Source organism: Podarcis gaigeae (genome assembly GCF_964106915.1).
Source record: "Podarcis gaigeae genome assembly, chromosome: 2".
Lineage (NCBI taxonomy): Eukaryota > Metazoa > Chordata > Lepidosauria > Squamata > Lacertidae > Podarcis > Podarcis gaigeae.
In genome coordinates, this window is record NC_139679.1 from 27,142,531 (window position 1) to 27,214,619 (window position 72,089).

Genomic DNA, 72,089 nt, shown 5'->3' on the forward strand with positions numbered 1-72,089 from the left:
TTCCATAAACACAGTTTTAACAACGAGTCCGTAAGTGACTGTGGAGGCCAATTCTGGATCCACAGGTCCATCCACAGTGGGGACATTGGGTTCTGGGTGGAAGTTGATCACGGTGTGGATTTGCCAAGCATGACTTCCTCTTAGCACGTTTCTCCCTTGCACCCTGAGTTTGAGCATCTTCAAAACCCATGACACCTTTGGTAAATGCTGTTCTCCAGTTGGAGCACTCTCAGGCAAGTGTTTCTCAATTGTTGGTATTTATACTACATTTTTTTTTAAAAAATTGCCTTGAGACAGTCTATAAACCTCTTTTGTTGACCACCAGCATTACACATTCCATTTTAAGTTTGGAATAGAGCAGTTGCTTTGGAAGACAACATGACCAGTCCAATGAAGTTGATGTTGAAGAATCATTGCTTTGACACTGGTGATCTTTGATTCTTCCAGTACACTGGTATTACTTTGCCTGTGTAAAATTTTTCAGAGACACCGTTGATGGAATCTTTAGAGGAGTTGGAGATGGCGTTTATAAGTGGCCCATGTTTCACAAGCATACAGTAAGTTTGGTAGTACAATAGCTTTGTAAACAAGCATTTTTGTTTCAAAAGGGGGAACATGAAAGCATCTCTGTGTGTACATAGAAGCAATAAAAAGAATGAACACCACACAACAATACAGCAGGACCTCTAATTAATGTGGGAATAAAAGAAGCTTGTTGATTACTGCCTATTCTTATAAGGGAGGGATCCCCTCCAGTTCTCAGGCTTTACAGTGGTGCCTCGCAAGACGAAAAGAATCCGTTCCGCGAGTCTCTTCGTCTTGCGGTTTTTTCGTCTTGCGAAGCAAGCCCATTAGCGCCTTAGCGGATTAGCGCTATTAGCGGCTTAGCGGGCTTAGCGGATCAGCTGATAAGCGTCTTAGCAGCTTAGTGGCTTAGCGGATCAGGTATAAGCGGCTTAGCGGCTTAGCGGATCAGGTATAAGCGGCTTAGCGGCTTAGCGGATCAGCTGATAAGCGGCTTAGCGGATCAGCTGTTAAGCGGCTTAGCAGCTTAGCGGATCAGCTGATAAGCGGCTTAGCGGCTTGGAAAAAAGGGGGGGAGGAAAAAACCCCCGCAGGAACTCGCAAGACATTTTCGTCTTGCGAAGCAAGCCCATAGGAAATTCGTTTTGCGAAGCACCTCCAAAACGGAAAACCCTTTCGTCTAGCGGGTTTTCCGTCTTGCGAGGCATTCGTCTTGCGGGGCACCACTGTATATTTTTAGGATTGAATTCTGCAGAAAGAGAAGCAGCTGAAGTGGTTAAATCTTTCTCTTTGTTGATGGCTCTAGCCAGGTCTGCTAAGGAACGTCTACATGCTTTGAAGAGACAGGCTGGAGGTGAGACCACATGAGGGAAGGAGAACAATACACCTAGAACCAGTTCTGGCTGGAGCACCAAGAACCGTATATAAATAATTTGTCAATACATATAAATGACAACATATCAAAGTCCCCTAACTATTCTGCAATCTGCACTGGGTGTGTTAAGGGATGCTGAACAGGCAAGAGTGCTTTCACTATACTTGTATGCTGTATGCATGAAATAGTTGCTCAGCGCTGTTCTGCTATTGGCTGCCTGCTATTGAACCAACCACTACATGAACGCATTCCAGATGTGCACTTAGAAATAGAATGGGTGAAACACCCCTTCTGAGCATCAGGGAGGGATGAAAAGGAAACTTCCAGATACTGATGTGTTTTTTAAAAAATGACTAAGACCTAAAAGGGATGCAGATTTTGCTGCTCCAGGTTGAATGAAAGATCAAAATAACATTGAGGGAGTAGTTTAGTAAAAAAAAGGTAAAGGACCCCTGGACAGTTAAATCCAGTCAAAGGTGACTATGGGGTTGTGGCGCTCATCTTGCTTTCAGGCCGAGGGAGCCGGCATTTGTCCATAGATAGCTTTCTGGGTCACATGGCCAGCATGACTAAACCACTTCTGGTGCAATGGAACACTGTGATGGAAACCAGAGTGCATGGAAATGCCGTTTACCTTCACACCATAGCGGTACCTATTTATCTACTTGCAGTGGTGTGCTTTCGAACTGCTAGGTTGGCAGGAGCTGGGACCAAACAACAGGAGCTCACGCCGCCACAGGGATTTGAACCACTGACCTTCTGATCGGCAATCCCCAGAGGCTCATACTGTTATTATTATTTTTCAGCTGAGTTCCACACCTCTGTATTCCCACCTTTTCTCTTCATCAAGGTTTGCCTGCTATGTCTCCTTCCTTAGAACAGAAAAATACAGAAGTATTACTGAAAAGTATCACGCTCACTTTTTAATTCAATGTTATGAATCAAGATTTCTGAGCCTATAAGACTTGCAATCCTATAAATCAAGGAGAGTATGTTCCACTGGCCAGAGTGCAGCTCTTAGACCTCAGTTCAAACATTTCCTTCCCCTGAAGCTCCCTTGATGGCCTTATTTTATCATTCATTGCAAATAACCCATCTATAATTTGTAAAAGACAGGCAATAAGGGCATCACTCACAAATGCAAAGCATTTCAGCAAGAAGGAAGCAGAGTCAACTATTAATCACAGCAACTCCAATGAAGACAGCTGTAGTCGGTATAAGATCAATTCTACCGAGCATCGAAAGACTAAAAGGCTCCGTATCGGTTTCTTGCCAGTATTCCCGGTATCAAGTGTAGCTAATTATTGGCCAATGTTCTGTAACCCAAAACCTGAAAACTAATCCATGAATGTTTGCTTAGAAGCCGACCCTGGCAAAGAACCACATCGCCTTTACTCCATCTCTTCTTTGCCTGCCTGCCTGCCTGCCTTCCTCCCCTCTCCCCCATCCATTGAAGACTTTCCAAGCTTTCTGGTGGAAATACCCCCTGGCTAGTTTTCCACCACAGGTTAATGCCAGATTTCAGGTTGTTATTCCACTCCCCACTCTCTGACATGTCGCCCATCAAATTAACATTATTAGAATTTTCTTTTGAAGAGTTACCTGAGGTGAAGTCTAATTGGACTCTTGGCCACTGGAGGGGAGACACCAACGGATGGGAGGGCTGCCAGCAGAAACTGAAGTGGATCACACATAAAGTGTAATCAGAGAAAAGAGGTTGGTTTCATGCCCTGGTTTCAAATAAAGCGAGATATTGGTCTGTTTGGGGGAGGAGGAAAAGTGCTGTTGCCTGTTAAATGATTTAAAGTTAGGGACTTGGTGAGGAGAAGGCAAGCATCATCACGAAATAGCTTATGTTTAAATGTCTATCACTGCCCCATATCCAATCGCAACATGTTAACAAAGGAAAAGTTGAGCAGCAAAGTTTAGCTCAGGCATAGGCAAACTCAGCCCTTCAGGTGTTTTGGGACTACAATTCCCATCATCCCTGACCACTGGTCCTGTTAGCTAGGGATCATGGGAGTTGTAGGCCAAAAACATCTGGAGGGCCGAGTTTCCCTATGCCTGGTTTAGCTGAACCACTTTCTCTCACTCATTGCAAAAATCCTGGGGTTGCCAGCAAATGTTGTGAAGTCCATCTATTCAATGTCTGGATAAAATTTATGTTTTATGAAGTGCAAGTTACACGATGCTGGAAAATAAAGTGGCCTGAAGCCTATCACCTTGCACCAGCATATGGGCACCAACATATATTTATTTAACCGGGGATAAAAGAGGATAATGATTATGGTTATTGACCTAAGTATGATTATGCATTATGGATCTCTCTGTTCTGTTGGTAGTAGGAGAGGTAGCAAAGGTCCTGAATCAGTCCTGGAGGCAGTAATGGGCTGGACGTGGACCAACAAATTGAGACTGAATCCAGACAAGGTGGAGGTTCTGCAGCTTCCAGGCCCAGGGTTTGGTGGAACATCATGTTCTGGATGTAGTTGCAGGTTGACAGCTTGGGGGTACTCATAGAACTATCATTGCCACTGGAGGTCCAGGTGACCTCAGCAGCTAGGAGAGCTTACATTTACCTTCAGCTGCTGCATCGGCCTAGGGCCTTTTCTGGACAAGGACAGCCTGGCTACAGTTATCCACACTCTCATAACCCCTGGGATGGACTGCTGTATGTGGGGCTTCCCTTGAAGAAAATCCAAAAGTTGGAACTAGTGCGGACTAGTGAACTGTTTTTATGTGGCCTATAGGGATTCTTCATGAGAGCTAAACCAAAGCACAACAACAACAACAAGAAGAAGAGTTTGGATTTGATATCCTGCCTTTCACTCCCTTTAAGGAGTCTCAAAGCGGCTAACATTCTCCTTTCCCTTCCTCCCCCACAACAAACACTCTGTGAGGTGAGTGGGGCTGAGAGACTTCAAAGAAGTGTGACTGGCCCAAGGTCACCCAGCAGCTGCATGTGGAGGAGCAGAGACGCGAACCCGGTTCCCCAGATTAGGAGACTACCGCTCTTAACCACTACACCACACTGGCTCTCAACAAGTGCCAGAGATTCCCGTTTAACAGTATAAATCTGAATGGCGACTTAATTTCGAAACAATTGGCAAGTGGTCAAACTTCATGGTGCCCCAAAGGTGCTGAAATTCCTCTTGAAGAAATCTAATTTTGCTCCCCACCCCAATATATAAAGAAGATGCTCAGTGATCTCATAAATGTGGAAGGAAAAGAAAAGCGGCGCTGCTTATTTTTCTGAAGTCCAATCAGATGTTTTAGAGATTAAGGGAGAACCACATGGGAGAGAAAAGAAAAGCAGAGCCATGTTCACTCTCCTTTGTCTTCCCTCTCTCTTCCACCCCATTTCCAGCAGCATCGTGTAGTGATTTTGACAAATGATGGCGTGTAGAGAGAATGTATTCTGGTCTCAGGCTATTAGCACATTATCACGAGAAAAACAGAAACCTTGGACAGTGTCACTGGAGACCCATTCAGAATTCTTTGAAAGTGATGCATGGGTGAAGACCCATCACAAAAGGAACTGTGGCATGAGTCTGGGTTAAAACCCAGAGAGACCCAGGTGAAGACACTGAGCATTGCATGAGAAATGGTCAGAAACAGCCCATTCTGGAAAGGAAAGAGGGCTGGTATCTCTCTCCAGAGACCGGCGCACCAAATGATTTAATGGCTACCTGTAGGAAATGCCTTTTGCTTTATTGCTTTTTCTCCGTTTTATGAAAAAGAAACAAGACGTTGGCTCTTCCCCCCTTTTCACCTTGCTTCCCCAACTCAGCAGGCTCTGCACAATTGCAGCATGAAACCTGTCATCTTTCCTCAAAACCCAAATAATCATAGAGAATCATAGAGTTGGAAGAGACCACAAGGGCCATCGAGTTTTAATTGCAGATTAAAACGAGCAATATGACAGAATACACATTAAAATCATCATCATCATCATCATCATCATCTCCCCCCCTCCAGTTGTCTGCAGTGGGTTCCTGCTTCTGCCATCTTCATCTCTGAAGTTAGTTCAAGCAAAGCCAGCAGGTTAAAGCTGGGAATTGACTTCTGACTTTTTAAATAGGTGTCAGGAAACATGGATCAGTTTCCCAAGAGAGTTTAGCCAATGGCCAGAATTGTTCTCATTTGGTATGGCAGCCAAGCTAAGTCAATATGGACTCCCTTGTGAAATGGCTCCCTCTGCTTCCCAAAACATAAACAATGATATCTAGATCAGGATGGAAAGCATATGTTTTTCAAATGCTGGAAATTTTCTTGCACATGTTATAATAAGGAATTCCGACCATATTGTGCCACTGTCCCTTATCAGGTGACAGAACTAGCATGCAAAGTGTGAAACACAGCTCCGTCTCTGGGTTATCGGCATGATCTCTACCATTAGTAGTGCTGCTTCTGCCTGCAAATATTTCATTACTTCAGACTCTCCAAGTGCCCCTATTTTCCATTGAAAGTCCCGGATTTACAGAAGCCATCCCAGTTTCTGATTAGATCCTTAGGACGTCCCTAAGCGGCTCAGGGCCACAATGTTGGTGGGTATGGAGTTATGTGACCCCTGAGCCAAGGAGATAAATAAAGTACAAGCTTTAGAAGACATCTGTAAGCAGCCCTGTATAGGGAAGTTTTTTAATGTTTACCGTTTTATTATTTTATATATATATGTTGAAAGCTGCCCAGAGTGGCTGGGGAACCCAGTCACATGGGCAGGGTATAAATAAATTATTATTATTATTATTATTATTATTATTATTATTATTATTATTATTATTATTATAATAATAGAATAAAGGCAAAGGTAAAGGACCTGACAGTTAAGTCCAGTCGCGAATGACTCTGAGGTTGCGGAGCTCATCTCGCTTTACTGGCCGAGGGAGCTGACATTTGTCCGCAGACAGTTTGTCTGGGTCATGTGACCAGGATGACTAAGCCACTTCTGGAGAAACCAGAGCAGTATACGGAAATGCCATTTACCTTCCCACCGGAATGGTACCTATTTATCTACTTGCACTTTTGAAATGCTTTCGAACTGCTAGGTTGGCAGGAGCCGGGACAGAGCAACGGGAGCTCACCCCGTCATGGGGATTTGAACTGCCGACCTTCTGATTGGCAAGCCCTAGGCTCAGTGGTTTAGACCACAGCACCACCCGCATCCCTTATTATAGAATAGGATGGTCCTATTTCATGAGAGAAATGTTGGCGTATATGTTACTTAAGCTTCATTGAGCCCACTTCTGAGTAAACATGCCCATGATTGTGCTCTGAGTCTTGTTTGACTGATACATCAAAAACTCCCTCTGAGGTTCTAAGCTGAGGGGCACTTTATCTGGCAGCAAGAAGGGCTGCTTTCAAAAAATAAGTGACATAGATCCATTGCATATACGAAGCCAGTACAGGCCTCTTTAGATTTTGAGGCTTATGCAATTTTACAACTTAGCTATTGTTGCAGATTGATTAAGCATGCTAGCAGCTGCACCGTGTAACAGACATTGGTCCTGCCTAGTGTACTTTCTATCTGAGGGTTACAATAAAAGTGCTGTTGTATCAAATAATCGGCTACCCAAGCTCCTGCACGATGTAGGTAGAGATGGAAGAATCTATCTGCTTCAGCTGCCTCAGTTTCTCATTTTTCCAAACTTAAATTCAGTTCTCTACATTTTTGCAGGGAACTGAGTGGGTTTATTTTTAAAATCCTCATAAAGTTATCAGCATTTTAGTGTGAATTTCTCCTAATATACACATTCTCGTTAGTTTTATTGTTGTTGTTGTTGTTTAGTCGTTTAGTCGTGTCCGACTCTTCGTGACCCCATGGACCAGAGCACGCCAGGCACTCCTGTCTTCCACTGCCTCCCGCAGTTTGGTCAGACTCATGTTTGTAGCTCTGAGGACACTGTCCAACCATCTCGTCCTCTGCCATCCCCTTCTCCTTGTGCCCTCAATCTTTCCCAATTAGTTTTATTAGCTTTGACTAATCTACACATTTTTGCATGCAATTACTCCTAATACAATGCATTTTTCAAAATTTTCACTCAGCATGCTCATTTTTATGCACACTGTTACCCAATATAAGCATCTTTATTTATTTATTTTAAGGCAAAATAAACAGTACCACACAAAGAGAAATAAATTAGAAACATGCATTTTGTGAACATTGTTTAAAGAACTCAATCACCTAATTCATGTAGGTATGAACTTCAGTTCTAATATTGTTGTGGAAAATGCAAATTTGATCGTCTCAAGTTAAATATGAACTTAATTGCATTTATAACCATCCCTAGGTGCAGGCCAGCCTTCCATGCAGCTGAGGGGAATTATAATTGAAAACATCTGGAGAGCACCAGGTTGGGAAAAGTTGATGCCGGTTATAGACTCCCTGTGGAATCCAGGTAAACCCAAGGCTGCTCCTTAATTGATCAATATCCAGTGCTATTTTTCTAGAAAAAGAGGTGCTGTAACTCACCATGCCCACCTCCCTCATTCTATTAGAATGACAATGGCGCCCACCTGAGAGGTGCCAGAACTGAGTTCCAGTGAATTCCGGCTGGCAGAAAGCCCTGTGGCTAGATTTAATATAGTGATGTGTTTGGGGCTGCAAGAGCTGAGACTTTATTTCCTGGAATTTCTGTCCATTCACTCCCTTACATTGTGAAATGTAAGTAGCCATTCCAACATCTCAATGGTCACATTTTCAGAACAAATACCCAAGAATTCTAATCTTTCATAATTTCTTGTGTCTAAGGTCATCTTAATTCCTTCATCTGAAGACTTCACTCATTTCCTTTACATCTATGAGGGAAAATGGAAAAAGCTCCTGGATTCAGGCCTTGGCATTTCCTCTGTAGAGCTTGGAAACACCTCTCTTTGTCTGAAATCCTGGATAATTGCAGCTAGCCTTGGTAGACAATGCTGAGCTAGATCAACCAATGGTATTGACTCTGTACAAGGCCACTTTCCATGTTCCTGTAACTGGCAAAATATGTTCCTGTAACTGTGAGAGGGAAAGAGATGAATCGGTTCAAGGAAGAAATGATTGCGATGGGCAGGCCAGTTCTTTAGCAGTTTGATCTTCTGGTCTAACTTGGACAAAGCAAGGCCGGGTTTTGATAGACACCGTTGTAATTGTGAGCTATGGAGGGGGAAATAATGTGGTTGGTCATCAATATCTTGGTGGCACATAAAAGGCCTGACTTGTTGAAATTTTGTAGCTCTGCGTTTACAGAGAAAACAGAGACCTGATGCTGTTTAGAATCCTATCAATCCCAAGGTTTGTGTGTGTTTAAAAAAATGCATTGGGGAAAATAAAAAGAGCCTTGGATTGTAACCTTTCACAATAATCTAATCCATAAGGGAATTTGAAATTATAGAATGCATGCAAAGAAGAACAAACCCTGATGAATTCAATTATCGAGGAATTATTCATGAAGCTGTGTATATAAACTAGCTCAAGGCAAACACTGTGGAGTGGCAAAATCTACTCATTCTAATTCATGGTGCCATTCAGCACAACGGCTGCTCCGATAGAAGCAGATAACAGAAAGTCCCCAGCCTCCCATTCTTTCGGCATTGGAATGATGCCACCTAGATGCTACATAATTAGGGCCCTTTTCTTGCTATAAACAAAGCAATGACAATTCAAACAGAGGAATCTAAACAAAGCTCTAAGGTGACACAGCTTCCTCAACTAGAAGGTGGCATTGCATATTCAGTATCACTGACTTTTTAACTGGCATCAGAATAGAGTGAAAATATATTAACAAATGGACCCAAAGCTCCTCTGAATAGAATTCTATGCCAATAACTTCCCATCCAAGAAAAAGTGGTGGCAGCAATTGTCACCAGTTTGCCACTGCCAGTCAAGAGGGGCAAATGGTTTGACTCTGCATACATCAGGTGGCCACCATTTTGTTGCTGTTTAGTCAATTAGTCGTGTCCGACTCTTCATGACCACATGGACCAGAGCACGCCAGGCACTCCATTTAAATGGCTGTTGTTATTGTCCGTGGAGTTTTCTTGGCAGGGATACTGGAGTGGCTTGCCGGTTCCTACTCCAGGTGGATCACATTTGGTCAAAACTCTGCACTATGACTTGTCCGTCTTGGGTGGCCCTGCACGGCATAGCTCATAGCTTCTCTGAGTTATTCAAGCCCCTTCGTCACGGCAAGGCAGTGATCCATGAAGGTGGGCCACCGTTTTAGGCACGTCCAATTGATGGGCAGGTCCTTTTGGACCCAGAAGAGGGCAGAATGGGGACAGAACAGGAGGCAGAACAGGGTAGAATAGGGCAGGAGGTGCATATGTGCACTAGGGCCAACGCATGCAGGGGCCAAGATGGAACCCCTGAGCAAAATGGTCACCGCCTGTACTGCTTCCTGTCTTTGATATGTTTTAATGACATTGGAAGCCATGGTTTGTCAAGACAGTGTCCTCCAGCTGCTTTAGACTTCCAATCCCATTATCCCTGGCCATTGCTGGGATAAAGGTGGCTGGAGCTGAGGGAAATTTGAGCCTACAACAGCTGGAAGGCACCACATCAAATACTTTTGCTCATGCATTTGTTTGTTTATTTAGAAGATTGGAAACAAACAAAATGGCAGAAGGCAGGTTACCTGTAACATCTGGGATTTAGTGCCCAATTATACCAAACAGCACTAGACAAGTAATTGTTGGCAATTTGCAATTTAATTGCGAAGTACAATGATTGGCTATGACAAATCAGCGGAAATTGCAAAAAGGAATAGTCATGGAAGAACCATTGAACAAGCCGCAGTTCCCCTGCTACTTAACCATTTCCAAGTGTTTCCTTGATAGGCAACAGGAATGTTTCCTGAGGTAAAGAATATATAAAGGACAATGATATATCAGGCTTGCAGATATTTGCTTTGGATTTACTTTCTTTTTTATAAAAAAAAAACTTTTGATTTTTCTCCTATGTTAAAAGGAAAATGTTTAAATTATTCACTACACATGGGAACTATAAAATAAAAATGGAACATATTCAGGTTTCTTTTAAACTTCTAATAGGAAAAAATAAAATAAAATATGGAAGGGAGCCAGCTGAGTGTAGACTGATAAGACTTAAGGTAGATAATTAAAATAAAAACATGTTCATGGGCAGACACCACAACCACCGGATTCCTTTAACAGAATACCCTTCAGGGTAGGAGGGGTAGGTGATGGCCACAACCTCCCCTCCAACACACAACACATTTTCCAATGCCTAACTACCCAACCTTACAAAGTTGTGACGATTTGCTATGAGGTAGGTGAAAAACGTACCTGGCTGATCAGAAGGTTGGTGGTTCAAATCCCCACGATGGGGTGAGCTCCCATTGCTCGGTCCCAGCTCCTGCCCACCCAGCAGTTTGAAAGCACGTCAAAGTGCTAGTAGATAAATAGGTAATGCTCTGTTGAGAAGGTAAACGCCATTTCCGTGTGCTGCTCTGGTTTTCCAGAAGTGGCTTAGTCATGCTGGCTGCATGACCCAGAAAAACTGTCTGTGGACAAACGCCGGCTCCCTTGGCTTATAGAGCAAAATGAGCGCCACAACTCCAGAGTCATCTGCGACTGGACCTAACAGTCAGGGGTACCTTTACCTAGGCGAAAAACCAAGTGGCTGGTGCCAATCTGCCAAGCGGGGAAAATTCCTAACAGGCCCCTTGGACAACCAAGGCGACCAACCAAAGTCCACAGCAAGGTAAGGTACAGAAGCAAAACCTAGAGGGAGGGAGGATGATCTGAGATCCGAGGAAGCCGGAACAACAAGGCAGCGCTCGTGTGCCCGCGGCCGTTTTTGAATAGCTAAACCACGCCCCACCCCCTAGCCAGCCAGATTGGCTGGCTAGGGTTCATGATGCGGGCACAGGGGCCTGGCCACACCCCCCCCCCCCTGTGAGCACGAGAAGCAATTCCCGCTCACAACTCCTCCCCTCGGGGAAGAGGAGAGGTTCTATTGAAACCATTCAATTTACCATCCACTGTGTCTTCCCTCAAATCCTTTCAAGGGGTGGGTTTTGTTCCTGTGTCATGTAAACATGGTGTAAAGTGAAACCATGTGGGTGAAAGGTTTTGGGTTTTATTAAATGTCCCAGGAGTGATTAGGATGCTACACTTGCAAACGCAGAAGTAGAGGTAATCACATCATTCGAATGTTACGTGCTAATGGTCTAAGTGCAAATATGTAAGTCCTAGGTGGTCTAAATGCAAACAGAATCTAAATGGCTGTTTTCCGTGTAAAGGTGGTGTGGCGCAGCTGACTCACACAAGAAGTGGATGTGATCTTATAAACTTAATATAGCTTGTTTTTGAAGGTTACATTTTTCATCCTATGCCAACGCACTGTGAAATACTCAAGTCATGAGCTATATTACCAAACTGTGCATATTTTTATTTTATTTTATATAAAAAGGAATAAAGCTATGACTTCATGTAATTAATGCTTATCGTACTTTCAAACTGTAGTCTAACCGGAGGAATTCTATATGGAATGCATACTGAAAATTCATTTCCAACCTTAACAATACTCAGGCACAATTGAAAGGAGATTGTGGCAATGTCGAGTGTCTTGAACCCTGCTTAGATGCAGGAATCCAATTCATGATTGTTATACACCCATAAGTAGTTGAGCATTTATCATGAGCAGGAGTCTATGCTTTCTGGTGGATTCTTTAAGAGACTGGGTTACTAAATTAATTATATCTAGCCATAAAAGGCAGGCTGTGGTTTTGCAGCTCAATTTTTACACTGGGATTTCTTGCACCCTGTGGCTTTTTCCAAGGACAGACCTGAAGATGACACCTTATTTTGGAGCTGATAAAATATACCGTATTTTTCTCCCTATAGGACGCACTTTTTCCCCTCCAAAAATGAAGGGGAAATGTGTGTGCATCCTATGGGGTGAATGCAGGCTTTCGCTGAAGCCTGGAGAGTGAGAGGGGTCGGTGCGCACCGACCCCTCTCGCTCTCCATGCTTCAGGAGACCCCACCGCCAGCCCCACAAGCTCGGGGGGCAGCGGGGAGGCGGAACGCCGCCATTCCGCTGTCCTCCGACCTGGTTTGGAGGCTGGCGGCGGGGAGAAGCCCGCTTCTCCCTGCCGTCAGCCCCGCAAGCTCGGGGGACAGCGGGGAGGTGCAGCGCGCCATCCCACTGTCTCCCGACGTGGTTTGGAGGCTGGAGGCGGGCTTCCCCTGCCCCCAGCCCCGCATGCTCCCAGTGCCGGCTTAGCGCAGCTCTCCGCAAGCTGTGGGAGCCCGGCGTGACTTCGCGCTGGCCTCCAGCAGCTCGCGGAGCACTGCCTGTTCTTTGGGCTGGGGTGGAGGAAGCTCGGACTTCCCCCGCCCCAGCCCTGTGCCTGGGGGGGGGATAACATTTTTTTCCTTTATTTCCCCCCCCCCCCCCAATCTAGGTGCGTCCTATGGGCCGGTGCGTCCTATAGGGCGAAAAATGCAGTAATTATTACAAAACAGAATGGCAGAACCAGAGAACAGATTACTCATCAAGCAACTCCTTTTTTTAAAAAAAAAGGCAGGTACGAATACAAATTAGACTTGTCAGTCTGCAATCCTGCCCTCCATGTTGATGGCAGAGGAATGGGGCTATGATTTAACACAGGTTATGCCTATGATTACAGAGGAAGGTATAGTTTTCAATATGTCCTCTGCACTGACAATGGCACACCCATTGCTTGGCTTCTAGGAAAAAAGGTGCTGCTACTTCTGAGTACACCCAGAAGAAAGCACTGGGAGTACCAATGATTGGGATGGTGGGTGGTGTTCTACAATGGCAAGAGGGTTGACCTCCATCTAAGTGGGCAGTAAGCTACCCCCAGCAGAAAGCCCTGAAACGGGTTGTTTTAAGAGCATCAGAAGCTTTGAGTCTGTGGAATTCCAAGACCCGTAGTTCCCAAAAGGGGTTTGGTCCTTGACTCCCTCAGCTCCACCAGCCCTGGATAATGTTGAGCAAAAATGAGTAGAAAAATTCACCACCTTCTATCCACACCAGCAGAAACTGGCAGGGGTTCAGATGTGGAAGTAGTTTTGCTACTCTACTCAGCCCCAGGGCTGAGTAGCAATCCCAATTAGGATTGCTCTGTCCATTTATGAGTTCGCATGGAATAATAATAAAAAGTCTGTTTTTTAAGTTTATTATAACTCCAGGAAGATTTTATATGAATCATTACAAACACCTGTAATTCAGATAGCATCCTTGCTTTTATCTTTATAGGGGATATGGAAGATGTAAACATGTTGTGTGTGTTGCCTAAGGTTCCTTGATAACACTGAGATGGCATCTCCTTAATTGGCGAAATTTTCTGTCTTCTGCTGTTAAAGCATTGCCCCATATGGTGGTTGTACAGTGGTACCTCATGTTGAGTAACCTCCAGGTTATGGAATCTTCGGGTTACGGCCACGGCAAACCTGGAAGTGTATACTTCCGGGTTTCGCCGCTCACACATGTGCAGAAGCACTTTCCGTGCCGTGTGCATACGCAGAAGCAGTGCCTCTAGTTATGGATTTTTCGGGGTGTACACAGCACCCCAAAATGAATTAAATCCATAACCAGAGGTACCACTGTACTTGGGAAGAGACTATAATAAAGTTAAGGACGGCTTCATCACCAGAACACCAAAGAGTATTGGGTTAGCCTGACCAACCCTAACAGTTGAAAAAGTGCTGGTTGAGTGTTCAGTATCATCCAAACCTAATACCATTTTTTTTTTCTTTGGGGAGGGAAAAAATCCCTTCCTTTGACATGAATAGTGCCTTTCATAGGAGGCAGAGAGTGCATAACTTTGCCAACCATTTACAAGACTTCCAGCTCACTTACACTGGTCACAGGCTTCACCACGTCCGCTCCTGCTAAGGATGCTGTGCCCACCTTGATGCCAACATTTAGCCATTTTGGATTAGCACTTGGCTGCACAATGGCATTTTAACTCCTGCAATTTGAAATGACAATTCAAAATAGATTTTTTGTTTTGTTTTGTTTTCAAAGGAATTAATTTGTGTCAATGTTTCGGGAAACGTTTTGTTTTGAAGCCAAAATACATATCAGTGTTTCCAAATAAATATGGTCTAAAACTCCTGATTTTATGAATATTTCCAGCATTTGCTGGGGGGGGGGGGAGCGAGGGTGTCATGTTAGAATAAAAAACCTAGGCAAATGTGCAGAAATTTCTTCAGGATGGAAACCACGTTTTCTGAACTGTTTGACTCTATACATTTATAATGAAATGGTGCTTTATGTAAAACATAACATAGGAAGGGAATGAAGGAAAGTGAAAGGTACCTAAACAGTATAAGAACTAAAAAGGGCAAGAAGCAGACCAGAAATCAGAGCACAAGAGAGCAGTTTATTTTATTCAATAGAGCATTCCACAAGCACTTTCAAAATGCCTAAGATTTCCCCCCAAACGGATGCGAAAATCAATGTTATTGTAACAATTGCTTAAACTCTTGATGTGGAGAAAGAGTTAGGTTTTATTGTTTAGAAATTTAATTTAATACATTATTGGTTCTGTAGGGATCATTAAGTGGATACTTTGAACCTAGAATACACTGAGTAGACTTTATCTGGGTAATTTCTAGAATTTTCAATAAATGAGTAGTTTGTGGAGTGTGTTTTTTTTTTTTTTTTTTGCTTGGTTTGGGGTTTTGTTTTTGTTTTTTTGCCCCACTGAGTATGTTCCATCTTGGGTCTTTTCCTTCTCAGACCTTCATAGATTCTCTTTTGCTGTTAGAGCATCTTTGGATATTTGAAGATTCATTCAGGGGGGAATAGGAAACACAGGTATTTCTTCCCCATGTACATCATTACCACAACACTGTGGGCTTGCATATCTCACCATGAAGAATATGAGGAACACCTTAAAAAAATCATCATCATCATCATCATTACATTTGTATGTTGCCCTTCCTCTGAAGATCCCAGGCTGGTTCACAACAGAAAAATACAATCTAGAAATGTAGAAACAGGAAGTGCTACACACATACATTCCTGCTTTCCCATATAGCCACACATGTTCATAACTGTTCTTACTCTGCCTCTCACACAGATGGAATGACCATACAGTACAGTTGACCAGGTATCTCTACATCTTATCTGTTATTAATTCATTCAGATTGGACTCAGTCAGTCACCTGCCTCATTTAACCTAATTCCCCCTTTTCCATAGTTCTAGATGATAGTTTGAAGCATATCCCCCCCCCCCATTAAATCAGCACATGTGAAGGGGCATTTTTAGATCTCTCTCTCTCACACACACACCATGGAACTTTCTGTCAAGTCAAAATGACCAGCTGAACTTTTAGCATCTGCTCAACAACACATACATATGGTTGTCTGCTTATAAATGATATAGGCTGTACTTTCATCAGAAGGGGTGGGATACATACTGTATTTGGCAGAAAACCTTATTAACATCACATGATGCTTTAAAAATATACAGTGGTACCTCGGGTTAAGTACTTAATTTGTTCTGGAGGTCCGTTCTTAACCTGAAACTGTTCTTAACCTGAAGCACCACTTTAAGCTAATGGGGCCTCCTGCTGCTGCAGCGCCACTGGAGCACGATTTCTGTTCTCATCCTGAAGCAAAGTTCTTAACCCAAGGTACTATTTATGGGTTAGTGGAGTCTGTAACCTGAAGCGTCTGTAACCTGAAGCGTATGTAACCCGAGGTACCACTGTATATATATCCACAAGCTGCTACCTTTCCAAAAAGGTCAATCTATGCCTTTCACTGTAATACTGCTCCCATTATGTCATATTGCATTCTGGTTGGAGGTAATCACTGATACAGTATCTGAATTTACTTATTTCCCCCTTTCTTCACCATGCCTTCTTCCTTTTGTATTCTGTTACATTGTAACCCATTATTTATATTATTTTTTATACCCTGCCTTTCTTCTATAACAGAGTTCAAGTCTACATACATATGGTTCTCAGACAATCTCCCATCTAGCTGTTGACCAGACCACCCCCTGCTTAGCTTCATAATCAATAACATTATTGTATGCTGCCTTTTTTTCCATAGTAAATTATGTGCTCTCAAGGTGATCCGCAACATGAAAAGAGATCACACAATTCACTAAGTTAACAAAATACAACAAAATCAATAAGTTGATGAAAGCATCTCATTAGGAAATATTCAACAGAACCAAACAATACCCACACTATTCACAATAATGTCTAACAAGATACAAAAACATAATCACAAAAAGAGCAAGAACAATGGATCACCAAAACCATTTCAGCTAATTAGTAGTCTCATGTGCCTTCAGACCATTCCTGAAGAATAGATGAGAGAGACACGTCCACTGCAATCTTTGCACAGCACATTTAAGTGTAGTAATACAGGAATGGGGATCATTACAATGAGGATGTATGTCATTTGCATCTTGCGGTTCTCTGATGCATGGCTTACGAATCTTGATTCCAAAAGATATACATTGTCTTCTCCCAGGGCATCTTTGAAATTAATGAGGACATGAAAGTTCACAGCTAGTGCTGAAGACTCCATAGTAGACTTTGAGTACCTGACTTCATAGTGGTGAAACAATCCTAGACTCACAACATCTGGGTCTCATGTCAACACATGATAACTTTGTTCGTTATTACTTATGCCCTAAGAGACTAAAACAAAATCCTGTGGAACAGTCAATATACCAAAGGATTAGAAAAATGTAACTCATCCTTCATACAGATTACACGGCTATCCAACCCTCTATCCTTTCTGTAGATTTCCTCAACTGTCTTTGCTCCCTCATTCCATCTAATAAATATCCCCTTTTTTATCTACTGAGAGACATAACCGTTTCAACTCAGCAAAATAGCTCTTCCTTACTGGTGCCATTGGAAATGCCTTCCACTATACCTGTCCCAACAGACTCATTCACTCACTGAAGTAAAGGATTGTATTTTCCCCCTTCCATCTCTCTGTATTTAAGAAGGTGATGAGATCATTTATTGTTCTTAACTTTTAATGGAGCCTGTCAATGGTGTGTTTTTCCCCCCTTGTTGGTTTTTCCGCTTGCTGCTGCTGCTGCTGCAAGATCAGTAACAGCTCCAAGCTACATGATGCTAAATCAGACCACACTTCACAGAAGGAGAAAAATCAAAAAAGGAAAGAACGAAAGAAACAAAAACTTACCACAAATGAAGAAGCAGTATGAGCTGGTTTGAGGTAATGGGGTGGGTGCAGGGGAGTTAACGTTGGATAGAAAATAACAAACTTTTACTCCCTGCGTCTTTCGTATATGTTGAAGAGGCAGTTTGGAAAGGAAATTAGTAAAAACAAACAAGAGTGCGCCAGGTTTTCTTTATCATACCTGGAGTAGGATATGCTAAATTCCACAAGCTTTCATACTGGCGCCAGGTGCTGTGTTTTTTTGAGGGAAAATGGCACCCATGGCTCTATAAAATGTTCTGTTGTGGCTTCAAAGCCATGACAACCCTATGTGGCACAGGATGTACTCAATTAATTATGTGATTTTTAAATGACATGCGTGAGGAAAAGTAAAAATAAAAAACTCAAGACGAAAAAGTACATTAAAAATAAGAGAGACGGAGAGAGAAGTAAACTCAAAGGCCTTGTTGTCTGTCTGCCAAACAGCAGTAGCAGATAAGACCTGTAGTTGCTGTGGAAACATAGGCCTGTAGGAGCCAGAATCCAATTTCAGAAACCACAAAATCAACATAAACGTGTGCAAAAATAAAAAGGTTTGTTTGGCAAGTAATAAGGAGAAGGCTACCAATGTAAAAAACAGATGAACCAGGGTGACCTTAGCCAACTTTAAGCCATAATAATGACGGCGTCCCACATCGATTTGGCACCTCCAAAATGAGCGGTAATGAGACACAGTCCATGTTGCCTACAGTTATCATATAATTGCTACCTTTTTAAACAGTGAACACCAGAGTGAAGTGGCGTAGAAGGAAACGTCATTAAAGCAACATTAGGAGATCTTGCAGATTACAAAAATCAGAGCAAGGCTTTTCAGTTTCAGAATTGCTCTTGCTAATGAGACACTTACTTTTTTTATACCTGGATTAGGTTTAAACTACAGGATTCAGGTTAAACAGAGAGAAAATTGAAGAAGCAGCTCACAAATTAGATATGTAGCCTAAGAAAGTTTGATGATTCCTTTTTTTAAAAAGAAATGGAAGGTAATGGTGGTGTCCTTTTCTGACAGAGGTATAGGGCTGACTTGTACACAACTTACATCAACAATCCTGAGCAAAGTTTGTATGCTCCTTTTGCCTCTCCTCCTGCAGTCAAGAGGACTTCTTCAAGTTTTAAATAATTTTGGCTTAGTACGATGTGCATACTGGGAATCCTGATTTGTAACAAATGGCACACGCCTTCCTCATAAACCATGGCTTGAAGTTTTGTTTAGCAGCCCACCATTGCTTGGTTTTAATTGGGATTCCTGCTCACTGGGATGTACCACTAAGTTGAAAATCAAAGTGGTCTTGGCAGATGTTATTCTCCTGGCTGTGCAGGAAGAAGGGATGTGGAGTGTGGAGTGATGTGTGTAGATGCTAGGAGAAGATATATTTATTCAAGATCATCCTTCCTCACGTTTGTGAGTTCAGCAGACTGCATCCTATTCCAGCTTAAATGGGAAGCTTTGAAAGGCTAGTTTGAAGTAATCCTGGATGCTTTAAGGCAACTGGATTCTCTGGGTATTTCTCCCTTTCCTCCCCCTTCAAACAATAAACACCTGAACAATCTTGTAACTTCCAATTAGGCAAGATACAGAACCTTAGCTAAACTCAAAGCCCATTAAATAAAACCATCTATTGGTTGGAGGTGATGCTTTCATTTCATTCTTGTCCCATTTACGTTTTCTGGAGTCAGCTCAGCCTTTCTGTTTCAATAACCAGGAATAGCTATTGTCTGTTGAGACAATTTGGGGAAATGACAACACATTCCAACCTCCAGGTTGTGGGTGAGTCCAGCTTTGCCCACGACCCTTGCCAGGCTGCAGAATGAGACTGTTGGTGTGAGGCTATCCACACTGGCATTCTTCAGGCTATCCAATGATAGGACCAGTCAGGACTCAGAGTGAATTTGAAGATTTCTACTAGTCTCAGTTTGAGGAGGAAGTGGTAGGTTACCTACTTCTCCACAGAACAGCCAGGTATTGCCACCTGCCATTTAGGACAACGAAGCAATTGTGAGCTCCTTTCCCTTGATAGCTTGGGGAAGGTGTCCCCATTCTGCACTGTCATGTGCTGGGGACAGATGCAAAGTTTGTCAAATGATCCTAACAGCCAGGTGCAGGTACACTGGAAAGCACTCTTAGGTATAACAGTAGTGAAGTGGGACAGGTTGACAAACCAACCTCTCGCAGCTTGCTGGGTTAAACGGATCTGGGAAGGGAACCCTTTAGATCCCGACAGCTTCATTTACCCTCAGAGCTTTCTGACTGACAGAGGGAAATAACAAAGTTGACTGGTCCCTCAGCATAAAAGGAGCCAGAGTGAGTCTTAGATCAGCTGATGCTGTGTAACAGGGTAGAGTTGCTCTTTAGGAAGGTAGACAGTAGAAGATCTGGTCTCCTACCTTCCACCTTATAAGTCTAGTAACCCACACTGTCCAATAAGGGGGAGGGGTTTAAGTATACAGTGGTACCTTGGGTTATGAACTTAATTCATTCTGGAGGTCCGTTCTTAACCTAAAACCAGTCTTAACCTGAGGTGCACTTTCGCTAATGGGGCCTCCTGCTACTGCCGCGCCACTGCTACATGATTTTCGTTCTCATCCTGGGGCAAAGTTCTCAACCCAAGGTACTACTTCTGGGTTAGTGGAGTTTGTAACCTGAAGTGTCTGTAACCCGAGGTGTTTGTAACCCAAAGTACCACTGTGCAAGCTCTGGGACATCCTTCCTTTGTGATTTAATAAAGTTGTGGCTCTTAATTTAAGCCATATGTCTTTATTCTGGAGTTGGGAGACAAGAATTCAAAAAACGATGCAGGATCAAGGATTTCCAGGAGTGGAAGGTTGGTAATCCCTTCACACTTCACATTTTATCCTGATTTTGTTTCATACCCGTCTTCATTCAGTCTTAGATACTTGCATATCAGCATCTGTACATACTCTCATTTGGCAGGTAGGTGTGTGCATGTGTTAAATAAAATATGGGATGTAGTAGAACACTGTGAAATAAATGCAAACCAAAACAAAAATGGAAGAGAAAATTTTGAATGATGAACGAAACAGCTTGTCTGCCAACACATCCCTTATAATGCCTAGCTTCAAAAACTTTCAGCTTTCCTGAGCAAAAGCTTAATGTATTCTAAGGATTTGGGAAAGGGAAATAATGAAAAGAATATGAAAATGACCAACAGGAGGGGAGAAAAACCCAAGAAACTTCCTAGAAGATTGACGTGTAACCTCTAAGCCACTGTCTGACTCTGCCATTCCCCACCTTGAGGGCTAATGTTAAGTCATTTTCTATTTCACTGGACAAGCTTAATAAAACATGACTATTTGGGGCTACCATACTGTGCTGGAAGTATATTATACGTGGTTTTGCGAGCTTTTGCATTGTCTGCAGTGGATAAAGCTGTTAGGGCTCAGCTATCCTGAAGAAGAGGCTGCCTGGCTTTCATCTCAAACATCCAAAGGAATTGCTCTGTCAGCTAAACCTAGAAACAAGGTGGCATACCTACAGTGCAATAGCCAGATCTATCCTTTATCCATGGTATCCATTTAAAAGGCTCACAAGTTAATCATGTGCTTCTTCTATGTAGGCTTAAAGAAGCTATAATGTCAATGCCAAGGCATTCTAATCGCAGGCTGGAATTTGCTTTCCCTTCCATCACTTCCTTGCTTCTGACGTTTCTTTCAAGTGCAGAAGGATGGGACCATGCAAACTGCACCCATATATCCCGCCTATCCATCCATTTTTTAAGTTCAGAGAAGGATCGTGGTTTTACCTTCAGCTGGAACTTGCCAGAACTCATTCTGGCCCCTCTCAGGTGGGTGCCATTGACCTTTAAAGCCCTAAACGGCCTCGGTCCAGTATATCTGAAGGAGCGTCTCCACCCCCATTGTTTTACCTAGACACTGAGGTCCAGCACTGAGGGCCTTCTGGCGGTTCTCTCACAGCGAGAAGCCAAGTTACAGGGAACCAGGCAGAGGGCCTTCTCGGTAGTGGCGCCCTCCCTGTGGAACGCCCTCCCGCCAGATGTCAAAGAGAACAACAACTACCAGACTTTTAGAAGACATCTGTAGGCAGCCCTGTTTAAGGAAGCTTTTAATGTTTGATGTATTACAGTATTTTAATATTTTTTTGGAAGCTGCCCAGAGTGGCTGGGGAAGCCCAGCCAGATGGGTGGGGTATAAATAATAAATAATTATTATTATTATTATTATTATTATTATTATTATTATTATTATTATTATTATTCCAAGGAAACAAGGGAGGTGTTCATGGTGAATTAAGGCACCTTTTTCTAGAAAAATAGCACTGGGAGAATGTACAGTCATCCCTCATGTTACATCCACTACATGTTATGTTCTTTCAGGTTACGTCCCGCGGTGACCCGGAAGTACTGGAAAGGGTTACTTCCGGGTTTTGCCCCTCACACATGTGCAGATGCCCGAAATGACATCACGTGCATACGCAGAATCGGTGAATCTCAACCTGCGCATGCACAGACTCGCTGTTGCGGGTTGTGCTCTTTTCATGTTGCGAACAGGCCTCCAGAATGGATCCTGTTTGCAACCAGAGGTACCACTGTATCTCGAAATTGTAGCCAGTAGATGTCAGGATAGTGAAACATGAAGGGAAAAACACCTGGGAGAATTTTCACTTTTCTGTTTATTTTAGGGGAAATCGGATGGCAACTTCCAGTAGAATTATATTCAGGCCCACTTGGAGTACCGGTAAGTCCCTTTGAGTTCCATGGGCCATGTTTGAAGTAAGTACATATACCTGGGATTAAGTCCCATTAATTTCTATAGGACTTCTGAGTATGCCTGTGGAGTAGACCTTAAGGCTGGGTGCACACCATGCCTTTAAAGCCCCTGGGAACTATAGTTTACCCCTCACATAGCTCTGTGAGGGGTATTGTAGCTCTAGAGCCAGTGTGGTGTAGTGGTTAAGAGCAGTAGATCCGTAATTTGGTGCACTGGGTTCGCGTCCCCGCTCCTCCACATGCAGCTGCTGGGTGACCTTGGACCAGTCACACTTCTCTGAAGTCTCTCAGCCCCTCACCTCACAGAGTGTTTGTTGTGGGGGAGGAAGGGAAAGGAGAATGTTAGTCGCTTTGAGACTCCTTCAGGTAGTGATAAAGCGGGATATCAAATCCAAACTCTTCTTCTCTTCTAAATATTTCACATCACCCAGAGATCTACCCAGTGGATTTCCAGTTCTACCTTTTGTCTATATCCCAACCAGACTTTTATACTTGGCAAGTGGATTTCAAATGCTTCATATTTATGCAAGCGAGTGCCTTATCTCTACAGCAGTGTCAAGAGAATCCAGCCTAATGAGACAAAGCAGTAACTGACAGCGATACTAGGAGATCATTATTTGTAAGAGGGAATACCTCTATTTACACAAGTGCCTTGGTGAGTAGAAATGATGGGAAAGGAAGTAAAGAGAAGAACTAGAAAGAAAATAAATGGGGATTTGGTAAAATATGTTTCGAAGGTAGACCATGCATGACAAAAGCTCTTTAAACCTATCTAGATATATTGTTTTATGTAATGTGTCTCTCTTTCTAAGTAGTTTACCAGTCTATCTGCGGTCAATGGCATCACAGCTGCATTTAAAATGATAAATATTTTTAAATGAACCTATAAATCTTTTCAGGCTTATGGCCTGTTTCTAACTTTAAAAAAGACCCCACAATTTCAGCAAGTCGATCGCTGACAGTAGAATTTTGCAGCTTTCAAAAGGCCCAGCAAAATTTGCTATAAGCCCTCATCCTGCAAACACCTGGGTATGAAACATTTGGGGTGAAAGTATCATAAACCTGCATGCACTTAACCGTTTTCCCTATGTGATCTGTACACCCTTCACAAACCCACCTGCCCATATCCCTAATGACTGGAATGTCAACTACCAAGAGGAGCAGCCTCACTACAAGAAATTCATTTGTCTGTCTCCCAAGGAATGGGCCCCTTCTAAGGGATCATTTCCTTCTTCCTTAAACCCTCCCCCTTTCCTCCAGGCCCTCGTTATCCAGAGCAAAAGAAGAGCTGTCACTCTGGGAGTGGGATGCCCCTATCGTGTCCCTGAAATCTTATTCAATAAACTTCTCTGCCTCTCACAGCTTCCCCAGTTCAGCTACCTTGGCCTTAAAGCAGTGATTCTCAAACTTTTTTTTTCAGAATAAAAATTTGCTCATGCCACACCATTTTTAAAAAAATTATTGATGATTTTCAGGTTTATACATTTCAATAATTTCACAGTCAATTTAACATTTCAAAACTCGACTTCCTTCCCCCCTCTTTCTGTGGTCCCTTAAATTTATTTTTAATATCTTCTGCATATCCAAATTAACTTAATTTCTTCATTTATTCATCTCCTTTAAATATTTCATTGATTTGAAATACATTGGGTGAGGGAGGTAGAACCAAAAACTCCTAGCAATGCTTATTTTGAAAAGATGTTTTGCAAGTAAAAAAGGATATTTTGATTATATTACGCTATACTACACTACACTGAAATGTTTAAATGTTGATTTGTCCTTGAATCTTCCTGCTGCACTTGTCATCCTCTCCTGCCACCCCAGTGTGGTACACCACACCCTTAAAGGAACAAACTCATTTCCTGCCGTCCAGGAGCAAATTGTATCAAGCACGCCCCAAGAATTCTGTCTAGCAGGCAGATAGCCATCCATGAGACATTCTGCACCATACGCTTGATAGCTAGCAGGGTTGTCTGCATAACAACATAACTGTTATTGCTCTTTGCCAAGTTCCTTGCCAACCAGGCAGAGGGCCTTCTCGGTAGTGGCTCCTGCCCTGTGGAACACCCTCCCATCAGATGTCAAAGAAATAACTATCTGACGTTTAGAAGACATCTGAAGGCAGCCCTGTTTAGGGAAGTTTTTAATGACTGCTGTTTAATGTATTTTTACTCTTTTGTTGGAAGCCCCCCAAAGTGGCTGGGGAAACCCAGTCAGATGGGTGAGGTATAAATAAATTATTATTAGAAATTAGAAGTACTGGAACAGGTTACTTCCAGGTTTCAGTGGTCGCGCATGCTCAGAAGCACTAAATCGTGCTTTGTGCATGAGCAGGCGCGCCGAATTGCAACCCGCAGGTGCAGGTTGCGAACGCTGTGCGTTGCGAAGCTGCATCCCACACAGATCACGTTCGCAACCCGAGAGTCCACTGTATAAGCAATTTGTCAATGGCAGAGAATGTATTTGGATATCTTGGTAATCCAAGTTGCTTGTGTCAGTTCTATGCAAGATATAAAAGGTATGACATTAGCTCTCTGCACACCTGAAGAGAGCACATGTGGAGATGTACATAATATCCCCGCCTCCCATAACCTTGTGAATCCTCTTACCCTTTTGCATGTATTAAGTGTGCTTTGGCAGCAGATGACCTTGTGTATCCATGGAGGGTTCCCAAACAAGTGGGAACCCATGATTCTGGGAGATGTAGAACAGGCATAGGCAAACTCAGCCCTCCAAATGTTTTGGGACTACAACTCCCATGTTCCCTAGCTAACAGGACCAGTGGTCAGGGATGATGGGAATTGTAGTCCCAAAACATCTGGAGGGCCAAGTTTGCCTATGCCTGATGTAGAATGTGTCAGATAATATCCGAAGATGGCTCCTATGGAACACCCTTTATCGGACATGGGATGGACAACTTTGGGAGGGATTGCCTGCCAATAGAGAGTGGTTAAACAGCCATGTCAGTGTTTGTGGCGCTACACATAAATAAATAAATAAAACTATAGGACTGTGAATATTACTGAGGGTATTACAGACTCAAATGTGCACACCTTGCTCTGCTTCTTGTCCTACCATTTCCAGAGATATGAATACATATAGCTTACGGATCTAGAATAACAGAATGTGCCTAAATTATAACTATGTAAACTAAATTGTTTTTTTAAAAGAAAAAAGAAAAGAAAAGAAATTGAAATACCCCATTCCTTGATTTATACTTCTCCCTTTTTTCTTATGTATATGAAGAATGTTTTATTGTTTTTCCATTAAATCTTATCTTGACACTGAGCGCAAGAAAGAAAGGGAAATGTTTGAAAAGCCACATTTTAAAACAGTGGTACAAGTCTGAAGGCTTGCTTTTTTAATGTTTCATGCATATAATATACCAAGGCTTCGCAAAGTCATTTGAGGTCTCCTCATAACGCATTTGGAGGGCTATAAAGCTATATATTTATATAATATATAGTGGAATCTCACCTTTCAGCACCGAGCCTTGGCTTCTTGCAATTTTAATCAGATTTTGGCCAACAAGTGCTTTGATGGCCTCCCCCTCCCCATTCGGGTTTGTGTGTGTGTGTGTTTTCTTTCCATTCTATCACCCACTGCCAGAACTCAGCTTAGAAAACAGTCAGCATAAATGAGGTCTGCTTTTTGCGGCTCTGATTAAGCAAGACAAAATCAATTAGCATCGGAGACCTCACAGGATCCTAGAGGTGAACTGTTCAAATTAGCCAGCTCTAGAGAGTCAAATTAGGAGGCAATTAAAAGGAGCAGCTGTGATTTTGCTGACATAGTCTTGCTGCTGTGGTTGCCTCCTATGCTGAAAGACAGATTGATTAGAAAGGCTGCTGGGCTGTAAAGTCATTCTTTGTTGCCATCAGCTATGTGTGTATATGTGTGTTCATATATGTACTCTCTCTCTCTCTCTCTCTCTCTCTCTCTCTCTCTCTCTCTGTGTGTGTGTGTGTTTGTATTGTTACAAAAACTGGGTGCCACCCCCACTCTTTGCAAGATTCCAGGCACTCAGCCAGAGTCTGTGCTCCTTGGGAGAATTGAAACATAGCGGAGACTGTCATAGCTTATAGAAATATGGTTTATTCAACTATTTTCACCGTCAGAGTTCAGATCTCACAGCATGGTCATTTCCAGAGGGGCTCATCCCCCACAGCACTGCAGCCTTGGGATTCAAGGTATCTCAGTCACCCAGCCTTCAGCCAGCCATCCCAAGATGGATCCCTGTCTTTTCTCTCCCCATCTTCTTCCCAGAACTCTTTGCTGAAAAACTCTCTTTTCCTGCCATGTCAAACATATACTCCATCACCTTGGCAATGCCTGTTTCCCCAGGCCAAAGGATTCTTTTCAGAAAGCCCATCAACCCCTTTTTGTCATGTTAACAGATTTGCTCTTTGCTAGGCTGGCCAGACTGGTTTGCCTAAGCCAGCCCAGGCATTCCTTGCCTGGAACAGTTCTGCAGTTTGTACTTTCATCCCTACCCCAATTAATAATAATCCTACCATTTTTTGATTTCTAGGGTTTAGGAGGGTCCCCCGCAAATCCATATGTCTTCATCTGTAAATGAAGCTGATGTCTAAATAATTGTTTTCTGCTGTGTGGCATAGGTTTATATGAAAGGAATATATTGCACAAACCTCAGTATAGGAGTTGCTACTGTTATTCTAGCCTTAATTTCTACAACTCAGGACTATAAGTGATATCCAAACCAACCACATTTACTTATGGGAGTATAAGAATAAGTCACATGCCACTTAAGGGACAGAACTGACATGCTACCTGCTCACAAAAACAAACAAAAAGGTACCCCCATGTAAACTGATCTATGGTTTTGAATACTTTTTCTAAAGCAAAGTGGTACATCAGCATATAGAGAGATAAAAATTCTGCAGAGTGCTATCAGACAACATTTGGTGCCAAGCTGAACTTCTGCAAACAATGCAGAAATTGAATATTGTGGTTCTGTTCCATGGCAAGACACCAACTGAATTTAAGATGGCAACGATCTCACCCTGTTTCCCTTTATTTATCCCAGCTCAATTGTCCTATTTTCCCAAAGACATCTATTGTGCCTTATGCCAGCTAATTTGCAGTCAAATATGCTCTGTCATGCTCGGGACAGACGAAGGAAACGAAAACCAGCACGCTCCAGCCTTGATAATTTTCATTACTCATCTCCCAAGGCAACAGAGGGCTGTTGGGTTGGTGACGATGGGGTCAAACTGCTTAGGGATGAGAAACACTCTCAGTAAACAGATCCCCATGCCTCCCTCCCCTAAAAATTTACCTCTCACAAATAACAAGTCACTGATTCCACCCAACAGCAATTGGCTGAGTTGGTTGCTTGCTAACTCAGTTGTTCCCTTGACACAAATGCCCAACCACTTCTACACCAGTTCTTCTCCGGCAGCCAACTTCACTGAGAAGCTTACAGGTTATATTTATTGTTGGAGAGATGTACACAAGCAAACAGAAACATACACAAACACTGGGTTGCTTGCGTAAAAATCTGGACGCAGAAAGTTTTTGGGTTTTTGTTTTTTTTAAAGAAATAAATGGGGACTAAGCACCGGCACGTTGCCAAGTCAGTGGAGCTCAGCGGCGCGTTCCATTTGAGGTGTTGACAGTGCATAATAAATCCCGGCCCTACCTAACATTTACAGGAACATTATAAAATGAGTGAAACGGCGTGAGCTGGTTCCCCAGGCAACCAGACAAACATAATAAACAGTCAGCAGTGGCAAAAGTAACTTACACCATGCTCAGTCACAGGCCTGAAATATATCACTTAACCATAGCCCCTTCTCTGCTTTTGGAGCTCTTGAAAAAGCTTTGTATTATTGTTTCTTAATCATATGGGAGGAAGGAAGCTCAGCCATTTTTTTTTAATAAATCATAATCTTATTTGACTTATTGTCTGAAGAGACCCCTGGCTTTATTGTTCTGACTTAGGCAAATAGTAAGAATTTAGCTTCATCATTGGCCTATCAGGCTTTTGCCATTAGGGGCATCAGAGGTGAAGGAATGTTGGTTCGACAGAAATTGTCATCATGTAAAGATCATGAACCTCATTCAGAAAGAGGACATCTGTGAGTGACTGACTCCTCTAAATAAGACACTTTCTTCACTCATGGTAAAGGTAAACAAGTGGAATGGTGACTCAAGTGACCCTAAGTGATCCTGAAGGAGCGCCTCCACACCCATTGTTTGGCCAGGACACTGAGGTCCACCTCCGAGGAACCTCTGGTGGTTCCCTCACTGCAAGAAGTGAGGTTACAGGGAACCAGGCAGAGGACCGTCTCGGTAGTGTCACCTGCCCTGTGGAACGCCCTCCTAACAGATGTCAAGGAAATAAACAACTATGTGACTTTTAGAAGACATCTGAAGGCAGTCCTGTTTAGGGAAGGTTTTTTTTTTTTGTAATTTCTGATGTTATATTATGTTTTTATATGTGTTGGAAGCTATGTAGAGTGATTAGGGCAACTCAGCCAGATGAGCAGGGTACAAGTAATAAAATAATAATAATAATAATAATAATAATAATAATAATAATAATAATAATAATAATGGCTAGGCAAGGCTATGAAAGCTTTAAAGGCAGTTATGGCAAATGGCTGTTATTAATGCCTCCACATTAAACAATTTTCTACAATATTAAGGAATCAATGTCAGGGCTAAATAACGGAACATAAGGACAACAACCTAAGAGTCCAGCTAACTCAGTTGAAATGTTTACCTCATGGGTAGCCAATGTGGTGCTCTTCAGAAGTTTTGGGCTCCAATTCCCAGCATCCCTGACCACTGGCCTTGCTGAGTATGGCTGATAAATAGTTGTAGTCTGAAACATCTGGAAGGCACCTTGTTGGCTACCCCTGATGCAAAATATCTCAAGAAGCTTAGGCAATAGGATGCTCTATATTTTCTCTGGGTAATTGGATTATTATATTTGGGGAGGAGTATTCTGATGGGACAATCATATTGTGATGTCATGGTGTGAGAGAGGCCAATTGTTTTCTGGTCTTGATTGGGCCATTGGAAGCATAGTGCTCCCCGGCTCCTACTTCCATGATTATTTTTTTTTGCTGCTTTCAAGACCAGGTCAGGCCAGGCCAAGGACATCTGTAATTGTTATTTGTAAGCTGTCTTGATTCATGTATTATTTTATATGCTGATACCTTATCTTTAATGTTCTTCCTTGTAAACCGCCCTGGAAATATCACTGTTCTAGTGGCATGGGGCTTACATAGTAGATATATTAATATGCAAATAATAATAATTAATAATTTCTTATTGCTGCTGAAAGGAATCCAGGTTGGGTGGGGCAATAAACACAAATTTTACCTTTGTGCAGCAGGCTAGTTCCTTCACACATTCATTCTGCCCACCATCTAAGCAAGCAAGACACAAATTTATCAGTGCTCAAGGACAAATTCCAGTCAGGCAAGAACACCCAAGGAAGGTACAAATCAGGGCTGCTGAGGGGTGCAGCTCAAGAAGGTGTGCGGCCTGAGAAAAGGGTTAAGACTTTTGAGAGCTGCATTTGGGCCCTCAGCGTCAGGTTCCCCGTCTCTGATATACACCCTTGACTGCAAGCCCCATTGAACTCAGTGGGGCTTATTTTTCTTTTTAAGAATTGATTTTTTATTAAGTTTCAAAAAAATTAACAGATTTACTTCACAGACAGCATACCATTTGCATATATATTTCTTTTTTACTTCCCACCCTTTCCTCACTGATGCTTTTGCTCTTATCCTTGGTTGCTGCATTATGTTGTTGTTGTTTAGTCGTTTAGTCATGTCCGACTCTTCGGGACCCCATGGACCAGAGCACGCCAGACATTCCTGTCTTCTACTGCCTCCTGCAGTTTGGTCAGACTCATGTTTGTAGCTTCGAGAACACTGTCCAACCATCTCATCCTCTGTCGCCCCCTTCTCCTTGTGCCCTCCATCTTTCCCAACATCAGGGTCTTTTCCAGGGAGTCTTCTCTTCTCAAGAGGTGGCCAAAGTATTGGAGCCTCAGCTTCAGGATCTGTCCTTCCAGTGAGCACTCAAGGCTGATTTCCTTAAGAATGGAGAGGTTTGATCTTCTTGCAGTCCATGGGTTAGGGTTGAGAGTCCATGGGACTCTCAAGAGTCTCCTCCAGCACCATAATTCAAAAGCAATCAGCCTTCTTTATGGTCCAGCTCTCGCTTCCATACATCACTACTGGGAAAACCATAGCTTTAACTATATGGACCTTTGTTGGCAAGGTGATGTCTCTGGTTTTTAAGATGCTGTCTAGATTTGCCATTGCTTTCTTCCCAAGAAGCAGGCGTCTTTTAATTTCGTGACTGCTGTCACCATCTGCAGTGATCATGGAGCATTATACTTGTTACCAAACCCTCAGTGGGGCTTATTTCTGTGTAGGCAATGCATAGGACTATGCTGCAAGACTGCAGCCCTAAACCCACTTATGTGGGACTTAGTATAAAGCTCCGTGTGACTTACTTCAGAGTAGGCACGCGCAGGCTGGCTCTGTAAGTGTCATGGTTCTTTCCAAAGAATCCTGGGAAAGGCAGTTTGAGAATTTTATTACAGATCCCTAGGCAGCCCCTCAGCGAGCGGCTGTTCCCAGCATTCCCTTGGGAAACTGAATGACTGTTAAAGCAGTTTAAAGGTGTAGAACAAATATGCTGGGTTCCGTTTTGCCACACAAAGTAACTATCAAATACCAGGCAGTAAAATGGCACCAGGGTTTGGGGGCACTGCTTTGGGTACTGGGGCTAAATCCTTCTATGTTTTCTAAGAAAAGCTGACCTACATGGAACACAGTCTTGCAAGTTTCCTCCTTTGTTTCTCCCTGTCTCATAAACATTTCCTTTTCTGGAAGACTTAACACCACAGTCACAATGAAGGGGCAGGCTGTGTCACATGCTTCTTGCTTCTTGGCGCTATATATGGGAAACTGTTCCAGCCTTCTCTGGTTTATGGGCTTTGGCTCTCTGGCCCTGCCAAATAATAAGCTGCTGGCCTGGGAGCTTCTGGGTGGACAGCTGCTACGCAAGATCATGTCTGTTCATCATGGTGTGAAAGCAGAGGGGTGAGGCCTGGAAAGCTCATGCTTAAAAGGGAGGGTTAAGAGGGTACAGAGAAGGTTCTTCTTGACTTTTTAAGTAGGAACTGCCTGAAGGGTAACTAATTAGGCCAAGCAGGGTCTGAAGGACACGTCGTCCTGAATGACATCAAGATGGGATCCAGATATTTTCATGCAATCTTTTTTTCCTCGAAGGACTGGGAAACACCAGGGCCTGAAGGACTTCTGAGTCAGACTCATTGGTCACGGGAACACTAACGTACACAGAAAATATAAAGAAGAAGAGTGATGCATGCCCAGAACAGATTGACATGGTTAAAAATAAAAACAGCATACTTCCTTCATGAGTGTTTTGAGGATGACATCATTGTATGTTGTGTTACGATGTTAAAGGAAGAGCTACAAAGAGTAAATCATTCAATGTTTGACCTGTGTGGGATAGTGATCTGTTCTCCTGCAACAGAAATGATATATTTATCAGAGTTTTTTTTGGGGGGGGGCGTATTTGGGGGAGGAAGTGCTGTTGCACATTAATTTGTTGTCATGGAAGGCTTGGAAGCTTTTACATCCAAATTTCTTCCTGGATTTTGGAGTTCCTGGAGTTATCTGGGCAGGCATTGGTATGCATCCTGCACTATCCTTTGTCTTCCAGGCGAACTATTTAGCATTCATTCTGATTTGCTTTCACGAGGCTTGTGTTAGACTATGTCCGATCTTTATTGAACATTTGTTCTGATACACTTATGAGGTGCTCAGATGACAATGAGAATTCATCCTGATATGCTTGCAGACTGCTGATCACCTATTCCTATTAATCATTCATTCATCAAATACTTTTAAATTCATTTCCATGTCACCTGCCAAAAAAGATGAATTTCAGAGATGAATTTTGGTGTTTGTTGTACTTTGGTGGCAGAGTGCAATACAGTGGTATTCAATATGTTCTGGAGGTCCGTTCTTAACCTGAAACTGTTCTTAACCTGAAGCACCACTTTAGCTAATGGAGCCTCCCGCTGCTGCCGTGCCGCTGCTGCGTGATTTCTGTTCTCATCTTGAAGCAAAGTTCTTAACCGAGGTACTATTTCTGGGTTTGCGGAGTCTGTAACCTGAAGCGTCTGTAACCTGAGGTACCACTGTATGTGCTTGATTGTCTTTCGCCAAGTACTGACTGTCAAAGTACAGGCACCCCAAGACAATCGCAATGCCTTGGCTCTGGGTTATTTTAAAAGCTTGGACTATCCACACTTAACAAAAACATATACTTGGCCATGTTACACCCATGTTTTGATACGTATTTTTTGAAAAATAACATGTATGGTGAAACTCACTTTAGAAGCAGCCCTCGATAAGGCTTACTTTAACTAGATAATCAAGTTCCACATTTAGGTTTGAGAGTATTTTGTTCCTTAAAGAAAGCCAGAATAAGAAAGTTAATGTATTCCATGAAGTATATACATGTACATTTAGAAATGCCTGGGCAAACTGGACTGAGTCAAACACATAATAAGGGTGAGGTTTGTGGTATGTAATTGTAGACTTCTTTGGCTGTGTAAAACTCTCAGACACTGAAGACTAATGGCTCACAAGACATCCCATTAAATGTATTGTACTTGTGTGCAAACACTGCAGAACATCCCCTGCCCAGCTATTCAGCTTCCATGTGGTAGGGGGCAGAGGGAGATAGCTCCCTTTGGCATAAAAGAAAATTCTCTATGCCAGGGTTATCCAACCTGGAGCCCTCTGTATGTTGTTGAACTCCAGCTCCCATCCAGGCCAACCTGTCATGGCCATGGTAGAGCTCCCCTCATCAGTTCTCCCTTCCATACCACCCTAACCACCACCACCCAAAGGCAAAAATATTAGGGCACAGTTATGACTACAGCCTCAGACTTACCTGGGCGTAAATCAAACTGAACTGTCAGTAGACTCGCACAGGATTCTGCTGTTCCATTAAGAATTTTACTGTGTAGTAAAATTGTGTACAATGCAAAGGGAAAAGGGCCTCATTGTTTCCCCACAAGTTGCCAAATTGCCTTCTAAATTTGCAGCTCTCAAATTTATTTATTTAATTTCTATACCGTTTTATAGTTCTAAGAAAAATCTCAAAGCAGTTTACAGCATATTAAATCAATAAAACATAAATAAAATAATCCGAAGAAAGTCAAATATAGAGTATACAGTCAAAGCAACATAACAGAAAACTAAAATTATCTTAAAGATTTCAAAATAAAACAAATGCAGTGGTAGTGATGCAGTGAGGAAGGGATTTTGCCTCAACACTAATATTAATTAATTTTGTTCTTTATAATTATTGTGCTCCTTCATGGATCACTGCCTTGCCATGGCAAAGGGGCTTGAATAACTCAGAGAAGCTATGAGCTATGCCATGCAGGGCCACCCAAGATGGACAGGTCATAGTGGAGAGTTTTGACCAAACGTGATCCACCTGGAGTAGGAACCAGCAAGCCACTCCAGTATCCCTGCCAAGAAAACTCCATGGACAAAGACAACAGGCATATAAAAGTTATGACGCTGGAAGATGAGCCCCTCAGGTCGGAAGGCATCCAACATGCTACTGGGGAAGAGCAGAGGACAAGTACAAGTAGATTCAGAGCTGATGAAGCGGCTCGGCCAAAGCCGAAAGGTCGCTCAGTTGCAGATATGCCTGGAAGCGAAAGGAAAGTCCAGTGCTGTAAAGAAAAATATTGCATAGGAACCTGGAATGTAAGAACCATGAACCTTGGTAAGAGAAGACTCCCTGGAAAAGACCCTGATGTTGGGAAAGATTGAGGGCACAAGGAGAAGGGGACGACGGAGGACAAGATGGTTGGATAGTGTTCTCGAAGCTATGAACATGAGTTTGACCAAACTGCGGGAGGCAGTGGAAGACAGGAGTGCCTGGTGTGCTCTGGTCCATGGGGACACGAAGAGTCGGACACGACTAAACGACTAAACAACAACGACATAAGTATTGTGCTTTGAGGGCTATTGAAAGAGAAGGCAAATGAGGGGCAATGCTAGAGAATGAGAGACCATTTGCTGAAATATAGCGAAACTGGGTAAGGAGTTCTCGGCACTGCTGAAAACATTCATTTAAAAACTGAATAGTTTTAGCTCAGATGAGATGAAAACACTATATCTAATCTCTGTAGCTGATCTTCACCTCCTCAGTGCTCACGTGGAGCATCCTGTTCTATGGGGTCTTGCTGATAGTGGCCAGAGCCAAATGTGTACACCAAATTCTCTTGGGGGTGTTGACCTCCAGTGAGCCATATTCAGAAGTATTAATTGGTAAGGCACACCATAGACACAGATCTGGGATCACATTATCTTTTTGGTGTGGTGCCTTTTTCTGCAGGACTATACAAAGTCCTCTTAGATCAAGGATGATACATCCTTTGTTCTGAGGGTCGCACACAGCCCTCAGTGAAATCTCATGCAGCCCTTGGCTTAATGTTGAAAGACCTCTGCTAGCACCTAGTTCAGACCTCTTGGAAGAGTAATCAACCATCTCCTGGCAGTCCACTTCACAACAAGTAAGATAGAGAGCAGGGCCGGATTTAGGTTTGATGAGGCCCTAAGCTACTGAAGGTAATGGGGCCCTTTATATGTCCAGCTGTCCTTTGTCAACAGCAAATTGTCACTGTTTTTTGTGTTGAAAATATTCTATATGGTAATTTATGGACCTAATAGGTATCTAAAGCCATTTTTGGTCTTATATTTTTGAAATGTAACCCAGTTTTTTTCTTTAAATTTTTCGGGGGCCCCCAAAAGAGTGGGGCCCTAAGCTATAGCTTGTTTAGCTTATATGTAAATCCGGCACTGGGAGAGAGAGAACAGGGGGGCTGTCCATGCCCACTTTTTTGACTCTGACCCCATGCACCCCCAGCATGCAGACCCCAACAGATGACACCACAGGAAATTTTGCCTTCTCCAGGTAGCAAAGGTTGCCTATCCCTTTCTTAGATCACTGACGCACAGAACATCAAAGCATTTGGTATAACTTTGAGCTTGAATACCTAACGCAATTCTAGAGCAGATAAACCAAGAAAAAGCATTTATTTGCAAGTCAGAGTAAATAAGAAGACATTGACAAAATATACCGTTTAAAAGAAAAAGAAAAAGTCATTCCAGCTTCCTTACTCTAGCTATCCACTGATCTCAATTTTCAGGGCTGACTTTAAAGACTGCATGGATTACTGTGCTATGAGCTAAATATTTCCATATCAATTATGATACAAATATGTGGAAAGAGACACCTAACCAGAAGTGATGTGCTTCTTCATTCTTGCCACTAATTTATTGGGAGGTTCTGGAGAACAACTCTATGGCACATCTCTGGTTATTTTCTGGCACATGGTTACATCAGCTCCCTCTCGTAGAAACCTTGTGGTCACTTTTAACTTCTGTGCATTTTTTCCCCCTTCATCTTAAGTATCTGTTGCAATCACCTGAATTCATCTTTGTGATGAAAAAGGCAGAATAGAACAGGTTCCTTCTCATTTCATTTTACAAGGTCAGCCCTGCTGATTTGGACATTTCCCTAAGCACACTATTGGCTTCTTCTCTGAACTCCTTGGAAAACTGTTTGGCCCGGCTTGTTTTCTCAATATTTTCTCTCAGGTTCCCTTCTAGCCGTATCCGGTCTAGGTATTCGGAGTTGGCAACTTTCACTCTCTCCACCAATGACTCCTGGTTCTGAAGCACTGAGGAGATCATTTCCTGAAGCTTTGTTTCCATGCTGATGACTCCTTTGGTGGCACGGTTCAGCTCCCCCACCTGCTGCTTAGCCCACTCCAGTTTCTCAGGGACCTTTTCCTCCTTTGCATCCAGCCAGAACCTGTATCCCTCCATATGCACCTGCACATTGCAAGCATCTGAAAGACAAAGCAGTGGTTAAGCTCCAACATGACGTAAGTCCAAGAAAGAGGGCTAATTGTGTTAGTCCCAAGAAAGCTAAACCCTTCAAGCAGCAAAGCTTCTAACAGTGGCCAGCTGTCAAAGATATTGCCATGTCATGAAATCTGATTATTTCCACTTTACTTATCAGAGACCCGGTTGTATACCTACATATATGTCTGTGTACATGTGAGCTGTAATACAGTCATTTGGCAATATTAAGCCAAGATTATCCATGCCACTTTTTTTGTAAGAAACAAATCCCTGGCATAACCCCATTGGCATGCTCTTCATTGAAGCCACTCTGGTGAATTTGACCCATAATCCCATGGCTTTTTCCTGCTATTCATTCAACACAAAACTATCAGGTATTGGGTAAGTCTCTCTAACGAATTCTGATCTAATCTCTTTTCACATTGCCCTCTTGTCTCTCTCATTGTTAGTTTCACAAACGCTTGGCTCTTCTTTCTGAAGAGGGCATTGTTGAGCTTTTGGCATGAGTTTAGAAGGCTGGCATTACATAGGAAGGATTGGATTTAAAGGCACGTGAAGAGGTAATACACAGGAAGTCAAAATCTAAAGAGTGGGGAAATAATATAATGCCCTCCTGGATACAGCATTGCCATGTAATGTGCAACCCAGTCAATAGGTTATTCAACAGGAAAAAATAAAGCCTACGATCCTTAGCATCTTGATAACTTACAGAAGCAGAAAAGCAGGAAGCTGAATTAATTAATCCAGCCTTCTCTTGAAAAGGAGCCTTAAAGCTAAATTTCTGCCCATATGACCCCCTAGTTCTAAACAGCAGGATCAGTATATCTGCCTGGTAGCTGACAGAACATTCAACAACATTAGCACAATGTCAGATCTTTTACCGCTTCATTGTGTCCAAAATTCACCATTAAACTACAAGTGTTATTCTAATCCTGCTAATGATTTTAACTGTTTACAATGGTTTTTAAGATAAATAAGCTGAATCCCATGCACAGCATGGATGCTAATTTTAGGATTGGGCTGACTGTTACCTAAAGATTGAATTGCCACTGAGAGATCATGTCTGCTATCTTTGCTTCCACCTTACATTGCTACCTAAGAGTAGCACAAATCATCATCATCATTTTATTATTTGTACTATGCCCATCTGACTGGGTTGCCCCAGCCACTCTGGGCGGCTTCCAGCATAAGAAATGGTCGAACTAATTTTGGATGGCATTTGGAATGTAGGTAGAGGTAAAGGAAAAAGACCCCTGGACAGTTAAATTAAATTTGACTATGGGGTACAGTGCTCATTTTCGCTATCAGGCTAAGGGAGCTAGTGTTTGTCCACAAACAGCTTTCTGGGTCATGTGGCCAGCATGACTAAACAGCTTCTGGCACCGTGATGGAAGACAGAGTGCAAGGAAATGCCATTTACCTTCCCTCTGCAGCAGTACTTATTTATCTACTAGCGCTGGTATGCTTTTGAACTTCTAGGTTGACAGGAGCTGGGACAGAGCAACAGGAGCTCACCCCACCCCACGGATTCAAACTGCCAACCTCACAATTGGTGGTTTAGACCACAGCGGCACCTGCATCTCATTGGGAATGTGATGCTAACAAACAGACCACTCAAAGGACAACAACTTCTCTTTATTTGAACCTGATGGAGAGGCTGGTGCAGAATTTATCTTAAGGTAAACACCCACAGTCTCCTGGACATTGAGCCAAATGCAACATGGTATCAGAAATAAGAGAATTATGTCATGATGTGATATTTTGATGCTACAACGTATATAAATGTCCTTCTTTATGATGGACCAGGTGCATGAATATATAACTGCATCTGTGCAGTTATGTTCCACCTCCTCATGGGTTTCTTGCATAGCTTTGCCCCTTGCATAACTCTGTCCCCAATCTTCCCATTCTATGCTTTGACAGGGTGCTAGAATAGGGTGACATGCTACCCTCTTTACATGTTCCTTGCTACTTCAGCCGTGCCTGCAAAGTCATGTTCCTCCTGGCGCTGTGGGTTAAACCACAGAGCCTAGAATTTGTCGATCAGAAGGTTGGTGGTTCGAATCCCCGCAATGGGGTGAGCTCCTGTTGCTCGGTCCCTGCTCCTGCCAACCTAGCAGTTCGAAAGCACGTCAAATTGCAAGTAGGTAAATAGGCAGGAAGGTAAACGGTGTTTCCGTGCGCTGCTCTGGTTCGCCAGAAGCGGCCTAGCCATGCCAGCCACATGACCCGGAAGCTGTACGCCGGCTCCCTCGGCCAGTAAAGCAAGATGAGCACCGCAACCCCAGAGTCATCCACGACTGAACCTAATTGTCAGGGGTCCCTTTACCTTGTTCAGATTAAGATCTGCAGCAGAGAGCCCTCTCTATGCATGCAGCTCCCCACAGGATTTTGAACCTTGACCAATTCTGGTTGTAAATCATGTGCGGAGTCTGCATACATAGAGAAGGATACCAGCTGCAAACATTATTCTGAACATGCCAAAGATGGTTTAAAACGGAAATTGCTGAATTCATAAAAAGGTATACATTTCCTAGAAAAGAGACACAAAAGCTTTTGATTCCTGGGGAATGCAGCAGTATTTTTTTTAATCATGGGTTTTTATGGGCATTTCCCATAAAACTTGGGCTGCTTGCCCTCTACACATGAGTAACATGTGAAAAGGGCTTCAGTGTATCATAAAACAGCCTATTGCTATGATATCTGGGCTCTGCAGATATGATATCTGGGACGCAGGTGGCACTGTGGTCTAAACCACTGAGCATCTTGGGCTTCCTGATCAGAAGGTCAGCGGTTTGAACCCCTGCAATGGGGTGAGCTTCCATTGCATTGTCCCAGCTCCTGCCAACCTAGCAGTTTGAAAGCATACCAGTGCAAGTAGATAAATAGGTACCGCTGTGGCGGGAAGGTAAACGGCATTTCTGTGCACTCTGGTTTCTGTCATGGTGTCCCATTGCACCAGAAGCAGTTAAGTCATGATGGCCACATAACCCAGACAGCTATCTGTGGACAAACGCCAGCTCCCTCGGCCTGAAAGCAAGATGAGCGCCACAACCCCATAGTCACCTTTGGCTGGACTTAACCATCCAGGGTTCCTTTACTCAGACATGCATTTGGGAACCCAGTTCTTAATCTTGTACCATCATTAAAACTTATGGTAATGTTCCTATTGAGGTTTACATAGGATCAGGTCCCGACATCTCTTACCAACCAGATGAAGAGCTGCTGGGCAACTCCAGGAACAAAGACTGAACAAATCACCTCAGGTTCATGCATAAACCCACAATGCTAAAATGGAGGGCTTGGCCTTCTCCATTCTCACACTCTATATTCTTCAGCATCATTTCTCCCACCAACTTACTATGCTCTTGCTGTATCTTCTCTATGCATACAGAAAGACTGCTTGCGGGCGAACAGCAGTAGGTGTCTTTGAGGTCCCGGATGGTTTTCCGGATAGCCATGCAGTGGCATTGCTGCTTGTTGAAAGCCTCAGCGATGTCAGTAAATAGTGTGTCAATCTCAGGCACGTTGACCAGTTTCACGGCGAAGGGTTTCTCTTTGTTGAAAAGAACTAGAAATATGGAAGCCCATAGAAACTTCTGGTTAGTGTGTTACGTTAGGGGGTAAAATAAATATGGAAACCACAACAATATTTGAATATGATTCCTGCAACTAACAAGAATTAAGTACATAAGATGGATCAGTACAAACAAATTTACAAAGGTTATCTTGTTGCCATTCCTTGTGCACTGTAGTATACATTTTTTTAAAAATGGAATTTCCCTCTTACATATTTACAATTGCACACCTATTTTTCTTGAGGGGAGGGGAATCCTTGAAATTATTACATTTTACTTGCCAAAGCTACCCACTTGCTTAGCAGTGTGCCAGTGGCATTATCCCAAAATTATTTCTGTGAGGCTTAGCCTTCATGTGGTGTGCTTCAAGAATAATGTTTATGGGCATTCTTGTTTCATGAAATGTGTTAAATGGCCAGCAGAAATGGCCAATTGAGAAAGGTGCAATCTGATAGTGCCATATATTTCTTTTCTATATCCAAGGAAGTCTGGTTCTCTAGCCCATGTCAGAGATGTTGGGTTGAATGAACCATTAGTCTGGCAAAGAGCGACTGTTCTTCTTGTGCAATGATGACTATGTAGGTTGAGGTTTTCAAGTACATCCTAAGGAAAGTTCAGTGCCCAGCTGCCATTAATTTTAATGGAAACTGGCACTCCAAATCCCTCGGAGTCGGCTTTGAAAAATCACAGCCATCATATCCGGAAGGCAGTTTCAACAGAATAAGCACGGGAGCCATAATTAAACCTTGAATTATCCAATTGAAAATCAGACCAGTGGTTCCATGACAACACAGTTTAGACTAGAGTTTATTTTTCAAACCTGCAGAACCTAATTGCATCTTTCCAAGCAATGGAATACATGATCCATTTGCTGGTAGTATTTCCAGCAGATGTCACAGAGACTTTTAAAAAAGAAAAAAAAGGAGAGAGAGAGAGAGAGAGAGAGAGAGAGAGAGAGAGAGAGAGAGAGAGATAAATTCTGGTCAATATTTTGTCCACAAAGAATGGTCACAGTATGCATCTCTATTGCCAAATTCATTCTGAGAACATTTGAAAAGTATCTCATTTCTGAAATAACAAAATAAAATAAAACATCCTTTTTTTCTTTGAATGTGTTTGCGGGCAGCACTTAATTCCACATTATTTTGGAAGAACAAATCCAATCCAGCTTTCTGAAATGATAGTATAAATGTAAATGATCTCATTTGGATTAAGCACCAATGTACAATGGAACCAAATTTTTGACTATAGGTGGTTTATTCTTCAAAATTAAAAGTATCACATAAAGAGAGAGAGAGAGAAAGTATAACATATTTTAAGGAAATGATTAGAGTAATTAAATGTGTAAGATATATTGAAGTGGTTCATTTTTTTTACTCTCTCTGTATGTTTCACCTGCTTCTGTAGGGTGTAGTGCGTTGTATTTTTCCTGAATTTAGTTTTACTAAACGTATTTTATTTTGGAGCATTTTATTTAAGCACATGAGATGAATTGTATATTTGATTATGTGAGATGAATTATGACAAATGTTTGTTATGGAATATTGTTTATTGCTGCATAGGGTGGAACGGAAGATGTATATACCTTTTCTGATTCTCTTAAATGTTCAGTTTTCCCAAAACTGAGCCTAGATATAGTCAACAAAAATATTTAGAACCTCTACAGCTTGATGAAGCTGAGAGAAATATGTGGGGTATGGACGCATGTCTGGAATAGGAGCCAACTTCCAGGGGCCAGTGTCCCTTCAGCTCTCTCAATAAAATATTTGAGTAGGGCTGCCATACATTCAGGGTTTGTTTGTTGTTGTTGTTTTTAAAAAAGTTAATGACCCCCTCATTGCCATTCAAATGGTGTGCATGCACTGTGCCATGTGATTGATTATGCAGGGTGGGACTGACTTGGGTCCCCTCAATATTTCACCCAAGTTAGCCCCCCTGAGTTTGACCTGCCGAAAGATGTAGAGTACATTTGAAGTGCAGATTGGTGCTGGGCCTAATCTAAAATGTAGGGTAACTTTGGGAGCACGAATTAGAATTTCCTTCATGTAGATTCTTCAAGACTCTTTGCTTTGAGCTCACTCGCAGCTATTCCCATCTTTCCTCTGTGACATTGTCATGTGACTTGCGTGACATGCCCTCTGACATGTCCTCTGTGACATAGCCACTTCCGACTTCAGGAGGAGGTGGTGTTGGGGGCTTACGGCCCCAATACCTGCATGGAGGCTGACTTCCAGCCCCCGCACAATCAGGGGAATCCTCGGGCTGCGTCACCCCCTGGCCAGCCAATCGGCTGGCTCAGGGGGTGTGGCTTGCATCATTTAAGGCAAGCGCGGCTAGGGATCTCCCTCTTTGGTCGCTCAGCTTTCCGGTTAGGCATTTTTAGGGGTATTGTAATGTAGATATGTTGGAGGGGGGAGGAGCGCCATCACTTCCCCCAAATATTGAAGGGTAGTCCAGTAAAGGACTCCGGGGGGCATGGCCTCATCCGAAGCCTATGGAGGTCAGGGCCTAAAGCGCCAGGGGAGTCCCTAGTTGATGTGCATCAGCAGGGCTCCCCCTGCTGGTGTTAACCCTTCCCAGTCTTCAGGCAAACAGGCTGAAGCTGGATAGTCGGATAGGACCAATGCCTAAGCCAATACCGCTCTTTACCTGTAGCCAATAAAGTTGTGGCCTATTTTAGCCCATTAACCTAAATACTTGTGTCACGTGTTGTTATTCCTACTGGTAGGAGGCGGGAACTCGCCATGCAACATCATATGGCTTGTTACATAACAACATGTCCTCTGTGACATCATCATATGACATGTTACATAATATACCAATACCATAATATACCAATTCTATCCTGTTCGCTATAGGATCTCAGCACAAATAACCCAGAATGATGAAAGAAGCCACAGATAGGACTGGGAAATGGCATCAAAGAAGTTTGGTACAAAGTTGGCTTATCATAACTGTTGCTGGTGGTGGGTGTTTTCCTTCTTTGAAAAATGTCTACCCATGCAGAGTGACTTATTTTACAAAAAGAAAAAAGAGAAAGAAATGATAGTATATTAGTTGAAGCTCTAATTACAATTGACATACATAAAAGTATTATGAAGTATAGGAAAAACAAAAGCAAGTAAAATGACTCAGAATTTTACCACTTTTGGTGCCTTGATGAGATTGTCTGGAGTGCTGTGCATTGAGAGGTTCCCTCTGTGAATACAGCAAGATATTTCGAAATAAATGTATACTCTTTCCAAATCCACAACTCATTCTACTACCCTCCCCTTCCACACTTGGCTCCTCTCTGTTGTATCATGTGTTGCAAGCCCTTCAACCTGCCCTCCTGTGCTTTGTAGAGTGCAGTGCACACTATATTATTTTTATTACTAAATAATAATAATAATCCTGTTTTCCACTATTTGGACTCAAAGCAGTTTTCAACAATAAAGTATACAGCACAGTCATACCTCGTGTTGCATTAGGTTCATGTCGCATCTTTTCGGCTTCTGAACGTCACAAATCCAGAAGTGTATACTTCCGGGTTTTGTTGCGCATGTGTGCGCAGAAGTGTTCTGCATGCTTCACTTATGCGCAGAAGCGCTCTATTGCGCTCCGCGCTTGCACATAATCACCGCTCTAGTTGCGGACTTTTTAGGGTGCGAGTGGCACCCTGGAACGGATCGTGTCTGCAACTAGAGGTACCACTGTACGCAGAACTTAAAACATAAGTTAAACCTCCAAAATGTAGAAATCTCAGGAATTTAAAAGGAAATCCCTGCTCACATGCTGCTCTGGTACACTCTTAAGAGTTTGGATATCAGTCCTTCGAGACCAGTGATGGCCAAACGTGGCCCTCCAGCTGTTTTGGGACTACAATTCCCATCATCCCTGACTACTGTTCCTGTTAGCTAGGGATGATGGGAGTTGTAGTCCCAAAACAGCTGGAGGGCCAAGTTTGGCCATCACTGGTCTAGACAAATAGGATGAAGTCGCAAGGGCTCTGGATGTTATGTTAAGCAGAACTGTGAACGTGGAAAAGCTGAATATATTTACTAGAGTTGCAAGCCTTTTAAGTCAAGATCTGTGAATAAAGCTCTTGTGAAAGGAGCAAAACTTCTGATCACCTGTAACAAAGTGTTTCACAACCTTTAGGGCCTGTCATCTTACACTGCCATTGCAAGTTTGGAAGTGTGTGCTTTGCTTGTGAGTTGACAGACCTTTCCCATTCCCTTTGGAAAATTACCGGCAGGTTTGCCGCATTCCATGTTTTGCTCCACTTTTTTCTGCTTTTCCATAGAGAAATAATAATAATAGTAATCATTATAATTTTGGAAACTTTGTAGGAAAAAGGATCCTGCCAAAAAAAAATCTGATTTTGGGTGGAACAAAGCAATGACCTCTGTCTAAGCAAGTGTAGCATGCCATGCCATCATTCAGAGGCAGAATCATGGCAGGAGCAAAGTTGTAGATTCACCTCCAGTAAAGGTGGAGTAAGTAAAGGTTTTTTTTTTAAAAAAATAAAATATTTATACCCCACCCTCCCCAGCCAGAGCTGGGCTCAGGGTGGCTAAAACCAGTAAAATTACACTCCTTTGGGGAGAAGGACTTTGTTTCTGCCGATATATTAAGAATTAGCCAACAAATGTCTGTTGAAAGTGAGGAGTTGTTTTTGCAGAGCCAAATAGAGAGATGGTTATTTTGCAATATTCATCTCATCACTAGGTGATGGAAGTTTTAACATATTATTGAGCTTTTTTTAAAATGTAGAGATTGCTTTGGTTTTTAATTATCATCTAAGGGCCCTGCAGCCAAATCTATGGCTGATTGCTTGGAATCAAATATATTATTCTTCCCCATCACTACCACTCAAAATCCAACCTCTCACCTTTCTTTTCATTCTTCTCAAGCCTTCCTCAACCTGATATTCAGATGATGCTAGAATATAACTCCCATCATTCATGATCATTGGACATTCTGACAAGGAAAAGGGTGCAAAGCCTCTGGAAGGATCAGGTATGGGAAGAATGCTCTAGAAAGTACCTGCCCAATTCCTACACTTTATTTATTCCTTTAAAATCCTGTTCCCTTTCAGTCGCATGACCTCAATCTTCTATTCCTTTCCTTTCTCTGTCTATGCTTCCTCTCTTTAAAATCCAAGGAGCTTAGTAAATGCCAGACAAAACCTATTTCCCTCTCCCTCCCTCCCTTTCTTTTGCATACACACACAACCACACCAGGGCTACACTTTAGAAGCTGATGACTTCTAAAAGCTTCATTGTATCCATTACCATAAAGTCCCTTATTATCAACAATATAGATAAGTGCTGCAATCATAAACACAACTGCTTGGAATTCCCCATTGTACTGTAGGATTGTGTTGCGGTTACATTCATTGGTGATCCCTTGTTACCATTATTCTTGTGTTCTCTCTTAAAAACGTACAGTCTGCTTTGGCCTGCTTGTCCAAAATATGCAGCAGCTGCTGCTACTGTCAGCCCCGCCACTATCATCAGTGTGGAGATCTATCACAATCAGGTAAAGACGAAAAAGATCCACTGAAATAAGCACAGTGTGAAGCTGTCCCACAAAGTAAACTTTTGAACCTACATTATTCCTGGCTGTCAGAATTACGACATCATGATTCAGCTTCCCTAACAGTTTCTGATACATGTCTAGCTTGTTATACTGGGTTTTCATCCTCTTCCATGCATTTATTTACTAACTTTGCTGGTCTCAAAGTTAAGCAAGTTGGGTTTTTAGATGTGGGGTGGGTTCAGTTACTTCATCTACTGTCACTGAGATGGACTTCAGGGTGTCTTACTTTCAAAATCAACCAGTGGGTGACCTTTGTAGGTCCCAATGACCCTACCTTGACTAAGGATGGGGCAGAAATTTACTTCATTTCACAATAGTAGGTGGCCCTGCTAAATTTGCACTTTTCGAAACAAAACAAAAAAACAATCTTTCAAAATTCACACCTCTCTGAATTTTGTAATGCAGCCAAGTACAGTGGTACCTCAGGTTACATATGCTTCAGGTTACATACGCTTCAGGTTACAGCCTCTGCTAACCCAGAAATAGTGCTTCAGGTTAAGAACTTTGCTTCAGGATGAGAACAGAAATCGTGCTCTGGCAGCGCGGTGGCAGCAGGAGGCCCCATTAGCTAAAGTGGTGCTTCTGGTTAAGAACAGTTTCAGGTTAAGTACGGGCCTCCGGAATGAATTAAGTACTTAACCCGAGGTACCACTGTAACGCGTACAAAAGAGGATCTACAAGGATAAAATGCCAGGTCATGTTTTTGGCAGGAAGGTGTGGGAAACTGAACAGAGAGTAGGTTCACTGAGCACCTTACAACATCTTTGAGTGTGAATGGCATTTCACAAGACTTTCTCCTCAGGGCTCTGGGGCCCATGAGCAAGGTACAGTGTGCCTCTGAAGCAAACATGTCTCACCCAGCTGGAATTGTTGGCCCTTCCCACAAACATTAACAGGTGTGGCTTAGGGATCGTGGCTGTTAGAACCACTGCCCTCCCCCCTGGGCAAAGCCCCCCTACGCATGTGATCCTGCAAACTTTATTTTCCAGCACTATCATGTTGCCTCTGTGGATTTAATCACAATAAACATGGCCCTAGTTCAACCCACTAACCTGTATCTAACCTCTTGATTTCTGGCAATTAAATGTGCATCTGAAGCATCATGCACCTGCCCGTTTGACTTCTCTGTACAAACTGAGCTGTCCTGTTTCCTTTTGCTAACAAGGTTTGCTAAGAGCAGCTCAGGATTTGCAGCGCTTTTGTTTTCCCCAATGTTTTCCCCCCTTGTTTGTTTTCCCCAATGTTGATCTCTTACCTCTCTTGAAGCAACTTGGAAACAGGGACAGCAGCAGCAGAAGGAGACGGACATGCTTTTCAAAGCTACAAAAGAGACCCTTTTTCTTTTCTTCCCAAAGAAAGCAAACGTTAATGAGAACTTATCAGGTCACGTGCCTTAATGAGCATGCACCCAACCTTGATTAGAATTAAAACAACACAACAAGTGGCAGAAACCTTTTCAAAATCATTGTACGTGGCACGGCAAACTAGGGGCAGGATTCACGGTCAAGCTGTGGTTCTCCTTGCATATTTTTCTTTGGAGACATAATTGTCCCAGACAAGTCAGACCTGTTCCTTCAGCAAACAAACTCTGCATTGTACAACCCTCTGGACTTTAAAATGTTACTTCCTCTACACTGGCACTCCTGGAATGTACCATTGCCTCCAATGGGGGTGGAATAGGGAGAACAGTAGAAGGAATATTCCAATGTGCTGACAAAATGAATCTCACGTGCTATCTAAGCAACTGCTCAGTGCCGGAAAATAAATCAGCTTCTGGTTTTTATAGCAACAGTATATTGTATGCAGTTAGTTGGATGGACTGAAACTCCTGTAGCAACTTTTAACTCCACCCAAGATTGTTCTTTTTAATGGAGCTGTATGTCATTTCATCTCCTTAGGTTGTAAATATATATATATAGAAGGAGACTTCTGCACTCAACATGAAAAAGGTGAAAAGGTTTGTTGATTGGTTGGCTGAATGAATGAATATTTCTGGGCTGCATTTCCAACTTATCAAGGATGTTCAGAGTGACATATGCTGAAGCACTTTTCAGATGTTTGGGTTTCTCCTCCTGAATGTGTGTATGATGGGTGGAGGGAGAAAACAGCATCCACCCCCTACCACATACCACAGGTGTCCAGTCAGCACATCTGCACTGTGTCTATCTATGCGCAAGCATGTTCCCACATGCATAGGCATATTGCAGATGGGCAATGAAACAAACATATGACAGAGAAAGAACTTGACAGATTTACAAGACTGCCTCTGCCCGAATTTCCATTCAAAATGTGGACAGATGTACCTGGACAGAGCGCTTAAAGTGCAATCATATGAAGAACAAAATGATAGAATAGCGCTTGTGCCCATATTTCCCCCTGCTGAATTGTTTAGTGAATCACTATAATTAGGCCACAAACATTATCTTGTTGCAAGTAGTGTGTAGTTCCATGGCCAGCATACAGCAAACTCCCCTTTCCTTATATTCCACAGGTTGTCACATTCCAGTTCCAGTCATCCTGACTCCTGTTACTGTCGTGGAGCCAGACATCGGTTTTTGGATGGAGACAAGCATTCCAGTCCTCACGTCTAGTATAATGATGTGTGGGACCAAAACAGACTAGCCTAGTGATCATTGTACAGCGGTACCTTGGTTCTCAAACACCTTGGTACTCAAACAACTTGGAACCCAAACACTGCAATCCCAGAAGTAAGTGTTCCAGTTTGCGAACTTTTTTCGGAAGCTGAACGTGCTCCGTTTTGAGTATTACACTTCTGTTTTGAGTGTTACGCTGAGGTCTGTCTGCTTTTGCTATTTATTTTGCATTTTTTGTTTTTGCAGCTCTTTTTGTTTTGTATTTATAAATGTGTGGAAACCAGTTCAGCTACTGATTGATTGATTGATTGTTTATTGCTTTCATTTTATGGACCAATCGTCTCATTAGATAGTAAAATCCATGTTATTTTAGGGGTTGTTTTTAAAAGTCTGCAACAGATTAATCCGTTTTGCATTACTTTCTATGGGAAAGTGTGCCTTGGCTTTGGAACACTTTGATTTTGGAACAGATTCCGGAACAGATTAAGTTTGAGAACCAAGGTACCACTGTAGTCCAATATGACCAGTGGCTCAGCATAAGTACTATCAATTAAAACATTCACCCAATCAGCCATTTTAAATCACAAAAAGCACATAGTTGAAAAGATCCTGTCTATCTCTGGACAGTAAAACACCCTCAGAACAACCATTGTCGAAAGTTTTAGATAAGAATCCCAGAACATATAGATGCTACTGTCTATTGTTAAGCATAGCGCTTCGTTAAATCTTCACCTGTACTCTCTTGCCCCCCACCCAGATATTCTGTTTGTTATCGATGTCTATGTTTCTTCATTCCTCTCTGTCTTTTTCAAACATGGATCCGAAACTGTCTTTCACACTTGCATTCCATTCTCAATTCTCTAGCTAGTCCTCTTGGCCATATAAAATGGAACAATTAATTTATTGCTGCTTCAAACACAGTTGTTTTAATCATCATCTGTCTTAAAGGCCACTCAGATGTAGCCTCCGGGGATGTAATATCTCCATTACTGATGCCAGGAGAGAAGAGAACTCTGAATATTGGAGAGAAGCTGGATGGAAGGGTATTGCTAAAAGTATATTTATTTGGTAGTTATGAAATGGTTAGAAGAGACCATAACATGCTCCAGCAAGTAATACCCACAATGTGAATGCAGGAGAGGGAGTTGTCCACAAAGAAAATAGCAATTTTCTGATAAATGAAAGATAGCCATCTCAAATTCCTTGTTCATGAACTCCTTCAAAATAAGATAGTAAGAAGGGCTGGAGCTTCTCCCAGTCTCCAGACTCCCTTAGTTTGACCTCTTCTGGAACTCTTCAGATATAAATACCCCACCTCTGTTATCCGTGGCTAGGAGCCTTCTTAAATCATCCTCTTCTAGATTTCGCCCAAGTTTTTGGACCTCCAGATCTCCTGGTCTTATTTCTGATGTTGGCCTGAAACATTATGTCTCTTCTGTTGTTCCATAGTTTAGTCATGCTGGCCACATGACCCGGAAAGCTGTCTGTGGACAAACACCAGCTCCCTCGGCCTGAAAGCAAGATTCTTCACTAGGGGTCCTTTACCTTTACCATGGATGCACAATTTGCTGTAGTTCCTTCAGTTCTGGGGGGATTTTCTTCTTTGCACCCTGCTATGTACATTTACACAAAACCCTCGATAATCTTAATATGGAGGGCCATATTAGAAATTCCAACATTTATTTATTTATTTCAAATTTATCAAAAACACATCATCTTCATTTCCCCCCTATTTTCCCCTCCCCCCCAAAAAAAAGAAAAAAGAAAAAGACCCACCCACCCCAGACTTCCCTCAGCTCCTCTCTCTTTTTTCTCAGCACATGTTGTTCTCTGCATATTATGAAATTGTAAAGATCCTTAATTTGTCTATCTATATGTTACCAATAATAAATTTGTGTATGTTTATTCAAAATCTGCCAAGGAGTCCAGTTCATTTTGTTGTTTCTTTAAGTACTTTGTAAAAGGTTCCCATTCTTCTTTAAAGTCACAGTTGTTCTTCTCACGCAATTTGTGTGCCAATTTCGCCAGTTCCACATAGTCCATCAATTTCTCTTGCCACAGTTCGTTGGTCGGGATTTCTTCGTTCTTCCATCCTTGTGCTATTAAGACTCTTGCCGCCGTTGTCGCATACATGAAAATATTCTTCAGCTTCCTTGGCAGGTCTTTTCCTACAATCCCTAACAAGAATGCTTCAGGCTTTTTTTTACAAATGCTAACTGGAACATTTTCTTCAACTCATTGTATATCATTTCCCAGATTTTTTAAATTTTACTACAATCCCACCACATGTGGTAAAAATCCCTTCTTTTTCCTTACCCTAGGACACATTTTCAAGGATCTTAAGGATCGACCCTGACAAAATCATTAAAATAATTCCATCCAGTGAACAGGCTTGGCTTCCAGTGTGATGCATCCTCCTGTTAACTGGACGGTAAATATACTGGGAGATCCCACGTGACCAGAGGATAGCTGAGGAAGCACTGTGTCTCTGGGTGCTCTGTGAAACACCCACCCAAGTGCCTCCATCTTCCCAGGGCTCCAGCTCAATTTATTGGCCCTCATGTGGTCCACAGCTGTGCCCAGACAATGGACCAGATCATGCATATCCTCACTTGGCTACAGCAGTGGGTCATCAGCATACTGATGACATTTTGCCCCCAAATTCCTAATAATCACACCAGGTGGCTTCATACAGGTGCTGAGGAGTACCACAGCTTTCAGTGTGGTACGTCTGTTTTGTGCAGCAGCTGCCTACAATCTATAAACAAACAGTCAACTGCATTTTTGTTTCAACAACCTTTTCAAGCTGGGTGAAAAGGCTTCTGCCTTAGGTGCTCTATTTTTGCTATTTTAAAATCTGTTTTCTGTTGCCTTTTGCACTGTTTCTAAAACTAGTTGAGCTGTTTTTATGATATGAATTGATACACAAATGTTATCACTGTGGCAAAAGTGTGGTGGGACCATGGTACAGTATTGTCAAAATCCTAGCAGTACATTGTCACTCTACCCTGCCATTATCTTAATTCTTCCTTCCCAGCAGAGACAGACTCTTTACCAATTTAATAAACCAGCACCAGTCTATAGAATCTGAAGTTCCTCACATTAGCCAGAACTACAAACTATCTAGCTTCTCTGTTTCAGACCTATCCTTATTACCTAATTATGGTTTATTGCAACTCATTTTGAATGACCACATATACTGCTGAGGGGGAGAGAAGTAGTGTATGTGGAAAACCACCTTGACACACAGAACAGGACTGTCAAACGCAAAGGTTGCCAGACTGCCATTACGAAATATAGTTTGTGAGCAAAGTGCCGCTGCCTAGCTGTCTTTCCTGTGCCAGGGGATACTGAAACATTGCCCTGTTGGCACTGGCTCTGTTTACCACAATGGCATCAACTTCATGAGCTGGGGACCATTTTGTTTGGGTAGCCCCAGCCAAGGTCATCGTTGCGTAGTGTGTCAACCCACGAATAGCAATTTCTTGCTATTTCTGAGGTGAATTACTAGTCTCCGTTTGCATCAAAAGCTGTGAGGAATCCCTGCTACACTTGGGACGTGGCAGGGCCGACTTAGTCACAGTTTCTTGGATTAAGCCCTTAAAACAAATTAAGCAGGGGGAAAAATCTGCTAAAAAGATGAGTCACTACTATATAAAACTCGTTCTGTACCATCCCACAGAAGTAAAAAAAAATTACCCATGGTACAGAAAATTTGAAATCCAATTATCTGTAGAGATGTATAATCTACATTCATATATTTACCTCGAAGAACAAATTATGATGAATGATATAGCCAATTCAGTTGACCTCCCTACAGTAGCATATGTTGAAAACCTTGAGGTGGGAAACCTCAAGTCGAAGGGCCAAATTCACCATCCAAGCCTCACTGTCTGGTCCTTGTGGGTCTTTCTCAGGTCAAATCCTTGACTAGCCCTGCTCTGCACCCAACTGAAGTGCTTTTGCCTGGCAAAAGTATGTCCTTGAACCATACTAATAATGTTCATTGCTTATCTCCACTTCTCTTTCTTCTATTCTATTTGCCACCACTTATGATGGCAGTGGTACTGATTTTGGTGTCTGTCTCTTTACCAAGAGACCAATTTATATCTCCCAGTTTTGGTGATGCCATCCTTCATGGGCAGTCACTATTCTTTCTCCAGAATGGCAGGAATTTCCTGTAGGAGCACCCAAAACACTTCCAAGCCCAGGGAAAGATAGTCTCACCATGCTTACAGTTTCCTGAACCATGAATGTATGGTGAATGGGTACCACTGGGGTAATAAAGATGAACCCTACTGGTATCCATTCATTTCTCTTTGATTTCAAAAACCAAATGAAAATTGAACCAAGGGGGTCCCATTCAGTTCAATTTTTCATCTGTTCTGCAATGGAGACACACCCCTTTTCAGGATTCTCCCCTCTCCCCCTAAACATATTTGTTTGTTTGTTTCTTCATTTGTTTGTTTGTTTCTACCTCCATCTTTCAAAAAGATGCCCAAGTTGGCTTATAGCAATTTAAAGAGGCAATATGTAGTAACAGCAGTGCAGATTAGTTATTAGCAGAGAGTGAAAAGGCACAGCAACTGCAACAATACAAAGGGCTAGTTTTATAGGTTTCCTTATGGAGTTGCCCAAGATTACGATCATAATATTCACAGTACAAACACATTAATGTTGACTTACTGATGCCCACCCTATATAGAAAGCCATTCCATATAAAATTAAAGGATGCAGTTTACATGACTGGTAAAAGCATTGCCTTAGCAATATGTATTTAAATTAAAATGTGCTGTGTTTTCTCTGAAGGCACATGAATTATGAAAGGAAATTAATCTAGAAAATTCAGTGAGGGAAAACAGGTTATCATCCCTGACACAACTATAGAAACCATATTGCCAGAAAATGTTTGGAAGCCAAATGATAAATTATAGGGATCTGAATTATATGCTAGATGGATAGATTTCATAGCTTAACCATCATCTGACCAAAGTACTACCTTCTGATGCTTTATATCAGTGGTTTCCAATTAACTAATTACTGAGGACCCCCTATTTTTCAAAAGCCAAGCCACAGACCCCCTACTTTTGAAATTTTTGATGGCTCTATGGCAGTTACCTCTGCAAAGCAATTTTTTGAACAAGAGTATTTTAGGTATACTAAAAAACAAACCATAAAAAATGTGACATTACCATGCAAAAATGACAAAAAAATTGTTAAGAGGGAGACATGGGATGGGGCAACGGACCCCCTGAGTGTGTTCCGTGGACCCCCAGTGGTCCCTGGATCCCTAATTGGGAACCACTGCTTTATATTGCTTAATTAAAGCTTTTGGTCAAGTGTGTGGATGTCTTCACTTTGCAGAACAAGAGACACACCTCCCCGCCTTTCCTGCAGTCACTGCAGCATAAAGGAGACACCTCTATATAAAACACAGCTGCAAGCCATACAGACAATTTACAAGTCTCAGTGTTCTTATTTAGGTAGAAGCCCCACAGCACAGATATTCTTAATGGTGGACCCCAGTGGTGGAATGCCATTAATCAGATGGTAATGGACAGGAAGGTGGGTGGCTGCTGATAGTTTTGGACCATTTGAGATGGTTTTGGAAAGCTGCCAGCTTGTGTGTTAAAAAAAAATACTTTGATAAGTTTCAAACAATATGGGCTTTACAATGTTGTAAAATATGGGGTGGCTGGAGCTGTTTTTGAACTGGACTAATGCCAGCGAGACCTCAGGATTTCAGTCAGCTGTAACCTAGAGTCAAATGTTTGTCTGAGCTGTTCAAGGTCATCTGTTTTCCTTGATTTGTGTGCCCTGAGGTTTGTGCGGTGCCATAAATGAGATACTGCCCCTTTGCAGAAGACAAGAACTCATTGCAAAACTCCAAACTTCTTTTGCACATTTACCAAATGCAGACTTGTTAGACGGTTGAATTTAACACCTTCTTGATCTAAAGTAGAACCAATCCAGCCAGGATTACACTCCAAATAGCCCATGATGAATGGGGATAAGAGCAGAGGCACAAAATTCTAGCCCTGCATGTTGGACAACTGACAATTGCAGAATGAGATTTGAAGGTATCCCAAAAGTCAAGAAAATGGTTGATTGCTAAGTGATGCAGCTCTGGAGCAGTGCAAGGAAGGGGTGGACCTTAGAGTCATCCTTAGCTAAATCTAATGCATTGGTGAAGGAAAATAAATTTTCAGTTAGGTATTACTGAGAACTGGAGCTGTAAGCGAGGAATCTATGTATGAGTAAATCCCAAATTCTGACCTATTACAACTCACAAATCAGACCTGTAGACAGGTCTGATTTGTCTTGTTTAAAATGCCATTTAAAAAAAAACAAAAAACAAAATCTGAGGGATCCTTTCCTCTGATCAAACTAGAGATCCTTATCATCCATATGAACATTTATAGACTATTACCATTTGTATCATCCTGACTGCATAAACTCAAGGGTTTTTTTTGTCTTCCAAATTATGCCATTATTTGATCCTGAATAGATACTGAAATAATGAATCATTTTCATTACCATCCTTTGTAAAATATAATCACTTTCTTCTCCCCATTTAATATCAGCCATAAAACCTTCTTCTTCTTTTTTTGGTGTGGTTGTGTATAAACCTAATACCTGAAGCTTTTCCTATGCATAATTTGTCACAGCTGTTAAACCCCAGCAGAAATAGCCTGTCAGAGAAAAATACTCATCAAAAGGCAGATGATAATCCCAAACATCTGAAGCTATATTTCCAGCTGAAACATGCTAATGGAAACAGAACATTTCAAGATTTCAACCAAGTTTGGGTATCCTTTTCTCCCCAATGTTTTAAAAAGGAAGTGTCATGATCTGAAACTCATGATTCATGCTGATTGCAATGTTTGACCACAACACAATAAAGACAAGATGGAGGTTAACCATGGTGTGACTGAAATATCTGTGATGTGATGACTTTTGTAACAAATGAGAGCATTCACGGTAAGAATAGAGTGTTAGAAAGTTTATTGCTATGGGCTTTGCAGACTTCAATCTACTGAATATAACTTTAAAGGACTATTGAGCCTACTTCCACCTAGATTATCAAAACTGGCTGGAGTCCTGAAATCCACTCACGTTGAAGCCAATTTTAAGCCAGTTCACACTGAGAGGTTTTGAAGGCTGCAGCCATGATATGTGTCAGGCCTAATCCTCATGTCAGTTTCCTGCTCCACACCACTGCAAAACCCCACACTGATTCTTACAAAGCTCCCTTGTGCAGAACATTGGGTCCTCCTGGCTCAATATTGTCTACAATATCCAGGTCTCCAGCAGGAATTATTCCAAGTCCACCTGGAGATGTCAGGGTTTAAACCAGGGACATTCAACATGCAAAACATGTGTGCTATAACGTTAAAACCATGGGTCCATCCCCAAATGATCCCTCTGGTTGCTTGTATTGCTGCTGCTTATTGGGAAGTAGAGAGGGGGGAGCAAAGCAGTTGTGAGACCAGTGCAGTGCGAACACACAAGCAAGAGTGCTGAGTTGGCTCTGCTGGTGCATTTGCACTGCCCTGCCCTGCCCTCACCGTCTCCTCTCCCGCTCTGCTAGTAAACATCATTGCCACGCTAGACCAGAGATTGGGTGAGTGCTGCCAGTCAACTGTGCAGCCTGATTCTTGGGTCTTAGCTATAACTTTATATGGGAAGAAGCATCACTGCTGTTTAAAGCAGAACCTACCTAGAAGCATTCCCTTCTTGTTTGGGACAGAATGCCCCATGAGGATGATGTTTTGTGGCCGAGCAGAGTTTTAAAAAGCAATTGGGTACTTACTGCAAGGTAAAAGCTGTACCTATCACACCACCCTGCCTATCAAACTAGCTCCATCTGGTAAAGAGGCTGAGACCCTACCTGCCCACAGTCTTGCCAGAGTGGTGCATGCTCTAGTTATCTCCTGCTTGGAGTACTGCAATGTGCTCTACGTGGGGCTACCTTTGAAGGTGACCTGGAAACTACAACTAATCCAGAATGCAGCAGCTAGACTGGTGCCTGGGAGCGGCCACCGAGACCACATAACACCAGTCGTGAAAGACCTACATTGGCTCCCAGTACGTTTCTGAGCACAATTCAAAGTGTTGGTGCTGACCTTTAAAGTCCTAAACAGCCTTGTTCCAGTATACCTGAAGGAGCGTCTCTACCCCCACCATTCAACCCGGACATTGAGGTCCAGCGCCAAGGGCCTTCTAGCAGTTCCGCCACTGCAAGAAGCGAAGTTACAGGGAACCAGGCAGAGGGCCTTCTTGGTAGTGGCACCTGCCCTGTGGAATGCCCTCCCACCATATGTCAAAGGAAAAAACAACTACCAGTTTTTAGAAGACATCTGAAGGCAGCCCTGTTTAGGGAAGCTTTTAATATCTGAAGGACTATTGTATTTTAATCTTTTGTTGGAAGCCGCCCAGAGTGGCTGAGGAAACCCAGCCAGATGGGCAGGGTATAAATAATAAATTATTGTTATTATTATTATATATACTTAGACATCATTTGATCTGCTGGGGTTCTGGGTTGTCTTGAAGAGAGACCTCCTCCCAAACTCAATATGCTTCTTCTCCTGGGCTTCCTTTGTGCTAGGGCTCACCTGAAGTCAGCTCCAGCATCTGTTTTCAGTTCCTGGGTTCAGCCCCAGAGAATATAAGGTTGAAGGATATGCCCTATCAATGAATGTAATATAAGTTACAATGCAACAGAAAATCAATGGCAATTTTGGCATCAGATAAAGGAATACAACAGGAACATCACGGACGTATGGGTGGGAAGTCAAATGTTATAAATATTATATTATTATATTATATTATATTATATTATATTATATTGTATTGTATTGTATTGTATTGTATTGTATTGTATTATATTATATTATATTATTATAATATTCTTATATTATATTGAAAGTGAATTGAATAATGTCAAATTTTGTGTTACAATCTCATTAAAATTATATATATTTATTATAAAAGAAAGGTATCTGCATTTTTGTCACCACTAAGCAATGACAGAAAGTTATCCCAGCACAGCGTGGATTACTGTGGTTGCACTTCAGCACAGAGCATGCAAATTCCTGGAGCACTGGCCTTTCTTTTTCTTCTTCAAATGAAGCACACTTCCTCTCCCGCCTTACATGAACTTGCCTGCTAAGCTGACCGCGCTCGCCTGCTTAAATATTTGGCAGGGGCAGTAGCACCCGGAATGTGGCTTCTCAGTGTTCCTTGTCAAGCCAGCATCTGAATGGGTGGTTGACACCGAGGATGTTTTCTGCTTGGAATGAACTAACACACAACTATTTCATCTGCTGCTGACCATTGCAGAGCAAGGCATGGACATTTTCAGTAAAACTCTAGAAGGCAAATAGTAAATCTGCTAGCATAAAATCAAAACTTTGTTGTGGTCCAAAGACCCACAAAACAATTTCAAAATTAGATATAGTGGTATCTCAGGTTAAGAACTTAATTCGTTTTGGAGACCTGTTCTTAACCTGAAACTGTTCTTAACCTGAGGTACCACTTTAGCTAGTGGGGCCTCCCACTGCCGCCGCACCGTGGCAGCACAATTTCTATTCTCATCCTGTAGCAAAGTTCTTAACCCAAGGTACTATTTCTGGGTCAGCGGAGTCTGTAACCTGAAGTGTCTGTAATCTGAAGTGTCTGTAACCCGAGGTACCACTGTACAGTTAAAATGACCAGACAGACAGATGGAAGAAACTAAGGCAGTCATTTTGTTTCATCTAGGGCATAATGATCTTTGTTTCTTATAACCTCTGAAAGAAACTTTGCCACGGCCTGTGTAATATCATTTGAGCTGTGTTCCAAAAGATATTTAACATGGGAGGCTTCAGATTTTCCCAGCATATTTTCCAGTAGGGGTTTGATCAGTTGATCCCTTGCTTGCTCATATTGCCCACAATGCAGTAGGATATGCTTCACACAATCAATGTCCTGGGAACATAAGAGAGAGAGTTTGGATTTGATATTTCGCTTTATCACTACCCGAAGAAGTCTCAAAGCGGCTAACATTCTCCTTTCCCTTCCTTTCCCCACAACAAACACTCTGTGAGGTGAGTGGGGCTGAGAGACTTCAAAGAAGTGTGACTGGCCCAAGGTCACCCAGCAGCTGCATGTGGAGGAGCGGAGACGCGAACCTGGTTCCCCAGATTACGGGTTTACTGCTCTTAACCACTACACCACACTGGCTCTCAAACAAAGCCTATTCTGATAGGGGATGCCTCTCAGTCTGAAATTAGAACTTCCGAGAAAATACATTTAGTCTGGCTTTGATAAATAAACGCCAGTAAGTAGATACAGACAAATTCCTAGCATAGAACACGGAAGCCTACGTGGCCAGTTGTGTGGAAGTGCGCAGAGTAACTCAACTGAGTTTGTAACTCTGGCGAACAGCTCAGCAGAACTCAAGTCTTGATGCCGAGCCAAGGAACTTAACAGGGAGATGTAAGAGCAAAAACAAAAACTTGCGCTTCTACTCAGCTCAGAGGTTGCCAAGGCCATTTCCCCCAAATCTGTGCCTAGCCTATGTCCCACTCCTCTACGTCTCATACTCACTTCATTAACTTTGTGACTACTACTGTGAGTCTCAGACATTATGGACTCTTTTTCTTAATATAAATTATGCTGCGATTATATGGGACTTTAAGGGGCAGTAACATTAGAAGCCGCTTCAATTTTCCTATAAAAATAAAATAAAGTTCCTTTAAAAAGGAAAGAGAGAAAGAATCTTTGCTGGGAAGGAAACAGATGGCATATAATCTTATGGCTGTTTCTTTCCCCCTTTTCTCCTCTTCCTCCTTCCCATTTATGCTGCAAGTGGCTTTTAATGACAGAAGAGGGGAATATATTGTGGTTTCACACATAGAACAGATTTTATGGTCACTTATTCCTAACTAGAAGATAGAGAGATGCAGTAAATAAGAAATCATTCTTCTTCCTGGATGAATTGACAATCCCATTTAACAATGTGTATTTAAACATATTTATTTACTCTTTTTTAAAAAATGTCCCAACTGTCCTTACAAAAATAAAAATTCAAAGCGAATAACACTCTGGAAAAAATGTCACAGATTCAAACACATCAAAGAAACCATCTTATTCTACACTTTTGATATTTCAGCGCTCTGTACAATATTGAGATACAACAGGTGACTTAGTGCTTGTTCTTTAGTGTTGTTATTCTTTATAACATTTTTCGGGGGCTGGGGGGAATTAAAACCATCCTAGAGCAACAGTAATACAGAACTCAATTTAACAGCCTAGATCAGGGGTCAGCAAGGTTTACCGGCCATGGGCCAGATCACTCCCACAGAAATTGTCCGTGAGCCAGACTGGTGCAGCGCAATGCCGGAAATCACCTCTGTGCATGTCCGCGGCACCAGAAATTGCTTCTGCGCATGCCCAGATGCTGAAAATCGCCTCTGCGCAGAAGCAATTTTCAGCGTCTGGACATGCACAGAAGCAATTTCCGGTATCTGCGCATGCGCAGACGTGATTTCCAGTGCTGCTCAGTGAGTCCCCATGCCATGCTGTGTTGATTTAGTGCAGCGTGCAGGGGACTCACCAAGTGGGTGGCTCGGTTCGGGGGTGGCTTGTGGGTTGGTAAAACGGTCTTCGTGGGCCACATCTGGCCCATGGACCACACGTTGCCAACCCCTGGCCTAGATCTTATCAAAAGTAATAGTAAAAAACAAAACAAAACAAAACACACACACACCACCACCACCAGCAGCATAAATAACCAAAACATAAGCCCTGTTAAGATGTTCAAAGAAGTCCCAGCATGGGTGTGGCTTGCCTCCTCACAGCTCTAGAGGGAGGCAGAAGCTCAGCAGAGAGCCTGTCATGTTGTGCCCAGGGCCACCCTTATCCCCCCACCCCATGTCTCTGCCTCTGGTCCACTCATTTATTCAGCGAGCATCCTGATTTGCTTGCACCAAGCTTGTGCAAGCCAGACTATAGACTGTCACTATTTTGCAGGGGGAATTTGAGGAAATACCAGAACTTTAGGTTTGTGCTGTTAGAGTAAAAGACTCTGTTGCCCTGGCCTAGAACAGCAACCCACTTTTTTCAAAGGATTGGACCTTTTGAGGTTTAAAAGTGATGCATTGAAAAGTGTGGGGTGAACAAATGATTTGATCTGTATTTTCATGAGGAACTACCTAATTCATATTAATTGAAACAATACACGAATTAAAGCACAGCCCTCTTTCAAAATTCGCGATTCTGTGAATTTTGCTACGCAGTTCTCCAACTAATGTGCACACGAATTCATGTATTCGGGAAAAGTGTACACGGAAATGCATATGTTGGTGAAAACAACATATAGAAATGCATTATATTAGGAATTTCTGCTTCCAAAAATATGTATATTAGCACATTTAATTGTGAATTGCTGCAGAAATGAGGAGAACAGAATTCAAGATTGGAAAAATGAGGAATCGAAACTGATTTTGGTTTTCCTATTTCTAGTTCCAGTATTATGCTTGAGTCCCTCCTGTGAAATACTGATCATTTGGAAGCACCCTGGGGGGACCCACAGCGGGAATAAGCATCTAAAGGAGAGACAGAAATCCTGGTAAAAAGGGAGGGGAAAAAGCAAAACCTGATCTAAACCATATGCTTGTGGGCCTTGTGGTTTTAAACTCACCGACAGCTATCAGGGAAAGTTTTAGTCTCTATTCAGGATTGCAACCAGGCATGCTGAAATTAAAATGGAGCAGGGAGACTCTTCATTACCCACCTGTCAGATTTTTAGATTTAGATCTGTTCACTTTGCATGCAGTTAGGGACAGAGGTAGGTCTCTCTTCCAGACAAGCTCAAAGGGGCAATGAAAAATGGTGGATTTCTAAACTCTGTGAGTTTGTGGAAATGGCAAAATTGATGGCAACTCTTAGAGGCCATTCAAATCAGAGAATAATTAAAGAGTGGGAGGGAGTGAAGGAATATATGAAAAAATATGGTTCCGGAACTGGAATATTAATAGATAACGTGTAAAATGTGCAGGGGTAAGCAAGGAAATAATAAAAGAATCAGCTGAACAATGATGAAATTATAACAACACAACAAGACAGAAGAAGTAAAAAGAAATAATGAGATCACACATGGGTGAAGGGGAACTTGAAATATTATTTATAATATAAAAGCTTTAATATAAAATTTCTAACTGTGTTGTATTTGTATACAGCAAAGAGAAGTTTAGAGTAATTAGGTATAGTTTAATTTCGTTCATTATGTAATAGGTTTATGTTAGAATATGGATGTTGAAGTTGATGTTTGTAATTTTTCTTTTTTCAGTTTCGGAAATAGAGGGGAAAAAAACACAAAATAAAAATGGTGTATTTCATCCCACTCTGCCATAATTCTTGTGATTTAACTCTGCAAAGTTGTGTCAAGGTGCAAAGGGGGTTATTGTTCTTCAAAAGCTGCCCAAATGGCAGTCAGGAACAATATTTGGGGAGCAATCTAGGTTAAAAGTTTCAAGATGCCAAGAACATTCTGAAAGGCCCAAATCCCAAATGGGTGGAAATGGTCATAAATGTACTGAATTCAAGGGAAATGTGACCCCTCTGCAAGAGACCATTTGAGGGTACAGCAGAACTGAACAAAATATTTTAGTGTAAGTGGATAGTTTTAAGTCTTTTCATAAGGGCAGGATGTGGGTGTAGGGTACCCTCTGCATTCTAAGCAAAGGGGTGCTTAAAGTGTGTTGGTATTAAGATTGGGCAGATAATAAGTCTATTTAGTGGAAGCCAAAAAAGGGGTTTATGTGCCATACACAATGGTTGGACAAGGCTGCCTTTGTCAAGAGATTTACTCTTATATCTATTGTTTTTCTGGGCAATGCCAATAACGATATCAAAGACGGATGTCAGGGAATTTGCACCTGCTTGCAGCTGTTCCACAGCAGTGGGTGTTAAGGGCATAGCTCTTTGGCACTGAGGAATTTTTGTTTAGCAAAAACTGATGTGTCCAGGATTTTTTCAATATGAATAATAGAATTGTAGAGTTGGAAGGGACCCTGAGAATCATCTAGGCCACTCCCTCCTGCAATGCAAGAGTGTGTAGCTGTCCCATATGGGGATCAAACCTGTAACCTTGGTTTTATCATCACCATGTTCTAACCAGCTGAGCCCTCCAAGTATTTCTCAGCCCTTGGTTAAAAGCTGAAATGAATCAGCACACCAAAATGCTCCTCCAGAAATCTCCTATGCAAATGTTGATGATGGGTATTCGCTAAATCATAGGTTTCCAAATTGTGATCCACAAGTTTCATCCAGGAGGTCTGGACATCCATCTTTGTATATACGCCTCTCCAATTTTTCTCCATTGCATTCTGTGTCAACCTAAGACCTGTTGTTAATTTTAGTTTGTTCACCCAAATTTCATAGGTGGCCATCCCCTTGATTTTTAACAAATGTAGAGTCTCCACAATAACACTGCCTTGTTCCATTGGCTTGAGTTGTCTCTTTCCCCATGCCCCATGTCTTATGGCAACCTCTGCTGATGCAGTGATTCTTAGTACCCTCTTTCTCTTTACTTTCTGACAGCTGCCGAATTGAGATCTCCAGGAGTGCTGGGAACTCAGGGACTTGTTGTCTCATAATTGAGGGTGTTAGACCTTACCATTCTATGCTGGCCTGATTGTGGGTTGGAATGGACCTTTCTTCCTTTAGGGCAATAGACCCAGCTGAAACAGTTATCCCACTACACTTCGGTCATCAGAGTCTGATTTGCATAAACAGGGTATATCAAGTCCAGAGTGGACAGTAGGTGGGGGTTGACATTTGAGTAAGAGAGGCTATATATTACGCTTAATCACCCCATTGATCATTAAATAATAAGCAATGGTATCACCCAGCAAATACATTGTGTTGAATCCAACTGTGCTCATCTGTCAGAAGGATATTTGATGCAGTGGACACCACCAATAACAGAAAAGGAGCGGAAGGGTTTGTTTTGCTGATTCCCCCTTCTTGTTGAAGCTTCACTATCCAGAAGATTACAGATCCCTTCAGAACAGCATGGAAGGTGGCAAAAGTCCTCCACTTCCTCTTCGATTAGTAGAAACCTTCCTAGATGAAAGATTCTTCCGCAAATGGGAGCATTGAATGTACAGCCCATTGTGATGTACCCTGCTCTGTTTTCTCTTTTCTCAGATTTTGAGTACTGCTGGGGTGGGGAGAGATACTTGCTACAGACGTCATTATTCTGAACTGAATCTGGTAGCCTTGTTAGCTTTCGGCTTATGTTTTTAAACATATATTGTGGACTACCTCCTGCCCCCCGCACTTAGCATGCAAGAACATGGAATTACTTAGGTTCTTCAATGAATGTTAGTCTTACAGCAGTGTACATGAGACCAGAATCCGACCCCATAACCCTTTTACCTTTAAATGGATATATTTTCTTTCCACTGTTGCCTTCAAGTTATGTGATCTCCTACTTAAGATGCATGCAGGCCGGGATGCCACAAACTTCCTCAGGGTTCCTCAAGGGCTAAAACTAAAACCTAATTATACCTATTTGGTCAGACCGAATGCTCTACCTTTTGTTTCTTGTCCACTCCCTCCCCCCATTTTAATATTGCCTCCTTCCCATCTTTTTCTGCTTGCCAAAAAATCTCCTGAAGAGAAAATAGAGATTGTTTTACATTTGCCTTAAAGGGCTCCTTGTCTTCCTTGCCTTATTAAATAACCACACCAGAATATCTAATATTCTGTGGACAGCTCGGATGAAAATGAAGCATAACACTGGTGGAAGGAGCAAGTATGGTGTTGTCCCTAATTTGGTACCCAGCCAACAAAAAGTTTGCGTTGACCAACTTGAGGACTCCAACACAGTTTTCTGCATTTTAAGGAGATGATATACCAAAAAGAACCAATCACTCTCAGTCCCAATGTGATTGGACCCTATTCATATAAACCCAGTGAACTAAAAGGGAATGTTTTCACCGAACCATCATTTCCCAAGTGTCATTCTAATACTACATTTGGAATATCTGCAGGATGACAGGAATTTTAAGTTTGGGGGCCCTTCAGCAAAAAGGCCTATTTGTCCTCCCAACATACTATTCGAAAAAAGATGGAAGTTCTTTTCAAATGCAGTTTTAGTTTTTTTAAAAGATATATAAATATATGTTTAAGTTGACTGATAAAGAACAATGTGTCACTAACACAAAAATTCTTTTTATAGAAATTAGGCTGTGTGCTAATTTTGAACATTATTCAATCAAACTAAATACAGTGGGTTGTATCCAGTGTGAGTTATAATCAAAGTAGACCCATTGAAATTAATAGGCATGACTAACTTAGGCCCATTAATGTTAGTGGGTCTACGCTGAGTAGAAATTAGTTGGAGACGACGGAATAAAAATGATACCTAGACCTTGTTCACATAGGCAGCCATTAATCACACAGGGCTGCTGATATCCAATAGGAGTTAATTTATTTGGTGTTACTATTTGGCTGGCAATCCACAGATCTCCAAAGTAATATGATTTATGTGCTTACATGCATGGAAAGAGAGTTGAACAGGACTGGGGAGGGTAAAGAAGATTTATGGAGATATTGATATTAAATGAGATTAGGCTCTGTTTGTGGAGATTACTAAGGTATTTCAGGTTCTCTTGTAGTTTTGAGAAACAAATGTTCCTATATATGAAATATAGATTTGTTTCACACAAAAAGCGAATAATGACTTCTATTTACAATTAACAGACTGATCAATCTATCCCAAAACTCGCCATTAGCTTATGGAATTCACTGATATAAAACACAGATAGTGTTCAGCAGCTTTAAATGGGGAATAGACAAAGGATAGAACTATCAATGGCTCGTGAATACCAGTTGGTGGTAGCGGGAAGCAGAGGAATAGTGGAGTGAAGGCTTCAGGACACATATGACAGGCCACTCCTGGGATCAGGGTGCAAGAATAGATGGACCTTAGTTCTGATCCACAAAGGATATTCGTAAGTTGTAGATGACCTTATAGCTGAGTCTAAACAGTTGTAGACCTTGGGGTCTCAAATTTCAGTGGCACCCTGTGCAACGCCATAATTCACGGCTCCCCCGCCTCTTGTCTTCCATTCTACACTCCAGTTGTGATGCCCCCTGCAGTGCCCACATGCCTCCACACCCACTGCAACCGAATCGGCTGCATTCTCCTCAATCCACCTTTGGTCCGAGAGAAAAACACAGACATCATCGTCACCATCATTTTATCATTTGTATCCCACCCACCTGACTAGGTTTCCTGGCCACTGTTGGCGGCTTCCAACATATATAATAACAAAACATTACACATTAAAAAGCTTCCCTATACAGGGCTGCCTTCCTATGTCTTCTAAAGGTTATATAGTTACTCATCTCCTTGACATCTGATGGGAGGGCGTTCCACAGGGTGGGTGCCACTACCAAGAAGGCCCTCTGCATGGCCTTTTGTCTTTTTGCTGTTTCACCAGATGTGCAAGGAAATACACAGAGCCTTTTCCAAATTACCTAGAAACTTCAATTTACACTTCTCAAGTAGCATGCTTCGACTTGGGCTGCATCGGGGCTCATTTCATTTCCCTACCGTGTCAGCTTATGAGCTCCAGAAAGACATCAGACATGTCTACTTCATGCCCATCTGACAAAAGCTGTCCATGCTGCTGACTCACCAAGTCCTGGCCATGAAATTCTTATTCTGGAAGGAAATAAGGTTTAGAGGCTGGAGTAGGGCTGTGTGTGTGTGTGTGTGTCGGTGGTGGGGGGTTACTTCCTTTCTGTTAAAACATCTCCTACCTGAGGCACCGGCATCCTGTTCAACTTTCAGATCCAGAAACAGCAAACTCAATCTAGCTGTGGCAGGCAAAGGCTGAACTGGAATGCCAGCAGCAGGCTGGGGCTCCCAAACCACATTCTCCTGGAAATAAGACGAGACCCGGAGAAACCACACCAGCCAAAAAACCAAGCATTTTCACCCTGTTTGTTTAAAAGTGCTTTCAATTTGTCTGCGCATGCCAGCAACCTTTAATATATCACTTTAATATTTTTCCTACAAATCATTACTAAATGTTCAATTAAAAAAAAATATGCGTGTGGTATACTTAGATTCTCTTTTTCTGGATCTCTGTGTCCTCATTATGTCATCTGCTAGGAGGAGTGTGGAGACCCACCAAACCACAATTTTGCTCGACGTTGTTGAGAACAAGCGCTTATCCATTACATGATTTGTTACTGGTGTTTCATTTTGTTTTTTAAAATCCATTTCAGAGAAAAGCAGAATTCATCCAAAGAGAATTTGCTTAATATGGTCAAAGGCAGATTATCAAGAAATGAGCACGTAGCAGTTAGGGAATGAGAAATGTAAAATTTTTGAGTGGGTTTGCTGTGTGACAATTACTCTCAGTAGACATATATGAGTAGAGTATTCCTATAAATATGTAATGATTTTATAAATTTTTACTTGTTTGTACTGCTATGCCACCAGCATGAAGAATATATTGTATTAAGAAACTCTTGCCTGTCCTTGAAGAAACTGAGTAATGTTATAATTTGACATCGATCTTATATTCTTATTTGTCTTGCTTTTTTGGACAGATTGGATAAAATTAAGGGGAGCAACAATCTCAAGCGTTGTAACAGAAAGGAGGGTGGGAGAGATCATAGTTCAGTAATAGAGTACTAGGTCTGCATACACTGCCTTCCATTACCAATTAACGTGGGGCAGGGGTTAGTCACCAGACTGCAAGTTTCCATTTTGAGGTTCAAGCTATATTCCTAGAAGGGCTGCCACATCAACAGTTACTAAACATGATGTCTATGTTTTACCTCCACTTTTGGAGGCAGGAGAACAGTCATTGGGAATCACGGTGTCTGTCTGAGTGCCGTTTCCCCTTGGCGATCTTGAGGGAGTTAACTTGAGAGACTAGGAGAAATGAGATTGTCCACACACACACACAAAAAAAAAACCACCTGAATGCATTGCTGAACCTTGACACTTGATGCATTTGCAGAGCCTGAAATGGGTCTGATTGTGAGGTATGGAAAATGACATTTATATTCTACAAGGAGGGTTCCCCCCACCCTCTGCTTCTCTTCCCCTCTCCAGTAATGGAGCAGTTTACATTTACTTTAAAATAATAATAATAAAAAAGCCTTTCTATTCTGTGGAAAGTGTTTTAGGACTTTTCGTCCACCTGCTAGCTCCATTTCATTTGTTTAAACACACTTTCTAATGGCGGAGTTTATATATATTTTCCAAGAAAATAAAAACGCTAAAAATATACACGTGGTGTTGGGGAGATTGTCGGCAGGTAGCGAGGTTGGGGACCGGAATGATCAAGGGACCTCACACTGGTGTGTGTTGCAGTTTATGCCAACTATGGCACATTCATCATTATCATGGGGATTGGCCTTGTGTGTGTGTGCAAACTGCTCTCTCCTTCTCCCTTCCCAACACCCAGGCATATGCTCCCATGCAAGGGTGATGTTAATATGTGTCTGATGGGAAGGGGGAGGGAGAGACTGTTTTTGGGGGGGTGTACAAGAGGCCTATTGGGCACAAGCGCTGCTTTATGGCTAATTACAGTGTTTTCTTCAGCAAGGTGTTACCGCTATTAGCCTTGAAGCAATTTTATGCTCCACTGGTAGGATATGCCTCAGCCATTCTTGGTGTAGTCATTGCTTTGGAAGGGGGCCAACAAAGCTAATTTCCACACAGAAACACTCTCCATTATTCAGTCCCCTGGAAAAGTCCTCGGAGGTGAGCCCAGCTCGAGTCTGCTCAAAAGAGAAAACCTGAATCGCATCTGCCATTCTAGTGACCAAAATGTGCATTTATTACCAACCTGGGCTGGACGTGGCTTTGTGCTATAACAATGCACGGCATCCTTAGGCCGTGAGGGTTGCCCACACCTGAGAAATTCCATGCTTCTTTTCTCATCTTGAAGTAATTTTAATATTTTTTTGGGGGGGGGGGATTTTATGCACTCAGTGTTTCTCACAGCTGGTCTTATGGTCAGGGTACAATCACAACCTTGGGATAAACAGATACAGACTGATATTATGGAGAAAACATATGAAGAACTCAGAGAATCCCACTCTTGCTACTGTTGGGGTGCCTTTGCAGCAAGCCTTGGGATGAGGCCAAAGTGGGCATACACTTTGTGACCATACCATGGTTTTCCAGGGAGTGGAGCTCAGTTTCTCCCCGTTGCCAGTTTCACAGAACCCACTCACTTGGCGCTTTCAGTCATATCTCAGAAGTCCTACGGAATCAATTCTGGAAGTCCGCTCAACTTCCAACACATTCAAAAACCAAGGCACGGCTTCCAATTGGCTGCAGGAAGCTCCTGCAGCCAATCGGAACCCACGAAACCCACGTCGGACGTTCAGGTTCCAAAGAACATTCACAAACCGGAACACTCACTTCCAGGTTTGCAACATTTGGGAGCCAAAACATTTGACTCACAAGGCATTTGACTTCCGAGGTATGGCTGTACGAGAAAAGCTGGTCACTATGGGGCCAAGCAGGTTTTTTGTTTATGGTCAGAGGGCATGATTAGACATTTGTTAGATAAATAGCCTGCAGCCATGTATCTATTCCCACCCCCTTTATTTTCAGGCCTTGGTGTGTGTGTGTATGTGGGGATAAGCCTTATCTCCCCCCCAAATAATCTTTATTAGTTTTTCAATTAGATACTCCACATACACATATTGTATTACATTTTACATTTACACTTGCTCTTCAGAGCTGACTTCCCTCCTTCCTTCTGTTTTTTTTTATATCACATATAATTTCATCGCATTATTTTCTTCCATTTTGTATATTGTTATTCATTTTCCATATTTGTCCATAGTATATCCATAAACAAATAAGTCCTTATGTTTATACAATTCTTGTTGTGTGTCTGTATTCATTTACAACTACTGTTAGTTATATCAGTTTCCTTATGCATTTTGCTTCTTATTATGGGGGATAAGCCTTATCAAGAAGGCAGCTCTTGGGGAGGAGAGGCTTCTCTCTTCCCTCCCGGTGTAACTGGAATCGCACACAAATTGAAACCAAATCAGAAACATCTTTGCCTTTTCAACTAAAAGAGGAAAAAGAGCACAGCCTCAAGACAAGGAGCCTCCCTGACAGCCAAGATGACTGACAAATTCTTGTGGTTTTCTCCAAAAGTCAAACCAAAATCCAGCCACCAGCCAAGCTCAGCTCTGGCAATTCTGCACTGCCTGGAAATGAGTGCAATCATATCCTAATAGCTATTTGGATAATTGTTCATAAGAGCAATCTGCCAACCCATGCTGGACACGAGTCTTTATTACAAATATAGCATGCTGCCTAATCTGGAATATATTAAGTTGTTATTTCTGTAGCTGCTTTTTCCCAACCTTTAAAGAATGGTGAAACCATTTATCAGCCATCAAGGAGAAAGGTTGTACATATAGTATTTCTAAGCCAGATTGTTGTGCAGAGGAGGGTGGGGAGGGGCAGGCGGAGGGGGAATTAAATAGTCTGAAGCAAATCTGTTCCCGAACATACACAGCAGTTTTGGTTCTCCATTACACCATCCAGAAAGCAGTTTGGAAAGGAAGCATCCAGAAAGAAAGAAATCTCCTCCCATTTTTGTGCCAAGAAGGTTATGTTGTCCTGGTTGTACTCCTTGAGAATTCCTGTAGATGAGAGCAGATTCAAGAGCTAGAATTTAGTCTTAGCTGACTCTTTAGCAAGGTGCCCAGTAGGTTCACTTCCACTATATTTGTGACGTGTGATGCAGGTTCTTCATTCAAAGGTCAGGATGTGCCTTGCTGCTGAAGTGGAATACACAAGATGAAACGGTTAAATCGGCTATGATAAAGTGGGCACAGGACATTGGATGTAACATTATGTTTGAAGACTGGGAGAGGTTGTGGACTACTGGGTTGAAGTTTACTGCATGTAATGCTTTGAAAGAAAATGTTATGAAAATGATATATAGATGGTATTTGACCCCAGTCAAACTTGCAAAGATATACCACTTGTCTGATAATAAATGCTGGAAGTGTAAGGAAAACGAGGGAACATTCTTTCACCTCTGGTGGACTTGCCCTAGAGTGAAGGCTTTCTGGGAAATGATATATAATGAGTTGAAAAAGGTATTTAAGTATACCTTCCCTAAGAAACCAGAGGCCTTTCTTTTGGGTATTGTCGGCCAGAACGTGTTAAAGAAGGATCGAATATTTTTTATGTACGCAACAACAGCAGCATGGATACTTGTCGCTAGGCATTGGAAAACACAAGATCTACCCACACTGGAAGAGTGGCAGATGCAACTGATAGACTATATGGAACTGGCTGAGATGACCGGCAGAATCCGAGACCTGGGAGAGGAGACGGTGGAAGAAGATTGGAAGAAATTTAAGATTTATTTACAAAAATATTGTAAATTGTATGAATGTTAAGAAGGATGCTAGAGTATAAACAACTTGGCACCATTGAGTTTAAGGAAGTGAATTATGAAGATAAGACAAATTTAAGAAATGATAAAAATTTTGGAATATGTTGGTTATATCTAAATTTTTTAAGATTTGAATATAATGATAGTCAAAATTAGAGATATAACATTGGAAAATTAGATATGAAGACTAGAAATAAGGGGATAAATTTGCTGAATAAAGTTATAACCAGGAACGCAGGAGCGGGAGATGCGAGGGGGTTCAAAGAAGTGAAAAGATCTATGTTAAGAGATGTGATATTGTATTGTTTTATTGGTATTGTGATTCAAACAAAAATTGTTAATAAAAAATATTATAAAAAAACAAAGGTCAGGATGTGCAAGCACCCAATGCTTGTAATCTCTCTCCCTATTTTGCTTGCTTTGTTTTTTGTTTTGTTTTGTTATTACATTTATGTCCCATCTTTTCCTCCAAGGAGCTCATAGGTGGTAAAGGTAAAGGTTGAGGACCCCTGGACAGTTAAGTCCAGTCAAAGGCAACTCTGGGGTTGCGGTGCTCATCTCACTTTCAGGCCAAGGGAGCCAGCATTTGTCCTCAAACAGCTTTCTGGGTCATGTGGCCAGCTTGATTAAACTGCTTATTGCACAATGGAACACCCTGACGGAAGCCAGAGTGCACGGAAACGCTGTTTACCTTACCTTACCTTTACCTTACCTATTTATCTACTTGCCCTGGTGTGCTTTCGAACTGCTAGGTTGGCAGGTGCTGGGACAGAGCAATGGCTCACCCCGCCGTGCGGACTCGAACTGCTGACCTTCTGATCAGCAAGCCCAAGAGGCTCAATGGTTTAGACCACAGCTCTACCCTCATAGGTGGCATGCATAGTCCTCCCCTCCTTATTTTATCCTCACAACAACCCTGTGAGGTAGGTAAAGCTGAGAGGCAGTGAGTGGCCCAAGTGAGCTTCAGGGCAAATAGGGATTCCAACCCCTGTCTCCCATGCCTTTATCTCAATTTCTAACGTTTATTGGCACGTAGACAAAATTCCAAAAGGTTCTGTACAATAAAATCACTCAGCAAAATCCGCATCTAACAATTAAAATACTGTTTTATAACATTCATGGATCCTCATTGTGCATGTAGAAACCTGGCCACTTTCCTCATCTCATCCCCATCCTGGGTAAACATTAGGAAGGCGACCTTGCATTTGTCTGACTGCCACTCCCTGCTAACAACCCACTGATTAATGAACTTGGATCAAATTGTCTGGTTCAAGGGGCAATGCAAAATAACATGCACAACTGCTTATATATGGCTGGATCTAGACACATCCCCCCAAAAATGTTACAGGAAAACACACTGTAAACCTCATAATTGGAAATCACTTTGCTGAAAGATAGAACTCCACAGTGCCATCCAGTGTCACAGTGTTATAACACATCTAAAGCGCTTTTTCTTTACTAACGTAGCTGAGTCCTATGACACTGTCCACAGGAACATAGTCTCTCTGTGAGTGGTGTTTTCTAGACTCTCCCTTGTAGCATTGCTGATGGTAGCATAT

General features: G+C 42.2%; 1 protein-coding gene across 4 annotated transcripts; it reads right to left on the bottom strand.

Annotated features, from left to right (window-relative positions):
• Nucleotides 1-35,846: 35,846 nt before the first annotated feature.
• On the bottom strand, nucleotides 35,847-47,123 carry LOC310839254 (uncharacterized protein). Of its 4 annotated transcripts, XM_083727847.1 has the most exons (6): nucleotides 46,732-47,112; nucleotides 45,324-45,403; nucleotides 43,037-43,091; nucleotides 40,714-40,795; nucleotides 39,677-39,886; nucleotides 35,847-36,299 (listed from the first exon to the last, which is right to left on the bottom strand). In XM_083727847.1, the coding sequence occupies exons 4-6, from the start codon at nucleotides 40,730-40,732 to the stop codon at nucleotides 35,932-35,934; spliced, it is 597 nt and encodes a 198-aa protein (XP_083583973.1). In that variant the 5' UTR covers nucleotides 40,733-40,795; nucleotides 43,037-43,091; nucleotides 45,324-45,403; nucleotides 46,732-47,112; the 3' UTR covers nucleotides 35,847-35,931. The 4 variants fall into 4 exon arrangements, with proteins under 4 accessions (XP_083583973.1, XP_083583972.1, XP_083583974.1 ...); XM_083727846.1 differs by lacking the exon at nucleotides 45,324-45,403; XM_083727848.1 differs by lacking the exons at nucleotides 45,324-45,403; nucleotides 46,732-47,112 and adding an exon at nucleotides 44,006-44,353.
• Between the last annotated feature and the right edge of the window lie 24,966 nt (nucleotides 47,124-72,089).

Coding starts and splice junctions, on each gene's coding strand:
- LOC310839254 (XM_083727845.1), bottom strand. CDS start 46,785: ATGTCCGTCTCCTTCTGCTGCTGCTGTCCCTGTTTCCAAGTTGCTTCA. Junction 39,887..43,036: donor TCATCAAGGCACCAAAAGTG/GTAAAATTCTGA, acceptor CCATATTTCTAG/TTCTTTTCAACAAAGAGAAA. Junction 36,300..39,676: donor GAAGATACAGCAAGAGCATA/GTAAGTTGGTGG, acceptor TTTGTCTTTCAG/ATGCTTGCAATGTGCAGGTG.